A 72,089-nucleotide genomic window follows, 5' to 3' on the forward strand; every position below is an offset into this window, starting at 1 on the left:
TATTTTCATTAAAATGACAATCTTTCCCTGCCTCATTTTACTATAATCCCCAATCCTGTGGGCTCATTTATCTTTAATTACTCTTTAACACCTTTTTTTTCCAAAAAGAAAGGTAACCTTTTTAAGCAATGGGACAAGACATCATGAGCACGTCGATATTTGAAGCAAAATGCAGCATTTGCTGAATTCTAGCACTTTCTGCATCTTTCTGCCAAAACTGATAACCAGGTTTACATTTATAAAGTTACATTTTTAGTTGCCTTAAAATTCTGGACAGTGCTCTTATAAATTTTTATCAGAAACTGCCATGATTTTTAAATGCCAGGTGATGGTTAATACCATCATAAAAGTCAAAAGTAAGAATGAACTGGAAGATATGCCAAAGGAAACACCTTTGTGATGTACATAATCTTTGTAATTTTTCTCTAATATGTTGCAAATGTATTTCTAACTCTACAGGACTAATCCCTTCATAGACTAACAATAAAGTTTGATTTAAAGTGCCACTAAAAATTAACAAAGAGCTTCTAGCAGTTGTTTAGAAGAGAGTAGATCATTGGAAAAACTGTAGTTGTTGGGTTGTTTTCAATCAATTGGAAATAAATCTTCTTAAGATTAGTCTTATGTAGCATTTATGTCTTTTTGAATCTAAGTTGAATTCAGTATTGACAAATGCTCTGTAACAGGAAGCATTTTGTGTCTGTTTATTTGAATGCAAAGCTGTCTACACTGAAACACAAATCAGAACTGCTCTTTTCCTCCTCTATTAACATATCAGCTTTGACATTCAACAAAGAATTATATTTCAGAAATTAAGAGCTACTTGAATAACTATAGCTCTATTTTCTGTATTTCCTTTAACTCAGTTGATAACAAATGTATGCACTAAGCACAGTCCACATTTACTTGGCAGAAGCTGTTTTAAAATGAATGTCAAATAAACTCATTTTCTACCAAGACTCTCTTTCTTGCCATCACCCATTTAGCATTTAATGCAGAAAATAAAGAATTAACAACGGAACAATGATCTCCAAATTATGTTTCATGGTATTCTCATCCCTTGAGATGGTAATAGGTAGAACTTCAAAAAATTCTACACATAAATGTGTCAAGTAGTGGCATACATACAGAGAGTGCCAAAAAAAATGTATGCACGTTTTAAGAAAGGAAAAAAAAAACTATTAAAATTGTAATAATATATATTGATAACAAAAGATGAATACAAGTCACGTTTGACTTCTGCAATTATAAGAGGTGCTCAAAGTGGTTACCATCAGCATTCAGACACTTCTGATTACAGTGAACTACAGCTTGAGCAACACTGACCAAAGAGTCCACTTGTATACATTTTTGGTACCCCTGGCATTTCAGTCAGCTTGAGCTGCCATAGCAAAATACCATAGACTGGGGTGGCTTATTTATTACAGTTCTGGAGGCTTTAAGCTTGAGATTAGAGTGCCAGGATGACTGGCTTCTGGTGAGAGTTCTCTTCCTAACTTGCAGATGGCTGCCTTCTTTCTGTGTCCTCACATGGCAGAGAGATAAAGAGAGGGATGGAGGGAGGGAGGGAAGGAGAAAGGGAGAGAAGAAGAGAGGGGCAGAGAGAGAGTGCTCTGGTGTTTCTTCTTATAAGGGCACTAATGCCATCCTGAGGGTCCCACCCTCATGACCTTACCTAAACCTAAATACTTCCCAAAGGCCCTATTTCCAAATATCATTACATTGGAGGTTAGGCCTTCAACATATGAATTTGTGATCATTTGGGGAAGGAAGGAGAAAGGAAATACAATTCAGTCCATAGGGATTCTATATATTCTTCTTAGGGATTCATAATACATTAATATATGAGGTGTTCTGAGATGCTCTTCAGTTAAGAAAACTGTTTTCTAAACTCTTTAACTACAGCTTTACCCTCTCACTTTCCCCCTAAGAGTATCTGCTTCTATTACAACTTATGGAACTGGTGTTTGGGACTAGTACACAGTCAGGGAAATGCTACAGTGGAGCCTCCTCGTAATTATAGGGGAAAAGGATTGAAATTAATATAAAGCCTCAAGCATCTTTTTGGGAAAATAACCTGAACTCAGTAACATTCCTCTCACATCACTGGGAAATTGTGTTACCTACTTAGGCTTCAACAGTCCAAACAGTAATATGACAAAGAAAATGTCATTCTTCCTCACATCACTCGACCACTCATTTCTCTCTGTAAGAGTCATTGTTATTCTAAAGTTGTCCTTCTTTATTGTCCTTTCACATTCTTAGAAGTCTCTTTTCCCTCCACATAAAACGAGACATTTCCTATTCTTAGAAGTCCCCGACTTGAAAACATTAGGCATAAGAAATCCTATTTTTAAAGAAAACCACCAAAGGAGGCCAGTCACACCTTCCAGAACTCACTGTTACCACAATCCTACCAATACCCTCCAGTTTGTATAAGATGACTATCATGGGAAGAGAGGATTCTAAGAAAAATGTGGTAATTATTAGTTAGCAGACAGTGCTGGGTTTGGGGTCTTTCCTCCCCTTCTCACTCTAAAACAAGCAAACAAATTAAAAAAAACCCACTACTACTCAGAGCAAATGAAAATGACTAGGGAGCTTTGAAGTCTGTCCAAGATGTTACTAAGGGTGAAGGAAAATATTCAACAGAGTTTGTTTGAAAGTAGTCCTTGAAAAAGCAAAGCAATAAAGTAATATTTCACACTGGTACCCCCAAACTTCAGATTATTCATCTCTTGGTTGGTCACTACTAATTTGTGCCCATTTAAGAGGGGGAAGAAAAGAAATGGAGAGAAGTGGCAAGATAGAGAGAGGTATTGCAGTGCAGCAGCCTATAGGTCCTCCGTTTAGTGTGGCAAGGTTGCATGAGTTTCCAGCTGGCCGAGTAAACATCTTCCTCTGAAGTAAGCTGGCTTGAGCCTTCTTGAGGCGCTCCATCTGTGAGAACTGTTTGCTACCTGGAGGGCTAAGGGTACTCAGACATGCCAGATCATAGAAGTCATGACCTTGACACTCACAAGAGAGTATTTAGGTCTCTGCCAAAATGGCATCAACAGTCAAGAGAGAAGTATATATATAGAGAGAGAGACAGAGAGAGAGAGAGAGAGAGAGAGAGAGAGAGAGAGAGAGAGAGAGAAGTATAACTACAACAATTAAGTAAAGAAAATTTGCTTCTTTTCCCCTTATCTTCTGTTTTACCACCCCCTTTAACCCTATGGGATCTAGAAGCAGAAGGGGGTATCAGGATGGATATTGGACTAAATTAGATTGGACTTTTAAGATTTCAAAGGGAAAGCTGTGAGGTCTGCCCAATATGTCATTAAGTGTCATGGAAAATATTTGACAGAGTGTGTCTGAAAAACAAAACAAAGTAACATTCCATGCTGGTACTCACAACTTCATATTATGCAATAAATCAATGATATAATGTTTCCATTGCCCTCACTTTATTGATATTTATCTCTAAATACCTAATTCACCTCAGCTTTACTAATATTTAAACCTTTTAAAGATAATTTCAGGATCCATTCCTCATTTCAAATAGAGAATATAAATATAAATTTATTTTGATTTATGGTAAGCAATTTTCTCAATTTCGTCTGAAATGCAAAAAAAAAAAAGATATAAAATTTAAGGTTTGGTGAACATGAGTGTTCCTCAAGGTTAAGGAACATGTCGTGCTCATCTTTGTACCCCCAGTATCTAGTGCCTGGCACAGTGTGGGCGTAAAATAAATGTCTGTGAATTAAGCTAAACTACTGGTCGATCTTTGAAGAACCTCTCAACAGGGGGCGGCCTGGTGGCTCAGGCGATTGGAGCACCGTGCTCCTGACGCCAAAAGCCAGGAGCTGCATCTTACAGTCTTACAACTAGACTGAGAAACAAAGGCTTAAAAACCAGGGGATGGGAGCGAAAAAAAAAAAAAAAGAAGAAGAAGAAAGAAAAGAAAAGAAAAGAAAGAACCTCCATCCAACAGCTTGAAGGACTCCATTTTTTTCTTCCTCTTTTAGGTTTCTTGTCTCAGTTTTCCATTATGACCATTGACTAGAAAGAAATCTCTTAGAGGACAGCCTTATCTAGGCTTATTTCCTTTTGCATATAAGTTAGCCATTTACAGATCCTTAAAGGAAAGCGTTTTCCCACTGCTTGGTAACAAGCTACATTCAATGATACACAAATCGAATCTTTAAGTGGTCAGGAATACAAAAAAAAATTAAGTACTACTGAGTGCCAATTACAGATTTGGCAAGGGTTAAGTACTTGAAAGAAGCATAGTGGTTTAAAGTTGGTGATGTATGCTCTTAAGGAACTTACGCTCTTATTGGAGGCTAGCATATAAACATTACGATTGGTTCAAGATCCCAGAAAGAGGGACAGGAGAGGTGAAAGGTATCTCATGTGGGGAAAAGCATTCTAGTATAGAGGTTTGGAATATAGGCTCTCAAGCCACACTGCCTGGGTTTTAATCCTTACTGCACCGTATTGGTGACCTTTAGCAAGCTATGAACTTCTCTGTGCCTCTCATACTTAAAATGTGGATTAAATGAGTTCATGCAGTGCCTGACCTATAAGTTAAGTGCTTATGATGATGATAATGTACAAAAACTTGGAGTTGGGTGTTTGAGTGACTCAACAAAAACAACTGATGGGAGCAATTCCTATATGAGAATATAGGAGAACGGTCAGAAAGAAAGGGTTAGGAACAGATGAAGGAGGCCACTGATTGCCAAAACATTTGGATTTTATTCAGTAAGAGAGTCACTGAACATTTTAAATTGGTGAGTACCACTATAAAAATAACGTTTTGGAAAACTCTAAACAAGCTATGTAGAATGGGGATAGGGACAAGTAGAAAGCTGAGAGGATATAATAATAAGAGCCAACGTTCATTAGGTGCTTTCTATGACCTTTGTAAGTGTGCAAGAAATATTAGTTATAAACATTATTATTATGCTCCAGGCAATGGGCTGAGTACTTGGTAATGAGATATCTGTTATGGACTAAATTGTGTTCCCCAAGTTCATATGTTGAGCCTTAACGTCCAATGTGGCAGTATTTGGAGCTAGAGTCTTTAAAGGGGTAATTGAAGTTAAATGAGGACACAGCTAAGGTTAAATGAGGTTAAAAGGGTGGGGCCCTAATCCAATAGGACTGGTGTCCTTATAAGAAGATACCAGGGACAGACACACAGAGAAAAAGCTATGTGAGGACACAGTGAGAAGGTGGCCATCTGTAAGACAAGGCCTTAGGAGAAACCAATCTTGCTGTCATATTGATTTTAGACTTCCAGCTTCTATAACTAGGGGAAAATAAATTTCCGTTATTTAAGCCACCTCGTCCGTGGTATTTTGTTTTGGCAGTCCAGTCAGACTAAGTGCATTTGGCTCTTAAAACCGCCTGATGGGGTAATACTCTGATGAACATCTGTTACCCACAACGAAAACCACGCTCACAGAGCTAAATGTGAATTGCCTAAGACAGCTAATAAGTGCCAGTAAACAGGATTGATACCCAAGCGGTCTCACTACAAACACCGTAGTTCAGTTGCAAACTGATAAATGAAAGGATTTACACACACTCTGGATTTAGGCTAAAAGAAAGGGTTATCACCAGATGACGGACTTTAAGGCTTGAGGCCCACATACGATAAATGACTGGGTTGTTCCTGTGTGATGTACGTGTGTAGCTTATATTTACTGCGGAAAATTTGTTCAGAGCAGAAGAGAATTAATTGTGGCGGAAGCTCTCAGGGAACCTAGCGATGGCTCATTCAATAAATGAGGGAATACCGGGGAGAAAAACAGTTCTAAAACAAAAGATACATGGGGGTACACTAGACTAACGAGGGGCAAGTTGAGGTATAGATTAAGAGACCAAATCAAGTTTCCTCTGTTTTGACTGTTATTGCCTGTAACAGCGCCTGGCTTTCCGAAGACACTCAGTAACGTTTGGTGGATATATGAAAGAACAGTCGGGAAAGGTCAGATTCAATCCTTGGAAGAAAGGAACTCTTTAAAGTGTTTTGTTGTTCTTGTTTGTTTTGTTTCCTTTTCTCTTTTTTAACAGGAGCAGTAACAGACTGAGACTGAATTTTCCTCGTCTGTTGACTGGGCTCTTTTTTTTCTTTTAGAAGTCCTGTAGCTAGCTTCAGTTAATCGGATAAAAAAAACATGGATACTAAAACAAATGATCTGATATCTGTGACTGCTGTGTGTGTACGTCTCTGGGCACAATAAAATACACAGCCGCAGGATTATTAAATCCATTAAAGCTGACTACAGAGGGTAGTCATTTAGCTATTCTAAATATAACAAGTGGGCTCCGAATACAATCGTCAGTCGCTGGCCCAGTAATCTTACGATGGTCCTGCATGCTTTGGGAAGCTGGCTCTTCAATTCGAGAAATGAGTGTCCCCACCCCCGTACAGGCTCAGCTGCCTTTAGAGAAAGCTACCATCATGCTCAAGGGTTAGTGCTCGGAAGTCGCGGCAAAGCCTCTCCCAAGAACACCGACTGATCTCCAACGCGCCTGCCCAAACCGTAGCAGCCTCGCTCTGCAGAAATCCCTTAACAGCAAAAGCAGAGAAAATCCGAATCTGGGTCGGAAACCCAGTGCGCGCGACAATCTAATGATATTTCTCCACCACGGCTGCCTCGCCAGACTGCAAATCCCAGCATTCATTCCTTCCAACGGAGCCAATAAGGAAGCCTCAAGTCCCTTCAGCCAATCATATCCTGACTTAGTGTACCCACCCACCCCCAACTGAATTTTGGGATTTGTGGTTTTCACGTGGCAACATTCTATCATCGTGGTTAAGGCAATGTAGGCCATGCGTCCTATTCCAAACCAAAGCTCCATTTAATAATGCTTCTGCTGGTCCCCAGGCTAACCATTTAATGAGCATTACTTCCACGCTTTATACTCTTTAAAATCGTAAACTTTTTCTCTGTCATACAGAAAAAAAATCCAAGTTATTTTCAGATTACGGCACACCCGTCCCACTCGCGCCCCGTCCTTTAACCGTCGCTTTTAAGTCTCGCGAGAACACCCCCTTTCGGTCGTTGTCATGCCTCCTGAAAGGAGGTCCCTGCGAAGACAGACACAAGCTTCAGCCAACAGGATCGTCCTTTAACTAGTGTCTCTACAGCGTGCGTGGGGAGACCTCCGTGAACCCTGACCTCAGCTTCCGTAGCGTCCCGCGTCTACTGCCTCCGCCCCCGGCGCGAAGGAGGCGGGTTTTGGCCCTTGGCCCCGGGGAGCGAGTGCAGAGGGAGTGGGAGCGAGACGGGCCCGAGTGGAAGTGTCTGGCTCCCGGGAGAGGCCCTGCTGTACTCTTTGCTTCCCATGAGCTCGTTGTGCAGCGAGCAGTGCCGTCGTTAGGTCGGCCCCGTAGCTTCTGCTTCCCCCGGGACAGGCCCACGCCTCGCCGGGGAGGGAGCAGCCGGTCGAGGCGCCTCCCTAGTCTGCGTCGGCGTCGCGCTGCGACCCTGGAAGCGGGAGCCGCTGCGAGCGAGAGGAGGAGCGGCGGCGGGCAGCAGCCTCAGCAGCGCCAGCGGGCGGGATCGAGGCCGTCAACATGGCGAGCGCCTCGTACCACATTTCCAATTTGCTGGAAAAAATGACATCCAGCGACAAGGACTTCAGGTGAGGGCGGAATGTGACCCGAAACCCACCTCGGGGTCCCCCATCCGCGGCCCTTGCCCTCGGGAAGGTCTTGCCCCACCCCTTTGGCCTTCGCCGGTTTCCCTGCGTCGCCGAGGTCCCCAGCCCCGCGCCGTGTCCCCAGGTCCGGGCCGGCCCCTCGCCCGCCACCCCCTCCCCCCATTCTTTTCTCCAGGCCGTTGCCCGCCGCCGGCCCTCGGCCCCTTGGGCGTCCCCAGTCGTCCCCGCAGCACTCGCCGTCCCCTCCTCAGACACGATTTCCAGATCTCAAGTAGCGCAGAGGGGCGAAATCCGCCCGCATGGTGGGGAAGGCAGTTGCGCCGGGCTGGGAGCTGGGGCAGCCGGGCCTGCTGGCCGCAGGCGCTAGGCCGCCCTGCCCGCCGGGGCCGAGCCGCTGCCGCTCGGACCCCGCTGCCTCCGCCTTCCCCGCGGAGGTAAGGGCGCCGGGCTGCCTCGTCGTGGACGGTTTGCTCTGTTGAGCTCCCGGTGGGTTAGGTTGTCAACTTTCTCTTTGGATTGTTTCTTCTCGTGAAGGTGGGAAGAAGGGGGAGGGCAGCCACGACAGGGGAAACTTGACTCGCAGGGTTTTCCCGCCAGCATCTCTGTCCTGTTCCCTTGTCAGCTAAAACCCGAGCGGGATCTCGGGGTTTCAGTCGTATGGTGTTTTTTTTTTTTTTTAATATGCCGAATTTCCTGCCAGAAAGGTGAGTTGGTGGCTCTTGAAACAGAAAAAGGAAGCCGAGCAAACGGGTCTGAGTGGAAGCGGCAGTGTTGTGACCTGGGGATGGCGAGCGTGATGGCAGTTCTGTTCCGGGAGGCTTGTCCCGGAGGTTCCAAACCTGCGTAACGTGCAGCCTGAAGAATTTTGTTTTCGCGGATTACCTGGGTTTCTCGCTCTCTCTGTTTTCTGGCGCTCCGTACCGTAATGGTTACGTTCCTTCCTTCTCCCCTGTCCCATCCACCTAATAAAAATGCCGATCTAAAAAAGAGCTCTTTATTTCTTTAGTACTCGTTTCGTTCCCTGAGGCTTAGTGGTTGTATTTTGTGTGCATTTTAAAGGAAAGACCGTAACAGTCCTCAAATTAAAATTGTGGCCGCCGACCTTCTTTATTTATTTATATAGTCTATGAACAGTGCGTTGCAACTTCGGAAAACATGTCCACCTCTGGTCTGCCAAGAAGAAATCTCCTGATTTGTGAAATGAGAGCCATGAAACCTGTAAAGGTCACGTTCCTAATTAAATTGATGTGCTGGCTTATTAAAATGGCCTGTGAAACACAGTTTTGGTTCTGTGACTTCAAAAGCCAGAAATGATTTTTTACAAGTTTTGCTACCTATGCAGTTTTTCACTATTGTATTTGATACTTTTAAAGGCCCATTTGCTAATACTAAAGATTTCAGTGTTGTTACTTTTTTGAGGAGACATGTTTGTTTTGGGTATTTTGATATTTTGGTTTTGTGTATTTCTCGGGGCAAAATCAAGATTATTTTTGAAAGTTACGGTTGTGTTTTTAAAGAGTTAGCATGCTTTTCCATTTGCAGCTTTGCTTGCTTCCAGTGCAAGCCACTGACATCTAAATAAACATTTGAATGAGACATATGTAAAACTAACTTTCAGCTATGTAGAGTGTGTAGTATGATGTTTTCCCCCTTCCCATTTCTGTCAATTTGGCTCATTTTGTCAAAGTACTAAATTTCATTTTGATTGTATACAGTTTCAGTCTGAAGATAGCATTTTCCCTGTAATAGTACAATTTTGTTCAACTAGTCAGACTTGTGTATGTTTATGTTTAGAATAAAGAAATCAAGTCATGTGATTTTCATATGTGATTATTGATTGAAACTTTCTTAAATTTCTTGTAAAGGAAAAAATACATGCTTTTTTTAATTATTAGAAAGAAATAATGTTTTGATGTTAAGTTCTAGTCAGTGTTGAACTTGAACGATTATCAATCAATCTGGGCTGGAATAAATCAAAACATTACTTGGAGGAGTAGTTATTCTACTGAAAGTGTAATATTGAAATATTTCTAATGGTGAGTAGTAGTATAGAAGATATATTTAGGTAGAAGATATATTTAGAAAGAATGAGTTCCAGTAATTTGGCATCATTAAGTGTTTTCATTAACTCTGCTTTAAGACTTGTGATATGCTCAAGCCATCCAGTTAACAGACAAGTCTGGAACTAAAGCACTATACAGATTACACACATTTAAGGGATTAATTAAAATGGTGAGCATTTGAAGTCAGGCATTTGAAGATTTTTCTGTACACTTTCAGTGCAGGCATTTATTTAAATACATGTGTTCTATTTTTAAAATGCTTTCTAATTTCTCATTAGAAATTTTTTTTACTTGTGTAAATAATACATAATTGGTGTAATTGTGTGTAAATGGGTACACATCAGTTTGTCTCTACAAGCTTTAAAATACCTAGTGTGAGAAGGCTATTGAGGACAAGGCTGATTGACATTGTAGACTATCTAACATGTGCAGACCACTCTACCTTGTGCTAAGGGGAGAGGAAGACAATACATCTAAAAGGAAGAAAAAAATTTTATTTTCAGAGAACGAGTGGACTCCAAAGAGAAAACCTACTGGTCATAAGATACGGGCCCTAGCCATGTAGGATTCTTTGTTATAAACTATCTGTGAGATCTTGGGCAGGCTACTTAATTTGGGATTAAATTTTCACTCGAGAGACTTGTACATGGGTGATTACAAAAGGTCCCTTATAGGCCTGGAATTTCAGGTGTCTGGATAACTACATCGTTCAGTAATGCAAAGAAGGTCAAGAAACGGGTGCAAGCTTCAAAATGTTAAATTGTCAGCATTTTTAAAGAATCCTTTTTGGGCCTTAAATCATAGGCTCAATTTATTGGAAAAAACAAAACAAAACAACTAATGCCCTTTTTCTTTCGTGTTTAGTATATTCTGTATTCTTTTAAAATGGGATATTTATTAAGGTCTAGTGCCAGTAGATAGGTGATTCTGTAGATACCAGAATGAAAACTTTAATGCGCAGGAACCATGTGAATGCTCCATTTATGAATATTAATATTGAATATTCAGTGGATTTATTTTCATATACTTCATCAGCTGAATTAAAGTTTTCCAAGTAATCAAGAGCTAAAGAAAAAATTTACCATTCTTTTATCTCTCTGTACATAATAGTTAGTATTAATGCTTAGTATGGACTTTATACATTTGATCATATTTGTGTTTACAACTCTAGTAAAGTGGATACTGACAATCTCTGTTACAGCTGAGGAAACTGAAATGGTGATGTTAAGTACTTGCCCAAGATCAGTTAGACAGTAGTAGATGTGGGCTTTCCAGATACACCAGAACATGAACTGTTAACTACCATGTTATGCTACTTCTCCAGGGTTTTGACTAGGGGACATGAAGGTAAGACCTTAAATTTCAGTTCCTTCTAAGTTAGGCTAATGAAATATTTTGTGCTAAAAGACGGTTTTAATAATTCCCTAAGAGGGACTTCAAAAAGTTGATTTAGTGCTTCCCCTCAGTAAGACCTACGTGCTTGTTGAATGGTTAAGACACTATTAGAAAAAGATAAATAACCCAGGGGAATATGTAGTATTCAGGCTTAAGAGGCAGAAAAGATGAAAGCAAGGAGCCTCATGTTTGTAGAGTGATCTGAGGTCTTTAAATTCTAGGTAGAGAAAATGAATGTGAAGGCACACTATACAAAATTCTACTGGGGTGAGCGAGTAGATAATCGTGACTGGAGCTGGGGGCAAGTACTGGTCAGGAAACTGAGGGTAAGGATCTTCTTTACTAAACTGCATCCTTCAGTCTGTTTAGTGCCTTCCTTGCCCATGTGGGTTCTCAATAGATGCTTGTTTTAGTTGAGTTGGATTTTCATTCCAGATTTAAGAAAAAAACATGCAAGGATTTTGGGAAGTTTCCTCGAGAAGCCAGTGTACAATCTACTAGTCTATTTTTTTTTAAATACCATTTGATACAATCTTAAAATAATTCATTGCATTGTAGAATTTCCCAGCTTGATAATGGTTTATGTTACCAAACTTATTGATGGGTTTTGGATATTGGAAGTAATTTTTTCTTGGATGCTGTTTAAAATACTAATAAAAATCTCAGCCCTGTGAAGTAGAATTCCTGGGCTTTCTGAGCTGGAAGGGTCCTTAGAGATCCTGTAACAAAGCTGAAAGTACTGTTTGGGCATTTACAATAATGTAATAGGAAATACTAAGTGGATTTTCTGGACTCTCGTGCTTGAAGAAAAGTAGATTTAGTCAAAAGAAACAGATTTATAAAGATTAAGAAGGTGATTTCTGGGCACTTTTAAGTACTTTGCAGGTTGATGGCAATAAGTTACTTGATTTCACTTAACGTGATTTTTCTTGATATAGGTATACTGGTAACTGATTATCAGCAATGATTATGGCTCACCACTGAAAAAGAGGAGGAAGGGACCTAATTGAGGAAACTGGGGAGAAGAAAGATGACTACAAATTAGTTTTGTTTACATGAGCAATATGAAGACTGTCCCAAGTTAATTCATAACTCTAAGGGAATAAATGAGAAAAAGTGAGATAGCAGTGGTGTGTGTACAAGACCTTTGGTTCACTGGGTGATGCACTTGACCTATATTTAGATTTCTGTTGGCTACCAGGGTAAAATTGTGTTTGTCTATGAGGGAAAAGGCTGTGGTGAGAGCCCCTCATTGTGCAGTACAAGGTATCTATTTCTCCCATTTATGCTTCCCTGCACTGGATGGACGACAGATGAATAAATCCTCCCCTAAGGAACTTTCACTCCAGTAGATTAAGCCTGGTGTGTAAGTTCCAGACTAACTATATTGTTTATAACCGTGTTTGCAGAGCTTGGCACAGTTCCTGATCATGGTACCCCCAAAATATTTGTTGAAACCTGAATGACATGGTACTGTCTGTAAGATATATTCACCAGGGACTCTCACAGGAATCTGAAAGTTAACATCTTACCTTCCCTCTCAACCACCTTAAGCCTTTTTTATTCTTATTTTTTTTGTTACATTACCATCCACCAAATGCTGCGGTTGGAAAACCTTGATGTTTCCTTTTCTATCTTTCTCTCCCTTGGCCCTTTGCTGAGTATTTCTCAAATTAGTCTCCTTATCTCAGGCCTCGTTTTTATCCAACCTGTTGATAGCTTTTTCATTAGAATTTTCTTCCTAAATATCACAGCTGATCATTGCCTTCCCTACTAATTCCCATTGACTACATGATAAATTCTAAACTTCTTAGCTGTTGCCCACCTAAGCTCACTGAAACTACTCTCCCCCAAATCCCTAACAATCTCCATGTAACTAATTTAGTGTGTATTTTCTTTACTCATCTATTTGATATGTGAGCACTGTTTACCACTTTTTCTTATATAGGTGTCCCTGACACAGCTTGGGTTTATTACCTTTATAGTGAGGGAGAACACACACTGTGGGATGTCTCAGTAAGAGGGCTAGGATCTGTTTATTCAGATAACTTTGAGAAAGGTCTAAGGAAGTGGAGATTGGATGTTGTCTGAACCCGGGGTAGGGGGCCAGACCGGGCTATTCTGTCATTGGCATTGCAGAGGAAAAACTGTAATTAGTAAAGAAGTGGCAGTTGCTCAGAGAGGAGGATGTTGTTACTTTGTGTTGCTAAGTGAACTTGTCTGAAATGAATGTTCTATAAGGTTATGTACAGGAAACTGTGTTTTAGCTGTAAACCTCAGATCTGTTTGGAATAACATTCCAAAGCCTCAGATCAGTTTCTGGAGTGTAGGGGCTGCTGTTTGTTTCTTTCTGTCCTCACTTTTGGCCAAGGGCAGATGAAGTTGGGCTGTAGGACAGTAATTCATGATGTTCACATCTTCACTATTGCTGATATGTTATTGATTAACATCAGAGGAGTGGCCATTCACTGTAATCTAGTCGAACCAGGCTTATTATTATTAATCTTTTCTCCTATTGTAAGATGAGTGGTTGAACCATCTGCTGTGATAGTGGCTGTTAAATAACATTAAGACTGGACAGGATACGTATTCGACTGTAACACCCAAGTCCTGTGGATTTCCTCTTCCATTGTCCATTTGCTAACTCATTTCTTCCATCCCTCTATCCATTTCAAAAATATAGTAATTTTAACTTCATAAATCTTAGAGTTGGTTCTCATTATTCACAGTAGTTGTGTTTTATAAAGTTGCCATGAACGTTGAATTAGCAATACTGAAGCATTGCTTCTAGGGAAAATACAGGGTTAGGTTCCCATGAGCTAGTCACAGAATTTTCATCAGTTGATCAGTTCATAACGTTCTTTTATGTGTGTTTCTGTTTGAAGGCACCTTATTTAATATACATTGATTCATTAACATTAAACTCAAGGCCAACAGCACTGTAACTCATGCTGATCAAATCTCATCTAATACATGTAATTTTTTCTGGAAGACACATCACAGCCTTCTTGTACTTAAGAACACTTAGCACTGCGCTTTGGAGTCATTTTAAACAGCAAAATTACCAACGAAAAGAACAATCATGCAAAAAGTGGGGCACTAGGTAGACTGAGAAAAGGATACAGTGGTTAGTCCCCATTTATCTGCAGTTTTGCTTTCTGCGGTTTCAGTTACCCACTGTCAATTGTGGTCCAAAAATATTAAATGGAAAATTCCAGAAATAGTTAATAAGTCTTAAATTGAGTACTGTTTTGAGAAGTGTGATGAACTCTCTCGCCCTCCCGCTTTGTCCCACCTGGTACATGAAGCATCTCTGTCCAGGGAGTCCACACTATATGCTACCTGCCCATGGCCCTCTTGGTTGTCAGGTCAACTTTCCACACTGAACTCCTCCTCCATCCTTCACTGAGGTCCTGCACCCCTCACCACCGCCACACACACAAAGACAAAAAATTAAAAATGCCAAACCAGCTTTCCTCATGCAAACCCCTAGGAATCCTTTGAGGCCCAACTAGCCATCAGTTCTTTGGTGTAATCATTGCCAAATGCCCTTGAGTGTTGTTTTAAAAAACTTGTAAGATTGAAATTTGTCCATTTACCTGTCTGTCTGCCATAATGAAAAAGAGGAAGGACTGAGTCTATATTTATTATCTTAGCCCTTAGCACCATACCTAAAACAGTAAATGCTTAAAAGACATTTTACCAGTTGGCTTTTCAGTCTTCCATGGACAGCTTTCAAACTGGTCAATTTCCTTGCAAGATTTATAGTGCAATTTTTATACCAAATTAACAGAAGGAAGAAATCATTCTTAGACTTTTCTGGGTTTCAGGGTTATTAAAAAATTAATTATAACCTTATACTACATCAATCCAGTTTTTCTGATTTTAAATATTATCTATTGCTAATTTTGCTGGTGCTATTTTAACTCTTAAAAAATGTTTAACCATTAATTACAGATTTTTGAAAACCAGTGGACTTTTTTATTACACTATAACTCTGAGGTCAGGAGCCAAAGTCTATTTATCTTATCTGTCCTTTGCTCATAGGCATTTGAGTATAATAGGCAGTGAATAAATAAATGAATCTGTGTACTAGTAGAATCCCTTCAGAACCACAAAACAATTTTTTACATTGGGATTATCTGCTTTTTTACTGAAATTGATGATCACTAAGCTTTTCTTTACCCAGATGATTAGATTTCAAGGATTCTTAGAGGTGCCATCTTCAGTGGTTATTTAATGGATTTTATTTAAGTAAAATGGTTAAGATGCTTTAATGCTTTATGTGTAGAAATGCCTGCATTAATGTGCTATTCGGGTTTTTTTTGTTTTTTTACTTTCCTGAATATTATGTGGTTTTAATTTACTTAAGTTATATAATATGGGGAGGGGCCTTCCAAATAGAACTATGTCCATTTTTTAAAAGTACACGCTTAATTTACCTTGTATTATCCCAGTGGGAACATAAGCTTTTCTTTATAAGCAGCTTTACAAAATTTGCTAAGAACTGTCCTTGCATGTAGTTTAAAACTTTGTCAAATCAGCATTAAATGAATATACTAATTGCTGGAATTATCTCTAAAATTCCCTTATAAGTACTGAGCTGCTAAATTAATAAGTTGTTTTGCCAATCCTTACCACATAGTTTATTGCCTACATTGTCAGACTATCTGCATACCGTCTTTCTCCGAAAATAAGACCTAGCCGGATAATCAGCTCTAATGTGTCTTTTGGAGCAAAAATTACTAGGTCTTATTTTCGGAGAAACAGGGTATTACTTAGAAAGGTATTCGTAATGTTCATAGTTAAAGGCTTCCTAGGTAAAATTCAAATCACATGCAAAGAAAAAGTTAAGAGGAGCTTTTCTCCCTCTAAAAGCAATGATGCAATTAATTAGAATGAAAGTTCACTCACTGTAAATCCTGTCAGTAAATATGAAATCAGGATTAACCTGGGGAAGAAAAATTTTTTTTTAAAGAGTATGTGAGGAGATGAGATAGACAGATATGAATGACAGCATTGGATTTGAAAATCGTCTATTTAATTGATGCTTAACATTTTTAAATTATCAACAAATTTTTATTTTTTGATAGGTTTATGGCTACAAATGATTTGATGACAGAACTGCAGAAAGATTCCATCAAGTTGGATGATGATAGTGAAAGGAAAGTAGTGAAAATGATTTTGAAGTTACTGGAAGATAAAAATGGAGAGGTACAGAATTTAGCTGTCAAATGGTAAGTTACCCCTTCAACCCTGTTAAAATACTAATAATTGGTAAATTATCTTAGTTTGTACTATGTCTTTCTGGAGTGGGTAACTGGCGAGTATTTAATGTTTGTACTTGGTACATATGATACATTTCTCTGTATTGACTAAATATAGCCTTTCATGGTATTTTATTTTGTAAGAAGTAACATTTAGAAAACTCCAGAAAGAGTGGTTCTTGCTCTTGTTTGACTTGATTTTTTAGCTGGATTAAAAGACCTATTTCTATATTCCAGTGTGGGGAAAATTTAAGAACCAGTGATTAAAGGAATTAAAAAAGAAAAATGAACAGCAGCAGTTAAAACCATAGTTAACATAAATCAACACTGATGATAAAATAGTTACAAAGAATCTTTACTAAAAGTTGTGGGAATTCTGATTGTCTGTGTGTGTACAGTGCAGTAGGAGCATATTGTTAGGCATGATGCTAACATGAAAACTTGAAAGGTGACTCATTCTTAGTAATATGGTACAAAATTTGAATTCTCAGTAAATTCTATTAATGTACCTATTTAATTTATACATACCAAGTATTGGTAACCCCTAACAATTTACATAGTAAGTTGTTAATAAGTATAACCTTTAGTTTCATATAAAAATTAAATTATGGAATTTTATATCATTTTGTATGTCATACAACATTTGATATCAATTTAAATAAATCAGTGTCTCCTTGCTCCTTTATTGGATTTTCTTATAAAAGTTTTAAATTTGTTTTAGGCTAACCTATTACATACTTGATATAAAAGCATGCAAAAACATGAGAAATCATTGGTCAGCATAGAATTTTTAGGCATGCAGTACAGCTTTCTTGAATCTGTTTCTTTAACTTGAGATTTTTGCAAGTTTAAAATAAAATGGGTCTTCAAAAATAAGTTGCAATGAGTCTCCAATTTTACTTTGATCGTTATTTTTATCTTTTAATTCTTTTGCCACGTGCTTAATAAACACAGTTAAGTTTTGTTCAAAATGTATCCTGAACATTTACCAGCCTTTAAAAATAATGACAAAAGGTAGTCTGCCCCAGAGGTATGTAGGTCTTAATCACTTGAATATGAATCTTTACTCATACAAATCTGAGCTTTGGATCTTTTGATGATCTTTTATACTTAAAATTAACAGGTTGTGGGGGGGGGAGAAATGACATTCAAGAAAATAAGAGAAGAATTAAGATATAAGCAAAAGTAGTAAATTAGGAGATAAAACCTAAAATCTGCTTCTTGGAGGAGGGAAATCCCAATAGATAGATAAATTACTAAGTAGCCTTATCAAGCAATTGGGAAAATTGTCAAAGAATCATCCAAAAGAAACCCAGGCCCAAATTTTCACACTCTTTGAAAGCTCAAACAATGGATACTTTCAGTACACACAGTTCTAGTACTATTTCAGAACAGAAAACATGAAAAACTTCCAGTCTTTTATTTAAACCAAATACTGATAACAAATCCTGACTAAAGATAACCCTAAAAAAGAAAACTATAGACCATTTTCACTTAAATGTTCAAAATAAAATCCAACAATATATTAAGTGTAACATACTATGATCAAGTGAGGTTCATCCCAAAAATATAAGGGTAGTTCAATATTATGTGTTTTATTAATATATTTATTTCATCATGTTAATAGAAGAAGAAAAAACTATCTGGTTAGTTATGAAGGCACTGATAAGATTCAACATTAATCCTTAATTGAAAAACAAAAAACCAACACTTAGGCTACCTTGGATAATTAGAGGAGTGAAGCACCTTCCAAAAACCAGCATCAGACTTAATGTGTATGTCATTTGGGGAAGAACAGGTCAGGAATGTTGTATCTCACTAGAAGGCATTCATTCTGTTTCAAGTAAAGCATTTAATAACATGGAATTGATAGTACCTTTTTTAACATTAAAAGTTCACAAACACACACATTCATACCATAACCCAAAAGCCAATAAATTACCAGATACCTTCACACTAAAGTCGGAAACTGGGCAAAGATGTGTCTCTATCTTTGCCACATTTCTTTTGAAGGTATTAGTACTATAAGACAAAGGGGAAAAAGTAAACGCATAAGAATTGAAAAAGGAAAGTGGGAAACATCAAGTCAAGAAAAAAATTTAAACAATAAGAATTCGGTGAAGTAACAGGATGAAAAATTAATGAACAAAAATCAGTGGCTTTCATATAAGCAAATAATGACCAGCTGGAAGATACCGTGGAAGCAAATGTCCATTTATTACAGCAAGGGAAAGACAAAATGCCTAGGAATAACTATAACATATGTTACAATGGTGACCCTGAGTAAGGGTATTGTATGGTATAAAGGAAGGTTACAGTTTTATATTTTTCAAAACTTACATGAAGGAAAACTTAAATACTCCTAACCAATAAAAAAAAAAAATGTATTTGGAATAAATGGAAGGACATCCCATGTCCTTAGATTAGGATAACTCAGCAAAGTTGTCAAGTTGTCCAGGTTAATTTAATGCTAACTTAATTGTAAAAATTTTTTCTCCACAAGCTAGACAAGTTGATTGTAAAGTATATTTTGATAGGAAGGAGAAAAGTGGAAGAGTGTTTGCTCAAGATAATTCTTTGTTCAAGAAAACTCTGAAAAAATATAAAATATAACAGTTGCTAGAGTTGGAGTTGCTTACTAGATAGGAAAACATACTGTTACGTTTCTCTACTCAAAGCAGTGAAATAGGCTTTAACAGACCAGTGGAGTAAAATAAAATGGAAAGTACATGATGAAGGTGGCATTACTGGTGAAAAGTTGTATCTTTTTTTCAGAAGACTGAATGACCATTTGAAACGGATAAAATTGTATTCTTACGTCACATACAACATTTCTACCTAAAGGTCACCATTGTTTTGTTCACCTTAAGTTAGTTTTGCCTGTTGTAGAACTTCATATTAATGGAGTCATACAGTATGCTCTTTTGTGTCTAGCTTTCTTCACTCGCGTAACATCTGTAAGATTTATCCATGTTGGGTGTATTAGTATTTCATGACTTTTTATTACTGATTAATAGTCCATTGCTACCACAGTCTGTTTATACATTTGGTTTCTTTCTAGGGTTTGGTATTGTGAATAAAGATAAATTGACCATTCTCTTCCGAATCCTTTTAGTATATGTGTCTTTATTTCTTATGGATAAATACCTAAGTTTGAAATTGCTGTTCATTTAGATTTTTTAAGACACTGCCAAATTGTTTCTCAAAGTATTTGTACCATTTTACATGAAAGTACCAGCTCCACATTGTCACCAACACTTGGTTGTGTCACTCTTTAATTTTAGGCATTCTAGCAGCAGAGTTCTTCATATATTCTGGGTACAGGTCCTTTGACACATGTCCTGTCAATATTTTCTCCCAATTTGATGAGTTTAAGTTTTTAATTTTAGTTTTAAATTTAGTTTAAAAATAACCATAAAGGTGTGGGTCTATTTCTACACTTTTTTCTTTTCAGTTGATCTATTTGTCTATTCTTATGCCAGTACAACAGTTTTATTAGCATAGTAGCTCAGGCTTTTTCAACCTTGGCACTATAACGTTTTGGGCCAGATAATTCTTTGTTGTGAGGAGTTACCTGTGTATTCTGTGTATTTTGGGATGTTTAGCAGTTTCTTGGCCTTTATCCGCTAATTGCCAGTAGCATTCCTTGTTCTCTCAGTAGCTAGTGGCAACCAAAAATGTCTTAATATATTGCCAGATGTCTGCTACAGGGTGAAAATCGCCCTTGGTTGAGAAATGCTGCCGTAGATTTATGGCAGTCTGAAGCAAGGTAATGTGTTTCCCAGCATCATTTTTTTCTTTCCCAAGAGTATTTTGATTTTTGGGGTTCTTTGTATTTCCATCTAAATTTTCGAATCACTTTGTCAATTTCTATTTTTTAAAATAAGCTTGCTCAAATTTCGATTGAGATTGGGCTGAATGAAGCTATAGAAATTGTTGAAGGGAACCAACATCTTGAAAGTAACTGAATCTTTTAACCATGAACTGCGGTATCTCATTTTTCTGTTGATTCCTCAGGATTTTCTATCTAAATAATTGTCATCAGTGAGTATTTCCTCTTTTTAATCCTGATTTTGTTAATTTGTGTTTTCTATCTCTTTTTTTACCCCCTCAATTCCTCTAGTTAGGGAATTACCAACTTTACTACTCATATCAAAGAACTGATTTTAGTGTTTGATAATTTTTTCTGTTGTTTGTTGCCTGTTTCATTGATTTCATCTCCTTGTTAGTACTTTCCTTCTACTCTTTCTAATTAATAAACATTTAAAGGCATATATTTTCCTCTTAAGTACTTGAGCTACATACTGCAAATTGTGGTATTATTCAATTTGAAGTATTTTTAATCTCCACTGATTTTTCTTTGATCCATTGGTTATTTAGAAACAATTTTCAAATCTTTGAATATTATTTAAATGTTTATTTCTATTTTTACTGGTTTCTGATTTAATTCCACTATAGTAAGAGAACCATCTATACTCTAAGATTTCAGAGTGGTTTTGTTTTGTCTACTTACTGAGATTTGCTTTATGGTTCAGCATATGATAGGTCTTGGTGAATGTTCCATGTACAAATAAAAGAAAGTGTATTCTGCAGTAGTTGGGTACAGTGTTTTATAAATGTAATTAGATCAGGATAGTAGACGGTGTTGTTCAGATTTATATGCCTAAGCGATTGTTTTCTTTTCTTGATACTAAATACTGAAAGAGGGATGTTAAAATTTCCAAATATGATTGCCAATTTATCAGTTTCTCTTTAATACTGTTGATTCTCTTTCAAGTACTTTAAAGCTATATTACTATATGCACATGTATATACACATTTATAATTGTCCTTTTGATGTTTGGCCTTTTTGTGAATATAAAATGTTGCTCTTCAAAAGATACACCTTATCTTGAAATATATTTTCTCTTATGTTAATATAGCCACTGCAACTTTTTTAAGATTATTGTTTGTATAGTGTATCTTTTCTATTACTTCATTTTGAATCTGTTTTTATTTTCAAATTAACCATCTTTTCCCGAAAATAAGACCTAACTGGGAAATAAGCCCTAGCATGATTTTCCAGGATGACATCCCCTGAACATGAGCCCTAATGCGTCTTTTGGAGCAAAACTTCATATAAGACCTGGTCTTATTTTTGGGGAAACATGGTATGTACCTTATAGACAGCAGATAGTCCACTGACATTTGTTGTAAATACTGATATGGTTGGGTTTAAATATGCTGTTTTGCTTATTGTTTCCTTTTAGTTGTTCCTATGAGAGGGGTGTGTGTGTGTTTTCCTGCCTTCTTTTGGGTTAATCAAGTTATAGCAACAATTCCCAAAATTTGATATGGGGGTCCCTGGGACATCTCATGACCCTGAAAGTGACAAAACCTGTTATATGAATAATACTGAAGTGTTATTTTCCTTTTGAGTCTCCTTTTCTCATAAGTGTACAGAAAATTTTCCAGAGGCCACATGATATGAGATATTATAACAGATTGAATGCAAGAGCAGATAGGAGATTCAGTTGTTTTCTTTTAAGCCCTAACATTGATTTGCAAAAATGTAAAATTTTGTCACTTTTTTATTTTTTGGAGAATATAATTATTTTTCTTAAAAACGTTATGTTAACTTATAATGGGTTTACTGTTACTTTTAATTTTTTATATGGTAAATTTTTGACAGATACAGCTGACGTACAGAAAAGTTGTTTCTGGTCTTCATTGATTTTAGATGTGTTAAAAGGGTTTCTGAAACCAAAACGTTGGGAATTACTGTTTTACAATATTTAACTTTGATTTGCTTTGTTGACTTTTTAGCTATATCACTGCATTTTTTTTAATTGTCACTCTAGGCTAAGGATAAATTGTATTTTAAATTTATCACAATCTATTAAAAGTTAATATTGTACCCCATGCTATAAATTATTTAAATCTTGCAGTAACATTTTTTCATTTACTTCCTCATTTGTGCTACTATTTTATATATATTTGTGTGTGTGTTTTTGTCCATAGGGCAAAAAATATATAATTTTTAAAGTGCAGTCTTTTATGTATACACACATTTACCATTTCTGGTGATTTTTATTCTTTCTTGCAAATTTGAGTTACTCTCTGGCTTTATTTTCCTTTACCTTAGAGAACTTTCTTTGGTAATTCTTGTGATATAGGTCTGGTGGCATTATATTCTCAGCTTTTATCTGAAATTGTTTTAATTTATCTTCAATTGAAAGGGTAATTTCACTGGATATGGAATTCTAGGTAGACAGTTTTCCTCTGGTCTTAGTTCTGTCACTACCTGGCATTAAAATTGTTTTCTAAAATAATAGTTTTAGAGGTTTACTGTTGTTCAACAAAACTATTTTGTCATTAATGGAAGCTAGAACTCTTTAAATTCATTTTTGCAATTCCTTTTATTGTCACTCCCCATTTTCATTCTTTCTTGTTAGGTTCTCTACATATATATACCATGTCTTTGTTGTCACTGCTGTCATTTTGGATTGGGCTATTCTTGGATTTCTCCAATCTTTCTGTTTATTTTTCTTCGTGTCTCTTAATTCCTCAATTTCTTTCCCTACTACTTCTCTAATAAAGCAATTAGTCAGTGTTTGTTTATTGAACCTATATAGAGGGTGCCAAACAAATGTATACACATTTTAAGAAAGAAAAAAACTATTAAAATTGTAATACTCAATATAGACTGATAACAAAAGATGAATACAAGCACATTTGACTTCTGCAATGACAAGAGGTGCTCAAAGTGGTTACCATCAGTGTCTAGTCACTTCTGATTACGGCGAACTACTGCTTGTGAAATGCTGACCAAAGTGTCCACTTGCGTACATTTTTTTGGCACCCTGGTGTATGAAACATCAATCTGAGCATTTATCCAATTAAACTATTTTCATTCTGTCACTTATACTTGAGAAAGTACATTGGCTCCCAATTTTACAACACATTTAAATTCATTGGCTTAACTTTAAAGGTTCTCCATACTAAGTTTCCTATTGTGTTTTTCATCTGCTTTTTGTATCAAAACAGTTCTTTTCGCTCCTCATTTTTTCAGTATGCATCCACTTATTCTAGTATATGATTTTTTTATTTCTTTTTGAAATGCTTTGCCTTTTTTTACTATATCCCGTCAAAACCCAGTACGTAAAAATCTCTTAGGTGCAATCTCCTGTAAATAGTAACATTGAATTTAAAGTGCTTTTTTAAAAAATTGTGCAGAGTAGTGAATGCCTTCAATTAATTTCTAAAGTAGCAATATGAATTCCTTACCTCACCGACCAGATGGTAATTTTTGGAGATAGGGGCCATACTTTTGTTCTTTACGAAACATATAGTTTTGACTATAATGGCTCCTCAGCGAATATTCACACACAAACATTACCTACTGTGAGCTAAATTCTATGGGAAGGACTTTTCTCGCTCCTCAACTAGTAGATCTACATGCAAACCTATAACAACAGTATAAAAATCCTAATATGAAAGGCATATTACATACAAGGTCCTTTGGGAGCACAAAGTAGTACTATCTTGAGTTTCATGGTACTATGATGGAAATCATTAGGAAAAAAATTGGAAACCAACTGCAAGGAGCTTATCTATCAAGAATCTTGAGGAGTTCTGGTCAAGATGGCAGAGTAGGTAAAGACTGCTCTGGTCTCCCAAGACCACATCTTAATTACGTCTAAACTGCAGAACAGCCATCATTGAGAATCTCCTAAAATCTAGCTGAACATAACTAAGGATATACAGAAGCAGCTGCGTGGAGACACTTGTAGGAGGGATGGAGACGTGGAACTGGTCCCACACCAATGTGTAGTGGTTAAAACTCAGAAGACATATTTTGGACTTGTAGGTTCCTCCTTAAGGAGTGAGGGGTCAAAATCCACATCAGGCTTTCCAGCCCAGGGTTCCAGTGCCAGGAAGAAAAATCCCCATAACTTCTGGTTGTGAAAACCAGCGGAGATTGTGGCTGTGTGAGACAGAGGGTTGCTGGAGTCCCAGGCCTTCCTCTTAAAGGGCCTGTGCAGGGACTTACTTGCTGACATACTCACTCACTTTGAGTGCCAGCTCTGGGATAGCAGCTTGCAAGGTGCCAGGGACATACGGAGAAGAAATGAATTGTCTGGTTTTAGAGCAAGGGCTGTAGGGGCAGTTTTCTCCCAGGCAGAAGTGGTGGCAGAAGTCATCGTTCCTTTGTTGAGCCTTCCCTCCTTCACTCAGCCTGCATCCGCAGAGGCAGGCAGGTGCCCTGTTTGAGTCTCCGTCCACCTGGCTAACATCATTTGCCCCACCCTGGTGATTCCCTGAGACCTTGCCCCACCCAACTTATGGGCCCAACCACAGCACTTCCAGTGGCTTTTCCATACAAACAGTCAGTCTTGGCTCATGCTGCAGACTTTCCTAAAATCTCTCAAAGGTTCACAAACCCCAGACAAGCAGCATTTAGCCTTGGAATGTCCCATACCTCTTGCTAAGCAGCCCTAAGCTTGGCACTAGCAGCAGTTGGCCTCAGTTCGTAGTTTTGTCTCTCCCAGGCACCTTCAAGCCCAGCACAAGTGACATCCATCTGCAGATCATTTTGTAGCTCATACCAAGTGACTCTGGGCGGAGCATAGGCAATGGTTGACCTTGGCCTGCACCTTTCAAGAGCTCCGAATCCACACACCTGGTGGCCAGCTTCTGACTACACCAGAGCACTATCCAACCACCTCCACAAATCACACATCCAAAGGACAGACTCTGAAGGCACCAGAGTCCCGCTAAAGTGAATCTTGCTCTCTAGGGTCAACCCCTGCACAAAAGCTCCTCCACTGCAGTCATGGCTAGTCTTCAGAACTAATCAGCCATAAGGTCAATCCCTCCCGTTGACGTGCCAGCAGCAATCAAGGCTGAACTACAACAGGAAGGCATACACAACCCACACAGGAGACAAACTTGGAGCACCTAGCTTAGGTGACCAGGGAAACTGAGTCACTGGGCACCACAGGACACCTACTACATTAGGCCACTTTACCAAGACTGGGAGACATAGCAGCTCTACCTAATACATAGAAACAAACACAGGGAGGGAGCCAAAATGAGACAAAGAAACATGTCTCAAATGAAAGACCAGAACATAGCTCCAGAAAAAGAACTGAACAAAATGGAGACAAGCAATCTATCAGATGCAGAGTTCCAAACACTGGTTATAAGGATGCTCAGTGATCTCAGTTGAGAACTTGAACAAAGAGATAGACTACATAAAAATGGAGATAGAAAACATGAAAAAGAACCAGTCAGAAATCAAGAATACATTAACTGAAATGAAGAATACATTAGAGGGAATCCATAGTAGATTACATGAAGCAGAGAATCAAATCAGTAATTTGAAAGATTAGTAGCAGAAAACACCCAATCAGAACAGCAAAAAGAAAAAAGAACCCCCCAAAATGAGGATGATTTTAGGGGCCTCTGGTACACATCAAGTGTACCAACATTTGCATCATAGGGAGATGAGGAGGAAGAGAGAGAGAACAAAGAATTGAAAACCTATTTGAAGAAACAATGATGGAAAACTTTCTTAACCTGGTGAAGAAAATAGACATGCAAGCCCAGGAAGCGCAGAGTCCCAAACAAGATGAACCCAAAGAGGTCCATATCAGGACACGTCATAATTAAAATGCCAAAGGTTAAAGACAAAGAATTTTAAGAGCACCAAGAAAAAAGAAGTTAGTTACTTACGTACAAGGGAGCTCTCAGGACTGTCAGCTGATTTCTCAATAGAAACTTTGCAGGCCAGAAGGGATTGACATGAAACATTCAAAGTGATGAAAGGCAAGGACCTACAACCAAGATTACTTTACCCAGCATTTAGAATTTGCCCATTCATTTAGAATTGAAGGACAGATAAAGATCTTCCCATACAAGAAAAAGTTAAAGGAGTTCATCACCACCAAACCAGTATTATAAGAAATGTTAAAGAGACTTCTTTAAGAATTAGAAGGGGGAAAAAGATAAGAAATAGGAATAATAAAATGGCAATAACTAACTACATGTCTATCAGTAATTACTTTAAATATAAATGGATTAAATGCTCCAAACAAAAGACATAAGATAGCTGAATGGATAAGAAAACAAGACCCTTACATATGCTAGCTATAAGACTCACTTCAGATCAAAAGACACAGACTGAAAGTAAAGGGTTGGAAAAAGATATTTCATGAAAATGGAAACAATCAAAATGGGTAGCAATACTTACACAAGACAAAATAGACTTTGAAACCAAAGTTATAACAAGAGACAAAGAAGGACCCAGTAATCCTACTTAAGGGTATTTGTCCGAAGAAACCCAAAACACTACTTCGAAGGGATGTGTGCAACCATATGTTCATTGTAGCATTGTTTACAATGGCCAAGATAAGAATGTAGCCTGGGTGCCCATTACTGGATGAATGGATAAAGAAGACCTGGTACATACATACAATGGAATATTAGCCTAAAAGAATGAAATTGTAATAACTATGTACAGTATCAGATGGGTAGTAGATTAATCTGCGTGACAACTTTGTTAGTTATATAAATGTCTAATCACTATGTTGTAAACTTGAAATTAATATAATATTGTATGTCAACTGTAATTGAAAAATTACTTTTTAAAAATTTCTTTCATACCCTTATTTGTATGCTATTTATGATACAAACATAGTGTGTTTACTTGTGTTTACAGGTTCTAGGGGGAAAAGTTAATGTTTCTATTTGTCTATTTTTCAGTTTTTGTATTTATCTAGATTAACTTTTTTTCTTTTTTGTATTTCAGTCTTGGCCCTTTAGTGAGTAAAGTGAAAGAATACCAAGTAGAGACAATTGTAGATACCCTCTGTACTAACATGCTTTCTGATAAGGAACAACTTCGAGATATTTCAAGTATTGGCCTTAAAACAGTAATTGGAGAACTTCCTCCAGCTTCCAGTGGTAAGTAAGCAAGATCATACTTTTCTTCCTGTTTCCCTTTTATGTGGAGGTATTTCTCCTCTACTCTATTTTTTCCCTCTCTTGGCCAGGGAGAAAGCGAGGTTTCTATCCTAAAGGATTTTTATAAGCATGCCTTCGAACAACTAAGAAAAAAAAGTCTGCAGTCTTATTTTTGCTTGAAAATAAATTCATTTTTAAATTAGTGTTATTTTGATTGAATTTATGTATTTCATAGGAACACCAGTTCTGAAGGATTTTTATGTTGGAGCAAGATTTAATATTGTTTTGTGTACCGTAACTACAAAATAGAGTTACGTCAACTTATGCAACGTAGAAAAAGATAACCAAAATCATGAGTTATTTCTGATTAGCTTTTATTTTTAATACTAAGTTTGCCCTGCATTAGAATTTATGATGTGAAACTTCTAACACTGTTAAAACAGCTATAAAATAGTATAGTTTACTAGTATCTTTAAGGTTGAGCTTCTTGTAGCTACTTGGTAATTAAAAAAAATTTTAAACTAAAATTAATGAAATTGTCAATTAATTAGTTTTTGGCCGCTGACAGAAATGTTTAGATAATCTAAGTTTTAGAGTTGGTCTTAACTGTTGACAAAAATTATCGGGCTAGAAGTTTTGGTCTCATCTGCAAATGGAGTGAAATTATCTCCCTATTTCATGGGAAAATGTCGATTGGTAATAATATAGTCTGGGTGTGTAGTTTTCACTCATTTACTTAATAAATATTAATGATTCACTATGTTAGCTATCAAGCTAGATGATACATGTGTATTATTTCACTTAGTTTAAACAGCTATATTAGAGGTCTTAATAGTCTTAGTTTGTTGATGAGTGAACTGAAATTCCAAGAGAGAACATTAATTCACCCAAAGTTTTGATTACCTGGTTGGCTGAGGATTCAAATACATTATCTTTTAATGTAAAGCTTACGCTTCTACTCCATTATAGCAATGTCACTTTATCCTTTGTTATTTCAATAAAATATTTCACCAACTTTGAAGTATGTTATTTATAATTGTATTAGCTATATCAATATTTTCCTCATTTTTTCCTCATTGAAACATGTTTGTTTTTAACTGATTTCTAGTTTGCTAACCATTCGGATTCTTTCTTTCAAAATTTCTTGTTTATTTTTTTCTCACAGTTTAATATCCATACACATCTACTTGAAAACAGTAATAACTTGATTTATGAGTCCTCTGGAACAACAGTTTTTACTTTGTAATGAAGTTATGGAATCTTTGGATTGGAAAAGATTTTATTAGAGGTTACATCTATTTTTTTTTTTTAGAAACCATGTTAATCATTGGTTTTTAATTCACTAAAATTTAAAAGTCTAGGTTACCAGTAAAGAGGACTCTAGTAGAGAAAAATCTCGCTGCTTTCTCAGCACTTAGAGCTACTACTGGCTCTATAGTCAGCATTCATGCGAGTGCATGGGAATAGTTGTCCCATAGAGTCTATTGAATCAATATGGTTTTCCCTCGATCATGTACTCCTTTTGCAGTTGTCTCTAATTTTTGTTTTATGTCTAATAAGTTATTTTATTGAAAAACAACCTGTTTTGCGATGCATATTTTTCTGACATGAATCTCTTGAGTCAGTCTCATCATCAAGTTCAAAGTTGTTGAATCTTTGGTAACTTCCATGAATATAAAGTAGAAGTCAGCGTATGTGCCATGCAATTGTTACTGGTTTCTTATTCATTCAGGCTCTGCTCTAGCTGCTAATGTATGTAAAAAGATTACTGGACGTCTTACCAGTGCAATAGCAAAGCAGGAAGATGTCTCTGTTCAGCTAGAAGCCTTGGATATTATGGCTGATATGTTGAGCAGGTAAACATACCTATTGTTTGTATTACTTGTAATATAAATATGTGCATTTATTAAAAATCCCTTCTGAAACTTGGTCTAAAATTATTCATGTTCTATTATGGCTGTTTTATAAATATGTGTGGTTAGGAGTGAGGGGAGATACAAACTAACTATATTATCATGTAATATTGTATAACAAGCATATTTTATACAGTTTTAAGAAATAATGAATAAAATTTGTGATTTAAATGTTTCAGCACAATTTTTGTTTTGTTTTATATTCCTGAGTACAGTGATCTACTTAGATAAGGAGGTGTGCCTATAGGCGTGGCAAATTTTCCAGTTAAAATAGTGCTGTTTGTAAACTTCAGCAACCATGTTTATACTGCATGTTTTTGGGGAAGAAGGAACTTGGCTGTATACATTTGTTGCTTTTCTACTTTCCTCCAGAAGTCCAACTTGAGGAGTAGAACGATCTAAGTAACTCCTAGAGGGGAAATACCTTAAAAGACCTGTCAATTTCAGTTTATCCCTGATTCTCACAATCACTATGTGTCATCATTACTTGTCTGTGTGTTATTTGTGACTAATTTACTTCAACTTGAAAATAATCAAGTGCCTTCATGTGGTACATATGTACAATAGAAATGAAGAGCAATCATCCTGTCACAGAAAGAGCCTGTACTTTACTATAGGAGATTAGAACACAAATGGCTATAAGATAAGGTAGGATGGGACTAAATACCTACCGGGAATATAGTGTGTTTTGGGGTTTACAATGGAAGGATCGAGAAAGTTTGTTATGGAAAGAATGGCATTTGAATTTAGATTTGAAGAATGTATAGGTCACAGGTGTATATGCCCAGGTGTAGGATATATCAGCATACATAGTCTTGGAATTGGAAACACTGTATTCTAGTTTTCCAGAATATAGAATGAATAGAAAACTAGTAGGAAGTCATTCTAATATATTGGAGTCATGTTGAGAAGCGTGAGGAATTGATACTTAATTTGATAAGTAGTGAAATTCAGTTAGAATTTTTGTCCTTTGTGTGCCTTTATTACTAGCATTGTCCTGGTACATAGATGTTTGACTGCTATGGACTCACTGAACTGCATATAGGACGTGATTTGGAAGAGAGGGTTGGAACAACAGGATAAGTGAAATTTAGTATGTAGATGTGTAGAGGAAAGACAATAGTGAGAGGGGGCAGTTAAGAGATGCTGAGATTTTGAATGTTATGAACCCCCAAAAAGCTGTAATAGAGAAAACGCTATCGATAGAGCAAATTAACTTAGAGATCTGGGAAGGGGGAAAGTGACAAGATCGTTGTGGGGTTTTTTTTATGTTCTCCCACGCCTATCGGTTGGATATCCTATGACAGGGAATATAGGTCTAGATTCTAGAAGGTAATTTAGGGATACAAATTTCAAAACTACATTCACTTAGCTCAAGTTTTCAGTTTGGTTGGTAGAAATAGTAAGAATTTAGTTTTCCTTTCATTCTGAATTTGGAATGTGTTATGTAAATTTTTACTCTTTGAACACATTGAGTTCAGAGGCCAGACATTTCAGTAATAATCAGACATCTGAATTTATTTGTTGTTTTCTTTTTTTATTTTATTTTAAGGCAAGGAGGACTTCTTGTTAATTTCCATCCTTCAATTCTGACCTGTCTACTCCCCCAGTTGACCAGCCCTAGACTTGCAGTGAGGAAAAGAACCATTATTGCTCTTGGCCATCTGGTTATGAGCTGTGGAAATATAGTTTTTGTAGATCTTATTGAACATCTATTGTCAGAGTTGTCCAAAAATGATTCTATGTCAACAACAAGAACCTACATACAATGCATTGCTGCTATTAGTAGGCAAGCTGGTCATAGAATAGGTAAGAAATGTTTAAATATTTTAAAGCTTTTTTTTTTTAATTTAAAAAAGTATTAATGAATGTTTTTAAGTACCAATATGCTTTTCTTAGGTGAATACCTTGAGAAGATAATTCCTTTGGTGGTAAAATTTTGTAATGTAGATGACGATGAGTTAAGAGAGTACTGCATTCAAGCCTTTGAATCGTTTGTGAGAAGGTAAGCTTTTAAGATCTATTTTTCAAATAAAAATTTTCCTTAAGAATAGAATAATAATTAAAGTCTAGATTTGGTGAGTGAGGAGAAATGGGTTATTTTTACTAATAGTTAGGATTTGGATTTTAGATGTGTTTTAATTAAATTTGTATTAAATAGTAACTAATAACAGATACGGTATTTGAATATAATTTTATATGTTAAAATAGTCCTTAAACATTTATTTTTAAATGTGTCCTTCTCATTGTTAGAACTTTACTTAAAGAACTTAGGAAAAGTAATTGTCTTTTGGTTTAATTTAAGAATGTAATGTAGTCTATCATGAGAGAGCACCAGGGTAAATTAGTTATCTGGTCAGAAATACATAGTGAATGTCATATCTTTTCAGCAGTTTTGGGGTTTGTCACATCCATTTTGCCAGGGCAGTGGTTCTCAATTCAGAAACCTTGGTTCTAATAATAAAAGCTCTATATTTATGTACTAGAAGAGGCCATACTGGCTAAGTCACAGATTTTTGTATTTTTATTTTTTGCCTTTGGCTAGAATTGACTGGATGTAGCAGCACAGCACAGTGTCCTGAGACTTTGATTGTTACCGGTAGCACTCCCTTGGCTCATGGTTTTAAAGCTTTATATTCATGTCAAATTGTTAAAATCAGATGTTGTGGGATTCACTTTCGTCCTTTTAATTGAGAAACACAACTTATCCCTTTATTTTGGGGCATTTGTATGTTCTATGCTCTCAGTGTAGAGCTAGAAGACCAAACCCGGCTGCGTTTGCACTGGCGTGTGCACACATTGCTGAAGAACAAGTTCATCTGGGCTTCGTCTTGCCATGTGTTGCGAAAATATAGCCTGCAGTGGTCTCCCCTTATCCGCGGTTTCGCTTTGCGCTTTCAGTTACCTGCTGTCAACTGTGGTTCGAAAATATTCAATGGTAAATTCCAGAATTAATTCATGCTTTTTAAACAGCACACAGTTTTCAGTAGCCTGCTGAAATCTCTCGCCATCCTGCAGGATGTGAATCATCCTTTTGTTCAGGGTATTCATGCTTCATATGCTACCAGACCTTTAGTTAGTAGCTGTCCTGGTTGTCAGAGCCACCGTAGCATGTTGCATATCACAGTGCTTGTGTTCAGGTACCGCCTATTTTACGTAACAGTCATGTGCTGCTTAACGATGGGGCTGTGTTCTCAGATACTCCTTGTTAGGTGATTGCATCCTTGTGTGAACATCAGAGGGCACGGACGCACACCTAGACGGTAGCGCCTACTATACACCTGCGTGACACGGTACAGCCTGTGGGGTAGGAAAGGAAAAGGAGTTTTCTCTCTACCCTTCCGGGTTCTTGGTTGAGAAACCTCTAATAAAGGACAGATTAATGAGAAAAACAAAAGTTTAATAACACGTATAATTTATGTCTACATGGGAGAGACCCACAAAAACTGAGTAACCAGCCAAAATGAGTGAAGCCACCCCTTAAATACCATCTTTAGCTGATGAGAACAAATGTTAGGAGTGGGAGGAGTCAGTTATGGGAGGGTTATGGGAAAAGCACAGTAAACGGGAAGCTTGTCATGCACCTCTGAGTCCTTGCTATCTGCAGTGAGAGGAGCTTCTGGAGATAAGGTCATCCCTCTTCTGGGACAGCCAGCGAGAAACCATTACAAACAGACATTTCCCTTACAAATGTAAATGTCTTTTACAAAGGGTAACTTCCACTTGGTTTTCAGAGCTTCTTCCAGGTCTGCTGTTTCTTAAAATTAATCAGCCTAAAATAATCCTTACCAAAGAGACATTATTTTGGAGCTACAGATTCTGTTCCTCTATAGCTCCTAGGCTACAAACCTGTACAGCATGTTACTGTACTGAATAGTGTAGGCAATTGGAACACAATGGTGTTTATGTAATGCTTTGCATTAAGACCTTACATCACTAAGTGATAGGAATTTTTAAGCTCCATTATAACTTTACGGCACCACTGTCATACATGAGGTCTATTACTAATGGAAAAGTTTCTCTGTGGTGCGTGATTGTCATGGCCTGCAGTTTTAGGCATCCACTGTGGAGGTCTTGGAACATATAAGCCATGGGGAATACTGTATACAAGTTTCTCTCTGTACTACCCGTTAATCCCAATACACCCCTTACCATAAAATCATTCCAGCTTCAGAGATGTTAAAATGTGAAGGTTAAAGTTAATCTTACATTTGACTTACATAAATATAATTTGAAAAGTAAATCTTTTAAAACATGGAGCCAATGTGAGAATGATGGAGGGTATTGGAGTTGAAAAGGCTGAGAACCACTGTCCTGTGCTGTATTAAAGAGGAGAAAAAACTTCTGGTAGGTGATAAATCAAAATGTGGCAGGTATTGAATCAAGGGGAAAAGTACAGTTACTTGAGGCAGCTTTTGTTTCTTTCTTCAGATGTCCTAAGGAAGTATATCCTCATGTGTCTACCATTATAAATATTTGTCTTAAATATCTTACGTATGATCCAAATTATAATTATGACGATGAAGATGAAGATGAAAACGCCATGGATGCAGACGGCGGTGATGATGATGACCAAGGTATTTCCAATTAGACAGAAGTAATTTGTGAACTTTTCATGAAAGACCCAGTGTTACAGACGGAGGTGATTTTTACCTCAAATTATACTGTTTGTTTATTTGTAACAGTGGAAATGACCTCAGTACTCATCGCAGATTGATTTAATCAATCATGGGGCATCCATGTATTGAACTGCTGTGCAGCATTTTCAAAATCATGGTCTAGAAAAATATTTATTAAAGCAATTAATAAGTTGAGTGAAAAGTAGGTAACAAAAATTACTGTGTCCGAGTTTTTATTTTGTTAAAAAACAAAATTCAGCTGGGTGAATCTGAAGATCTAATTGGCTTTAGTTAAGCGATTTATGAATCAGTCAGTATCCCATCTAGCAACAACTAGGGCGCTCAGAGAGTTGTACAAGATGGAAGGATTTTAAGGAAGTAGGGTGGGGAAAGGGAGCTATAAGGGCAGGGTGGGGGTTAGGAAGAGAACGGATTATGTTGGGGCTGGGACATCTTTTCTTGGGGGAAGACCAGGGGATTTATGGAGATTGCCTCTTTTTTCAGTGGAGGATGGAGAGGGGCCTGTGGGACAGATTACCTTACTGGTGCTTGACCAGAAGACCATGCTGGTTGATTATGTTTCTGGGAGAGGTTGAAACTGCAGTTAGATCAGGTATTCAGTCTAGGTTGGTATCTTGGGCTTTTAGCCCTAGTGATCCCATTTTGGGCCTCTCTCTCTCTCTCTCTCTCTCTCTCTCTCTCTCTCTCTCTCTCTCTCCCTCTCTCCCTCTCTCCCTCTCTCTCTCTCTTTAACATTTTAAAAAAATATACAGAAAAATCATAATTAGTATTTTTCTCTTGGCTAGCAATTATAAATGATTCTTGTGCTTTATTGTTCAGATTGCCTACAAAGCATTTTTTAAGGAGGGAAATGAATGTTATTTTTATAACTATACCTGTAGATGTACACACTCAGAGCATTGTGGTTGGTTTTATACATAGTTACTTTCATGAAAAATCCTAAATATTGTTTGAGGCTCCATTTAACTTAATGAATAATCTAAACACTTCTGGGGCTCTTAAGATTGATGTCATGCTGTCTATGATTTATGTGGTATTTACTCCAGAAGGAGTAGCACTTCCAGAAGGACATAGGGGTTGCTCATGTTTTCTGTTTCCTAGTGTTGAAAGAATCATAATAGAGATGTTCAAACGGGTAAGTTACCAGGTATCTGGGTTGGTGGATTTTCTGCTATGTTTTTCATAATAATTTTTAGTTTCATTCTTTGAATGAATTTATGTAATGACTTTCCTCTAATGCTGTAATTTCATCAGTCCTTTTAAAACAAAAACAACTATAAAAACTTCTCTTAACTGCATATTATAAACTCTAGCCGCTACTGTCCGTTTCTCTCCTTTACGACCGAACTCCTCAGAAGAATGCTTTCCAGTTCCTTTCTTTCCCTTCGCTCTTGAATCCAATCTTCAGTGATGGACAGGATTGCCAGTGACCTCAGATGTTTGACCCTGCCTGTTACTCAGTTCCAGCAGCATTTCTTTATTTAATTTTCAGGATACCACACTCTCCTGGTTTTAGTCTTTTTCAGTCTCCATGCTGGTTTCTCTTCATCACTAAACTTTGGAGTATCCCAGGGTTTGGTCCTTGGACTTCTCCATTTTACTCTTATGTTCTTGTTGATCTCACCTAGTTTCCTGGATTTAATGTCATTGTGCTGAAAATCTAAATTTAATCTTCACCCCAGATCATTCCTGTGAATTTCAGGTTCATACATGAGTGAAATGGAATTGTTAATACCTATGGTAGGAATATGGTTTTACGGTTTAAGGGAGTTTAGAGAAGATGGCGCTCTGTTGTTAACGTGGGAAGAATTTTCTTGCTATAATTGAGAAAGTGTAAACTACATTAAGACAATATCTTGAAAGGTAGAAAATATGCATATTTGCTCCTAATAGCCCATCAACAAATTTAGTGAAAAGTCTTATAGTCACAAAGAAAGCTGATGTCAGGATTCTTTTTCTCTCCAGAAAATTAGTTCTATGGAATGTCCTGGGATTCTTTTTTTTCATTTATTGGGGTGACACTGGTTAGTAAAATTACATAGGTTTCAAGTGTGCAATTCTATAATAAATCATCTATATATTGCATTGTGTGTTTACCACCCAGAGTCAGTTCTCCTTCTCTCACCATGTATTTGACCCCCTTGCCCCTTCCCCTCTGGTAACGGCTAAACTTATGTCTGTGTCTGTAAGTTTTTGTTTGTTTGTCATTTTTTGTTCATTTGTTGCTTTCATTTCTGCTACATACGGTTCTCAACTTTTCTGTCTAACTTAATTTACTTAGCATGATAATCTCAAGATTCATTCATGTCTCAAATGGCAGTATTTCATCTTATGGCTGAGTAATATTCCATTGTATATATGTACGACATCTTTATGCAGTCATCTATCGAAGGACATTCTGGTTGTTTCCATGTCTTGGCCATCGTGAATAATGCTGCAGTGAACATCAGAGTACATATATCTTTACAGATAAATCTTTTCAGATTTTTTTGGGTAGATATCCAAGAGAGGGATTGCTGTGTTTTACGGTAATTGTATTCTTAATTTTTTGAGGAACCTCCATACTGTTTTCCATAGTGCCTGTACCAATTTACATTCCCACCAGCAGTGTATGAGGGTTCCTTTTTCTCCCCAGCCTCTCCAACACTTGTTACTTGTCTTGATGATAATAGCCATTCTAACAGGTGTGAGGTGGTATCTCATTGTGGTTTTCATTTGCATTTTCCTAATAGCTAGTGAAGTTAGTCATCTTATATCTGTTGGCCGTTTGTATGTCTTCTTTGGAAAAGTGTCTGTTTAGGTCCTCTGCCTATTTTTTAATAGGATTTTTGTTGTTGCTGAGTTGTATGAGTTCTTTATATATCTTGGATATTAGCCCCTTATTGGAGGTGTTTGCAAATATCTTCTCCCATTCGGTTTGTTGCCTCTTTGTTTTGTTGATGGTTTTCTTTGCTGTGCAGCAGCTTTTTAGTTTGATATGGTCACCTTCATTTATATTTGCTTTTACTTCCCTTGCCTTTGAGGTCAAATTTATAAAATCCTCTCTGAACCCACGGTCTGTAAGTTTAGTTCCTGTGCTTTCTTCTACGCAATTTATTGTTTTAGGTCTTATATTTAGGACTTTGGTCGATTTTGAGTTAATTTTCATAACTTTCTATCACATCATCTATCTCTAAAGTTTATTTCATAGTTTATCTTACAAACTCTCTGATTGATTGTTTGATTTTCCTATAGTGTCAAGTGATTCCTATGAATTGAACTTTTATTCATATTATTTAAAAGACGGGGACATTTTTGATTTTACAAATATTTATGTTCTAAAGAAGTTTAATGTATTAATGATTTTAAAGGGTTAATAAGCAGCTCGTGTTTAACAAATTAAAAACAAAATCACGATCATTTTTCTTTAGAGGTTTATTTATTTGTAAATTTATATAAATTAACTGCATCTGTTTAAGTTCGAGCTCTTTATAAACGTATCTACTGCTACGTATGTTAGTGAAAAGTTAGAAAACTGTCTTAGTTATGAGTATCAATTCACTTTTTGTATTAAATGACAAACTTTTCCTGTGATTAATAACCCAATATTAAAACTTCTCTTTAGGGAGTGATGATGAATACAGTGATGATGATGACATGAGCTGGAAAGTGAGGCGTGCAGCTGCTAAGTGCTTGGATGCTGTAGTTAGCACAAGGCACGAAATGCTTCCAGAATTCTACAAGACCGTCTCTCCTGCACTGATATCCAGATTTAAAGAGCGTGAGGAGAATGTAAAGGCAGATGTTTTTCATGCATACCTTTCTCTTTTGAAGCAAACTCGTCCTGTGCAAAGTTGGCTGTGTGATCCTGATGCAATGGAACAGGGAGAAACACCTTTAACAATGCTTCAGAGTCAGGTCGGTTTAAAAGTATTTTAAGATTCAGTAATTTTTATCTTTGATATTAATGGAGATATCTCAGAGCTGTGGAGTCAGACTGCTTATATTCATAACTGGCTTCACTCCTAATTTACTGTGTGATCTTGGAGAAGTTGTCATTTTATTAAACCTTGCTTTTCTCATTTGTAATAAGGGTTTACTTAGAACTGTCTACCCAAGACAGTGAGAGATGAGAGATGATCTATGTAAACATTTAATGTAGTGCCTGCTACACAGTAAGTACTTATAAATGCCAGTTTTTATTAATAAAACACATACTTTTCACTCTCGGACAATTTTTTCTAAGATCCTAAACATTACAGCAAAATTGCTCGCATTTGTTGAATGTTTAGTACATGCTAGGCATTTTCCTACCTTGTATGTAATCCCCATGGCAACCCATTTGGGGCCGTATTTGTCCACTTTTATAGATTACAAAATGTGAGCCAGATAAAACTAAACCAGGGGAGGGCATGTACATACTATATGTATCTTTTTTTCAAGTAGTACAAATTGAAAAAAATTGTGGTGAACTTAAAGGTGAACATTGAAGATTAATTGTAGAAAGAAATGGGATAAAGTATATGGATGACATAAGCAATTAAATAAGTGTATAGCAGTTACGTGAAATGATGGGAAATTCTCATGGTGCTGTGATGAATTAGATAGGTGTTTTCTTTAATCTCTAGTTCTCAGATCATTGTTCGATACGATATATGGCTGTATCCTGGCATCCATAAGATTTTGTTAGTAAATACCCTATTTAGGCTTTTCTGACTAACGACATTAGAAAGTTTAGAAGCGTATATTTTTTAATACCTCTCCTGCTTGCTTGTGTGTAGCTACATTTGAAGTGAGGTTGATTTCACTGTAACAGTAAACTAAACGTAAAAATTAGGGTCCATTTAATGGTTTCTTTTTTATTAGGTTGGTGCAAAAGTAACTGCAGTTTAAAAGGTTAAAAATTAATTGCAAAAACTGCAATTACTTTTGCATCAACCTAATATAATTTGTCCTTTTTCCTTCAGTGCCTATCTGTATTACTTATGTTCAGAAAAACCATCTATGAATAGTGTTCCAAAAATTTTGGTTGAAAATTTTATTTGCTTAGATTTCTGTTTAGTCTTGTGCATTTCATAATTAAAAATTAACCAAGGAAAACTATTTTATTGCTCTGTAGAAAGCTAATGATAGTTTTTCTCTATTTTCTTATTTATCGGTATCAAGCAAATAAACAGTTACAAGAGAACATAATTGATACAACAAAGTTTGTATCTAGCAGTCTTGTTAGCAGTTAGTAGAATTAGGAATTTAACAAAAAAAGATAAATTTTCCCCTTTCTCCTCATCCCCTGCAATTTGTGTTATATTGATAGCTGAACCAGCTAATCAGTGTGTTATAATTACAGGTTCCCAACATTGTTAAAGCTCTGCACAAACAGATGAAAGAAAAAAGTGTGAAGACCCGACAGTGTTGTTTTAACATGTTAACTGAACTGGTAAATGTGTTACCTGGGGCCCTAACGCAACACATTCCTGTTCTTGTGCCAGGTATGAAAGAAATAGTAAATCACTTTTGGAAACTTACTATAGACTTTATTGAGACTTAGGTTAGCTTAAATGTTTCCTTCAAAAGGATAATTTGTGGTAACTTAATTTGTACATAGAACTAACTTTTTAAAAGAACCATCTTGAACACCTAAAGTTAGAAACTTACAGGTAAAAAGTTTAAAATCTTCTAAAATTTTTGGCTCTAATATTCCTCATAGATTGTGGAATTTTTACTACTTTAGAGGTAATATGATGAAGTTGAAACCAGCATTATTTTAAGGACTGATTAGTTTTTAATTTTTTTCTTAAAACCATACATAAATATCGGATTTTTAAAATTTTTTTTTAGGAATCATTTTCTCCCTGAATGATAAATCAAGTTCATCGAATTTGAAGATTGATGCTTTGTCGTGTCTATATGTAATCCTCTGTAACCACTCTCCTCAAGTCTTCCATCCGCATGTACAGGCATTGGTCCCTCCAGTGGTGGCTTGTGTTGGAGACCCATTTTACAAGATTACATCTGAAGCACTTCTTGTTACTCAACAGCTTGTCAAAGTAATTCGTCCCTTAGATCAGCCTTCCTCGTTTGATGCAACTCCTTACATCAAAGATCTATTTACCTGTACCATTAAGAGGTTAAAAGCAGCTGACATTGATCAGGAAGTCAAGGAAAGGGCTATTTCCTGTATGGGACAAATTATTTGCAACCTTGGAGACAATTTGGGTTCTGACTTGCCTAATACACTTCAGATTTTCTTGGAAAGACTAAAGAATGAAATTACCCGGTTAACTACAGTGAAGGCATTGACGCTGATTGCTGGATCACCTTTGAAGATAGATTTGAGACCTGTCCTGGGAGAAGGGGTTCCTATCCTTGCTTCATTTCTCAGGAAAAACCAGAGAGCTTTGAAACTGGGTACCCTCTCTGCCCTCGATATTCTAATTAAAAACTATAGTGACAGCTTGACAGCTGCCATGATTGATGCAGTTCTGGATGAGCTCCCACCTCTTATCAGCGAAAGTGATATGCATGTTTCACAGATGGCTATCAGTTTTCTTACCACACTGGCAAAAGTGTATCCCTCCTCCCTTTCAAAGATAAGTGGATCCATTCTCAATGAACTTATTGGACTTGTGAGATCACCCTTATTGCAGGGGGGAGCTCTCAGTGCTATGCTAGACTTTTTCCAAGCTCTGGTTGTCACTGGAACAAGTAATCTAGGATACATGGATTTGTTGCGCATGCTGACTGGTCCAGTTTATTCTCAGAGCACAGCTCTTACTCACAAGCAATCTTATTACTCCATTGCCAAATGTGTAGCTGCCCTTACTCGAGCATGTCCTAAAGAAGGACCAGCTGTAGTAGGTCAGTTTATTCAAGATGTCAAGAACTCCAGGTCTACAGATTCCATTCGTCTCTTAGCTCTACTTTCTCTTGGAGAAGTTGGGCATCATATTGATTTAAGTGGGCAGCTCGAACTAAAATCTGTAATACTAGAAGCCTTCTCATCTCCTAGTGAAGAAGTCAAATCAGCTGCATCCTATGCATTAGGCAGCATTAGTGTGGGCAACCTTCCTGAATATCTGCCATTTGTCTTGCAAGAAATAACCAGTCAACCCAAAAGGCAGTATCTTCTGCTTCATTCCTTGAAGGAAATTATTAGCTCTGCATCAGTGGTGGGCCTTAAACCGTATGTGGAAAACATCTGGGCCTTATTGCTAAAGCACTGCGAGTGTGCAGAGGAAGGAACCAGAAATGTGGTCGCGGAATGTCTAGGCAAACTTACTCTAATCGATCCAGAAACTCTCCTTCCACGGCTTAAGGGGTATTTGATATCAGGTGGGTACCTAGATTTTCTTATTTTAAAAGATTTTGTTAATTATTTGCAGTTGGTTTGCCTTAAAAGATGCCTAATGCCGGAGTTAAAACATTCCTATATCTTGTTATGTGTAGAACCTGTTGCTTCATTTTATCATATAAAGCTCTATTTGAATGATGTTTTCTTGTTTAAAAGGATAAAGAGTGTAATTAGATAATGGTTAGATAAATCGGTTCTAATGTTTGTTATATTTTAATGTTACTCTTTTATCTTAAACTGTGGAAAACACAGGTGTCTCTTGAATTAATATATCCTGCGGAGCTTGCTAGAAATAATACTGAAATTGGTTCCCTTAGGTATATAAACCAAAAACAACAAAAGAACAAGACAAACAAATGAGAAACAAAAACTCATAGACACAGACAATAGTTCAGTGGTTACCAGAGGATAAGGGGGTGGGGGGTGGGTGATGAGGGTAAGGGGGATCAAATATATGGTGATGGAGGGAGAACTGACTCTGGGTGGTGAACACACAGTGGGATTTATAGACGATGTAATACAGAATTGTACACCTGAAACTATGTAATTTCATTAACAATTGTTAATTCATAAAATTCATAAAACTATATCCATCAAAAAAAAAATTGGTTCACTTAATCTTAGTTCAAATGAGAGATCTTAGAAGTTTTTCAGATTTACCAGTGTCAGTCCCTTTACAGCAAGTAGAAGGTAATAATAGCCATTTATTCTTAGAAATTGCTTTCTTTTTTAATAAAATACTTGAGGATATTAAAGCTATTTATGGATTTAACCAATTCCCTTTTGCGAGGGCTAGATCCCACACTGCTGCTCTCCCAGGCCTCCCTCCTTCCCAGAAGAAAGTTTCTTTTGAAATCTGATGGGGTTGTGTTTCATAAGATGAGTACAGTTTGTTCTGTTCTGTTAGTATTCAGATAGCAATAAGAAAACCCCTTTTGACCAAAGGGAATTTTGAAGAACTCAAGGCACTCGTGTCATTTGAAGTGGTTTGAGAATGTAACGATGTCATGGATTTTAGTGGACCTACATACCAGTACACTTAAATTTATTCTTAATTAGGCTCATCATATGCCCGAAGCTCAGTGGTGACAGCTGTGAAGTTTACTATTTCTGACCATCCACAACCTATTGACCCACTGTTAAAGAACTGTATAGGTAAGTGCAAACAAAGGTAAACATACCGATTAACTATTTAGTAGTTAATTGTCAGAAAACAAGTCATCTCAATACCTGAAAATAACACCAAGGAACTGAAATACTTTTAAGGTTCTGGTGATTGTTTCATTACAAAGATGACTGGTAATGTATGATCTTATATACTTATATTCTATATTCTATCATCCCTTAGTTTGAAATTATTGCCAGGTAATTTTGCAAATAACTGAAATTAGTAAATACATTAGGATGTCTTTAGACTCAGCTACACGTTTGATAATTATATTTTGGGGATGACCTAAAATAACTAATGGATAAAGGAAATATATTTGATCTATCTGAATAGTTCTGAAGTTTCCTCCCAGATTTAAATGGATCTTACTTGAGCTGTTAAGGCCCCAATTTTCTGTTACTGTAACCCTCCAGTTCCCATATATAAGGTCGGAACAACCGTAGCATAAAAAGGATAGTTACCAGAACTGGAGAGGAGAAATCCTATCTCTATTTCTGTGAAGACAAGAGTTAGCTTTTAGGATTGTTTTTCGTTATTTTATAACTTCCCTGTGTTGTTTTCATTATCAGTTTTCCCAAAGTTGGTAGTAGCTAAAACCCCTCAGAACTCAGTTTGGTGATTTCTTGAGAACAAAAGAATGAGGATAGCAGATAGGGATACCAGCAGAGAGGGTAGAGGGATGTGGCAAAGAAGCTTTGCAGTGTCAGGCCTTAAACCTGGCTCACTCAGTGTGCCAGAAAGGAGAAAAGGCTGTTTAAAACAGTACAGAAAGGGGTTTCCGATTCAGAATAAGGGGAACATGGGGATCAATGGGAGCTACTGCTGGGACCTAAAAATAATTCAAAGAAATTTTCTATCAGAAGATTCTTGCTTTTGTTCCCCTCCCCTGTTTTTTGCTTTGATATATTTATTCACGTGTTGGTACTGTATAAGCTAGGACAAAGGAAAAGACTTGTGCGCGTCTCTAGAGACATCTTTCCAGGTTGACAACAGTCAAACAGTGTTCATCGTTCTTATTGTTATTCAGTCAGATGATTGTCATTCTAATTGACTTATGATCTAGTTCAGTATTATTTGAGACTATATGAACATCACAAGCACCTAGAAAGCTTTAAAAATTAAAATTCCTAGGGCAAGGGGTTGGGGACCACTGATCTAGTCCATGTCACCATTTATCCATAATACAATGTTTTAGATGCTTTTCTGAAATCATGTTTATTCTAATTTACCATCTTAGTAATGGGGTGAGGAGATTTAGTCTGGTACATTAAATTCTTTTTGAACCCGAGCTATCTCCTAAGCTTTTTTTGTAATCAGAACTTTGCTGGGTGGTCAACCTTGAGTTTACCAGTCTGTGGTGTCTGAAGTATTTCTTTCCTCCCATTTTTTCAAATTGCTTTGTGGTACATTTACGTCTTCTGGTCCCTCTTTTTCCCTGTGTATTCTAAAAGATTGCTAATGGTAAGGTTGAATGTGTGTAATGATGAATACCAGGTGTGTACCAGACACTGTGTTCAACAATATACATGGTATTTATTTTGCTTAGTAGCCCTAAAAGGATTATAATTATCATTTTATAAACTGGGAAATAGGTTCTTGCCAAAAGTCATACAATTGACAAGTGAAACTGGGTCACCATCTGTATGACTCCAAAGATCTTTGCACTATAATTTTTTCCCCCACAGTCGCAAGAACAATCAGACTTATATCTGATTTTAAGTGGCTAGATGCTTGCTTTAGCTTTTTGTCCTATGTTAGGTGTCCGTTTCCTCCTTTTGTACCCTTATCCTCTTACCATGTCATATATTTCTTGTTAAATAAAGATACAAATAAAAATAGGGCTTTGGAAGCCCATTTCTCTCTGTCGTTTGATAAACTGTGTATTAGCTAACAGTATTCCATCTTTATTAAGCACTGGATCTGTCCTTACCCTGTTTATCTTTATTTTGAACTCTAAAGACAGTCATTCAAGTTATTAGTTCTGTGCCTCCTTGCTCCATCACTTCTCTGTGCAGTCCACCTTTTTATAAAGTATAGAAGTAATTAGGGAACTTTTTGGACTCTGACTGCATACCCTCTGTATTATAGGTACTTGAGAGTAGGTTATCAGATCCTCTCACTCTGGGGCATGACGGTTTACCTGCTGCCAAAATGAAACTATATAGTTCACTTAGTATTTTGTCATGTTCTTCCATGACCTGCATTGAAGAAATTACAATAATACCAATAATAATAATCTATCAATTTAGAAAAAATATGATGTATATCTTATTTTAAGCTTACATAATTATGTTGCTTCTCTTACTATTTTTCAGGTGATTTCCTAAAAACCTTGGAAGACCCAGATTTGAATGTAAGAAGAGTAGCGTTGGTCACATTCAATTCAGCAGCACACAATAAGCCATCTTTAATAAGGGATCTTCTAGATACTGTTCTTCCACATCTTTACAATGAAACAAAAGTTAGAAAGGAGCTTATAAGAGAGGTAAGCTAGTTACATTACACTTGCTGTAAGCTTGTCTTTTACTTTTAAATATATCCACATATTCTTTCTTTGTTTCAACAGGTAGAAATGGGTCCATTTAAGCATACAGTGGATGATGGCCTGGATATTAGAAAGGCAGCTTTTGAGTGTATGTACACACTGCTAGACAGTTGTCTTGACAGACTAGATATCTTTGAATTTCTAAATCATGTTGAAGATGGTTTGAAGGACCATTATGATATTAAGGTAAGATGTTAGTGCCTGTTTATAGAATGTTTTCGAAGAAAGCTTAGCTACAGTGACTTTTACCCTTGTAATTTACTTTTGTGTATTAAGTGAGAAAAATGGGTTTGCTTGTCATAATTTTAATAAGTATTATGAACTATAATATGCAAAAGTAATAGTGATGCAATTGTAACATCAATTGTCAAACAGGAAAACTTCAGAAACCTCTTCATTGGAGGAGGAAGTCTAAGTGGGTGGAAATTCTAAGAAATTCCCTGTGCCAGATTGCTTAGCGGATAGTCCCTAGATCCTTTCCCTCCAAAGAAGAGTCCAGACAGGTTTTGCTCTTCAAAGTATAATCTGTGATCTTTTTGGCCTGTCTTAATGATGTACTGCAGTTACTACCCATGGAAGGTTTTTTCAGTTTCCCTTGATTGTCTTGGCTAATTTTCTTTGGCTATCTTTGGCTTCTGTATGATAATCATATTTAGCTGAATGAGGGATTTTTGTTTTCCAGTCTGATATGCTTTAGATTGGAATCTAATATATTTGAAGTTTAATATCAAGAGTTTTGTTAAAGGGTAACATGGAAGAACGGTTTTTCAGATACTCGAAGTAATCTATAGAAGCAACTAGAGAGAAATCATACCACTTTTTAGGTTTAAGGCATGAAGTTTGCTCATAACTGCTCTTTGGTTTCCTATTTGCTCATGCCTGTTTTAAAAGTGATCTATGAAAGGGTGGTTTGAAAAATAAAATATAAATGCATTGTCTCTTTTTCTTCACTTTTCCATTCAAGGCCTTTGGTCAAACAGGCAGAGTGGCAGTTAAGCAGTAATTCAGCTAGACTTTCAGAATGCCAATTTTTAGGTTTCCATGTGTGGCAGTAGCCTGATTCCTCCCAGAATCCATTAAAAACAGTCCTCAATTCTATAGTTTATAGTCCAAGAGATAAAAAGATTATGGGTTGCCAGGTTTCATATGGATTGATCTGAATAACCGATCTTTTGGGGTTTTTTTTGTGTGTTGTTTTTTTTTTAAGGAAGATCTGCTCAAACAGAATCTTATAAAGCTTTTCTCCTAGTTCAGTTATTTTCTTCAGTGGTTTTTCATCTTGGTGCACATGAGCTTTCTAAAAAATACTAAATCTATGGCTCTGACCTGATAGGTTAAGTAAAAGCCTCTGGAAACGGTGCAGAATAATGGGTATATTTCTAAAGCTCCCTAGTTCTAATGTGCGGCCAAGATTGAGAACCACTTTTCTAGCTCTATACACTAGACCACATTATGAGTAAGTCTTTCTCATACTTGTAACTAAAATTTCTAAGATAAGGTTTGAGACAAATCTGTGGCAGATTATATTAAAATGAAACTTTATGTGGTGTGCTAGTCATTTTCCTTTAAAAAGCTTTGTTAGAATTTGGATTTTGTCTTTAGGAAATAATGCAAAGGCTAAATTTCATCTTTTTTTTTATTTCTATAGATGCTAACATTTTTAATGTTGGTGAGACTCTCCACCCTTTGTCCAAGTGCAGTATTGCAGAGATTGGACCGACTTGTGGAGCCATTACGTGCCACATGTACAACTAAGGTAATCGTTGGTAGACATCAACTGCCAGACTTGGTCAGGATTCCTAGTCAATTCTATACTGTAGGTTTCCTAATTTAACCATGGTAACACCATGTGAAGCAGTTGGTTTTAAAAGTCAACCTATTAAATGTGGATGTTTTAGAAAACTTAGCATTATTAAATGCTATTCTTAAGTTTTTATTTATTACAACAATATGGTAAATATTTTGTAGTACCGATACAGGATAAAGTGTGGTAGGTCCACAAAAGAGATTGAAATGTTTAGTTTTGGTGGAGGTCTGGGGGTGGGAATCATAGAAGACTGCATATGAAAGTGATGGCATTTAAAATGGACCTTGAAAAGTCAGAAATACTTTTAAATTCAGAAGGTGAAACAGGGCTTTTCATATAAAAATGATTACATGAATTACAGAGTAATCAGCACATGATGTATTTGAATAATACTGGATGAACCGTGTTTTTAGAGGCACAGTTTTCTAGGACCTCCTAAGCAGATAAGGCCCACTCTTTCCAACCATGATAGCTCTGGATTTTCTGTTTTTATAATAGGCTTTGTGTAAGATATTCCTTTAAAATAAAAGGAGACAAGCAACTGCTAAAAAGTTTTAAAATAGCTATGCTTAAAATATAATGTAACTTTTGGACTATAAAAGAGTAGCTTTACCAGAAATTTCTACATGCTTAAATTTTGTTCATATAGCATATAATATAAATTTACTCAATGTTACAGGTAAAGGCAAACTCAGTAAAACAGGAGTTTGAAAAGCAAGATGAACTAAAGCGATCTGCTATGAGAGCAGTTGCAGCACTGCTGACCATTCCAGAAGCAGAGAAGAGTCCACTGATGAGTGAATTCCAGTCACAGATCAGTTCTAACCCTGAGCTTGCAGCCATCTTTGAAAGTATCCAAAAAGATTCATCATCCACTAACTTGGAATCAATGGACACTAGTTAGATGTTTGTTCAACATGGGACCATTACGTTGACCATATGATGCACTGAATTGACAGGTTAATCATCAGACATGGAAAGAGAAGTGTCTAAAAGCTTCAAAATGTTCCACTTTTTTTCCTTCATGAATACAGTTTGGCTTTCTTCCATTTTTGTTTTTGTAACATTTATTTCAGAAATATGTATTTCCACAATCCAGAGGTTGTAAAACCACTAATGTTTTAGTGGTTAGGGCAACATTTAAAATGGAAACTAAAAGTTAGGATTTATGGAATATGGAGATAGGGTCCAGGATCTATTTGCCCTGTAATGTGTAGGATTAAAATGTTAAAATTTTGTGACCATGAATTTCTTTCTTTTATAAAATTTGTCTTATTTAAAAATCAAAAATTCTGCAAGACAAAAACCATGTTTCTTTTTCTTGTATAACTTTTTGTTTCAGCAACATAAATTGATTTTTAGCTGGCAGGTAACAGTATCTGTAAGATTTGTTACATTTTAGAGGGTTTGGCAGTATAAAAAAGATAATAAGGTGTCGTTTTTTAAAAGTATAGGGATTAACAATATCCCTGTTGCACACACTAATTTTGCATGAGCAAGTTTACAAATATGTATTGTCTATAAAGCATGTGCAGATTATTCATAATACAAAAGTTAAAATAAGTATTGTATTAGTGCAATTTGCAGATATTTATTTTTGCACAGAAAACATATCTGGGGGAGAGAGAGAGAAAGAGGGGAGTAAATTTTTGAAACTGGTTTTCTTAATGCCAGTGTGAATTTACAGATGTTTTCAGCAAATCAAGTCACAATAACAATTTGCCACTTTTTTCTATTACAAATTTTCTTAGACATTTAAAATTTGAATATATAAGTACTCAGTTTTTCCTTAGTTACCCATTTGTGTGTGTGTGTGTGTGTGTGTGTATTTCCACTTAGAAATTCTTTAGGCCAACTTTTTCTTTCATTCCCTTTGGATCTCTACATCCCTTATCGAAGGATACAAATACTGTGTATGCTTTAAAATTTTATTTTTATGAAAATTCTGAAGCTAGCTATCACAAGTTAGCTAATAATAGTATTTTCTTTTAGTTGAGTTAGTCTTACCCCTTTCTTGTAGAGCTAATTTACATGTTGTATTTGGTAAGTGTTGCCTATGTTTCCTGATTAAAGGGGTCTGTGCTGGGGGAAACAAAGCTTTGCAGTACCTTAATTGTAGTTAAAACTTTATTTAACATAACCTTCAGTGAACTCATTTCACACTGTAGCCTCTTCCTTTAAATTTGTGGTGCTCCTGTAACAGGAAGAACTAACTTCTGAAATAAAGACGTCTCCCAGTGCTGTGCAAACACAGTTTACATGTATGTATTGAAGGAGGCAGTTAAATTTAGTGACCAATTTTAAGCAATCAGATATTTGAAAACTGCATACTTTGTTTTTGAAACTGTGAATTAGAAATATTTTTCCTGCCGTATTACTTAACCTGCTTTAACATCCAAATGTGCAGTGATTTCAATTGATAATATACTGTGGTTATTAGATTAACAGCTTGATTTTGAATGTTCAGATGAAAATGCATAAGACATTACCAGTAAGGATTTTGACTAGTACGTTGACATGGAACGTTACGTAAAGTTGGTGCCATTTCAAAATGTGGCAGATGATACTATACCGTAATTTGCATAAAACTAATAGAAATTTATTTTGAGATGTTAGTATATTATGTACTATACATTACCTTGGTATAGATATTGTGGATATATTTAAGTATTTGGTTACATGGTTTCACAGTGAATTAGAATACTGCAGGTTCTAGGACCAAATAGAAGACTGACATGCATATATTATATGAATGTCTTAGTTAATTATCTAAAGTTATATTCAAATACTTTTCATGTATTGGATTTCTCTTTTTTTTAACCTTCCAAGATGCATTTTTTTGTTTTGCAAGATGGCTATTTTTTTTAATATAGTTGCAATTCTGTCTTAATACAAAAAGAAATAGTTTGCTCTTTCTAGTAGTAGATACAGTTTTTATGTATATATATCTCTATATAATGTATATTCAGATACATAAAATTAGTAACAGAAGAATACTCAAGTTTTAAATGCTAAGTCATACTGATGAACGCCATACTTGTAGTGGTGATGTCCTGATACTGGGGTGGAAGTTAGAGGGGGCGGCCCGGTTACAGTCGGCCATGCCTACTACTGACTGGTCTGTTGGTAGCAATAGGAGGTTCTGCTTAGCATTTCTACAAGTGTAGGTTCTTCAGAAGACCTAAAAGGTAATAGTAAGGAAACAGCTGTTTGCTGATTTTTTTGAGGATGTTTGAACTGTTTAGATCTACCTGACTTCTTTTTAAAGAAAGCTTAATATGGGATTGTGGGGGGTTTTTTTGTTGTTTGTTTTTAATTTCAGGTGTACAAAGCAATGTGTTTTGAGGTTAGGTTATTTTATGAAACTAAGGCAGAAAGGAAATTTGGTAACATGACAGCCTAACCTAAAAATTTATTTATAAAATCAGTGGCACTGAATGATAATTTTTAAAATGGTGGTCATATATTCCTGAATGATACCTAAAGCTTAATTCTTGGGAATTCAAATTTTCAGAAGGTTGGAGTATGATGACTTCATCAAATGTTTGAATATATAATTTTTATGTAATCATAGTTAAATAACCAAGTCAGTCGTTTTTTTGACTTTTTTGGGGAAATGGTAAATAATCCAGGGGCATATCTAATTGAACCAATTCTAAGGGATGTTCTCATACCTTTCTATCTAGCTTAGTCTCAGACATACGAATATGATTATATAGGTATGATTAGTTCAAAATAATGAAATGCACAAAATCCTCAGCCGTTAAAAAATTCAATTAAGTGGTTCATTAATAGGCCTTGTAAGCTATATTTAGCCACATGACAAAGTATATAGTAATACCTCAAATTTAAAAAGTTAAATATTTCTCCCCACATTAAATTTCACCAAAAATTTAAATTGTTAAAATTAACTGCCAATCTCTAGATATATTAATAAATATTCTGATACTGAAGAGCTCTAAAAATGTCAGCAAATATTTGGATTCTAACTCTATCTTAAATTGAATCCTAATTTTCAAACCACTGCCACTCAAGGTTCCTGTCTACTTCTGAAATGTTATTTAATCCTCTGTGGAACAGAAAATGGACAGTACAGTAATAGTTCATTTTACTGTTGGGAAAAAGGCTATTCTGGTTTTAACTGACTTTTCCAGTTAATTAAATGAAACGCCTTTGATACCTTTGGTTGCAAAAATGGAACACCATTAGAAGTATTTGGCGGCAGGTTGCCAAAAGCTCACCAGCCAAGGCCATTAAGATAGATGCACACTAAAATTACATGTTTTCTCTCTACAGTACAGTAAGTTGCTTTATTTTCCTGTTAATACTAGAAAGATGACTTGTGTAATTTAGGGCAAGATCTATCAGTGGCATGTTTTTGCTGTTTGTAACTTAGAAACTTAGCTCTCTATTCAAAACGGGATTAGTTTTTCATCAGACACCATAAAAACCAACTTCAATTAAAACTACTGAGGGGAATATTGCAGATAATTTTACTTTGTTAGACCCTGTAATGTCCATGTGTGTCAGGTTTCAGAATAAATTTTAGTAGAGGGAATCTTGATACCCTGATCTTTTCATACCTTTTCTGATCTTAATTATTGGTGGTGATTTTGGCAAATTGTTTCATTTAGGTCTTAGAAGAGAAAAAGCTTGTATTCTGTGAACTAATTTTTTCTGGATTAGAGAGTATTGGAATTAGTGTATTTAGCCATTGTCAGTAACTATGGTTGATGCACATTGCGTGATTTTATCCTAGAATGCTCTCTCACACACAAGAAAAGTGAAGAATTGTATTCCAGAACTGGTTAATGTATAATACCATGATAACCTCATGTTTTAATAGCCTGTAATAATCCTATTAACTCTGAAAAGCTGTTTTATTTGTTTCACAGACATTTCACTTTTCATATAAACCCACTGCTTACTTAGGCAAGGGCAGCTTAAATGTGTGTGATGGTAGCTTACTGTGATCTTGGAGTATTTTTAACAGATAAATGTGCACCTTGCTTGGAATCGTTACCATCCATGAACTAAATTAGCCTAAAACGTCTGGAAATAAACTCCTGGTTCCTTATTCTAGAAGTAAAAATAATGCTTTCTCCAGAATTTATACTTGAATAGAAAAATGCATGTTCTTTTTAGATCAGGATTTCTCAGCCTTGGCACTATTAATAGTTTGCACTGGATAATTCTGTCATGGGGTGCTGCCCTATGCACTGAAAGGTGTTAGCTTCCCTGGCCTCTTACCCACTTACAACCCAAATTGTCTCCAGCTATTGCCAAATGGCCCTAGAGGAGGGTGGGGTGGGGCACAGAATTGCCTCAATCGAGAACCACTGTTTTAGAGAAAGATTTTTCTTGTTTCTAGAAGCTAAAGCCAACTGAGGTACACTTGTAGAAGTTTTCAGACACTCTTAAGTGTCCGTTCTTCGTCTTCCTAACTAAATGTAAGGAGTGCTGCTAATCACCCTCTTTTCTTCCACCAATTAGAAACTATCATGATTTGTTGAAAATAGGTTCCTACTCTATATACTATTACCTCTGATTTAAATGGATGGTCCTTACTAAATCCTTTAACATACTGTTTCTCTACGGCTATAAAATGCTTTCTGCATACTTAAATTTATACTAAAATAAGACCGGGTCTTATATTAATTTTTGCTCCAAAGGATGCATTAGAGCTGATTATCCGGCTAGGTCTTATTTTGGGGGAAACAGTAGAAATATGAGTGAAAGGGACTGCTACTATGTGGGGGAGTCTGAGGCATTTTGGGTGCTTTGGAATGAATGTACTATGTTAAAATGTTTAGGAACAGCAGCCATGAGCAACTAATTCATTTTACTGGAATTCTTATAAAAAAAGTAAATGGGTTTTCAAAATTATCCATTTACATTCTCTTCAAGAAAAGTTTGTCTATTTCTTGAATTAGTACGGGTAATTTACTATTGAGCTATAATATTTAAAGACATGACAAATAGTGATATTTTGTGTAATTCCTAAACAAGATATATTTGAACTTTGAAGGCAACTATTAAAGTTAAGCTGACGATAGCAGATTTTTGCTACTTTTCTAGGGTTAGTTGATGTTTGAAGACAAAATGCTTTATGAATCTTGATGCCCTCACATGGGATTTTAAAGACTGATGATGGCAGGCATAAAGCAGAAAAACTACCACAGATTTCCTGGTCTTTGAAACGACCATTGAGCGAGTAGTCTTTCAAGCTCCTAAACAATTTCAGTCCCATTTCGGAGAATTGGCATAAGCAAAAATAAGTTATTTTCCTTTTATATGATGTTACTGAAATATTAATGAGGCTGATTGGTCAGCAGTTTGAAAACCTTGAAAATCAGTCTTCAAAATCTATTTAAAAGATTCAGAAATGTGTTTCTGCATCAACTGTCCTCTGAAGAACAATCAAGTGTTATCAGTTGACCACGTGTGGCTGCTCAGGTGAGAGTCCCCACTGATCTGCGTGTCAAGGCTGACATCCAATCTATAACCATGCCTCCATTCTTGCCAATGGGTCGTCAAAGGCAAATTGAGTTACCTTTTCCCTTTCCTTGGTACCTTCTACTCTAGTACTGTGTGCTTGGCATCATGGCCAGTGTCGGGAACACACACTAGAGAACACACTAGATAAGTAGTGTAATGGGGAAATACCTGGTTCTGCGTGACTTGTGGCACAGGTTCCTGGTTGGGATCAGGTCAAGCCTGAGCAAGGGAGGTGGTGTACTCTGGAGTGGGAACAAATTGGCAGAAGCATGGAGACAGGGAATCATGGTGTATTCAGAAGCTGAGTATGGCTGTCGTTTGGAATATAAAGAGAGTAATGAGAGGCTAGAAAGGGCCGATTATAGAGTGCCTCGTAAACGGTTTAATTTCAGGGATGATGGCAAGCCATAGAAAAAGACTTAAAAGCAGGCAGTCATGTGATTAGATTTGTACTTTTGAAAGATGAGCTGCAGTTCAGGTAGGAAGGCAAGACAGGCGGATCAGGACGTTACAAGGGTAATACAGGTGAGGGCATGTTAGGCTGAACCAATGTAGTTTGGGAGTGGAAGTCAGGATGAGGTAAAGTCGACGGGACAGCAATTAATAGGATATTGGAATTACATACTATTACATTCTGTAACACGAACAGTCCCCCAAATCGGTCGTTTAGAACAATGCACTACTATACACGTCTATTGTGTGTAGCATGGGTGTCTGTTTCCCATTTCATGGACTCAGAATGACCAAGCTACCATTTGGAATTGTCAGTTGCTGTGACAGGGAAAGTGAGTAGAGACTGCTGTCTAGTGCTTTCTCCTGACAAGGACATTGACCACTTCTGATCACATTTTGGTGGGCAAGAAGTCGTCATGTGGTCACACCTGACAGCTGAGCACTCATTCACAAGACGCTGGTGAGAATAGTAAACTCAGCTGAACTGTGGAGTGATCCTGTGTGTGTGGGGGGGTGCGAGGGAGTAGAGGAGTTAACGTCACATTGCACACTTCACAAACAGCTCAAAATCAGATGCTCCTACTTATTCTTACAAGTTCTTTTCAACCAGCCTGTCACTGCATTCCTCTTAAGCTCTTCCATTCTGTGCCAGTGTCTGACTCCTCTCCCTCCCTTTATCTTCCCTATGCTCTACAGTCACCTTTACCCCTTCCAGAGTAACAATCAGATGTTTTTTACCCACTTTTTAAGCTGTGGCACCCAGGACCATGAGAAATGCATCATCTACCTCAATCATGTTTTCCCTTTCACATTCCAAGTGTATTTTTTCCAAACAAATACAACAGAGATCTCCCTAAGAGTGCCAGTAATTTAAATGTTTTCTGACACGTAGTAGATACCCTTATTTAATATCCCAAAACTATGATTCTTGCTTTTATCAACTTCCATCCCTACTATTTCACCCAGCCACCCTGAGGGCTACAGCTTGGATATTTTTATCCAAAGCTGTTTGAACTTAAACTCCAATATCCTACTCCACCTACAATCTATCCATCAAGTTCTGTTCTTACTCACTATAAACTGTTTAGTCCTGTGGTCTGAATTTCCCACCATTTTCTCTCGGTCCCTCCTAGCCTGCTGTCTTTATAGAACAATCTTGATCTGATGGATTTTCTGAATGCCTTATTCATAAAATTGTCCTTTTATTGCACTTAGACATGCTCCCTCTCCCATCCCTAAATCTTTTAAGTGTAACTCTTATCCTCACCTATCTTCCCCAGCAGACTCATTGCATCAATACAATTAAGGCCATTATTTCTGTCCTTCCACCTATAAGTCTCATATCCATTCTCATCGTCATCTCGGAGATTGAGTTGTGGTCCTTTAGCTCAAGACCAGCCTCTCTCAGATTTTGGTTAAGTTGGTCCTCCATTTCTTCCATTTCGTTTTACCACCACTTCTACTGGTTCCAGCTGCTGGACTCAAAAATATGCTGAAGTCTCATCTAAAAGATTTGAATTTTTTTTATTGCATCTTCCACAAAATGCAGTCTATAGAGAATTAGATTTGCTTTCCCAATTTTCTGCCTTTTCACTTAACATATTCTACTCTGGCTTTCATCCCTCTATTGATGATCATAGCAAAACAATTTCAGTGAAGTCTTAGATGGCAAAATGGTCTTCAGTCCTTTTCTTACATGAACTCATCGATACTAATACCGTCGCTCACTCCCTCCATCAGGCTACTTGTCACCTTAGCTTGTAGGACACTACTGAATTCTGGGGGTTTCCTTATACTTGTGAGGCCATTGCATCTTAGTTTCCCCTAAATATTCTTCACTAGGGCCTTCAGTCCACATCTTCTCATTATATACAATCCTTCCTGGATCATCGCATCCATTCTCATGGTTTACATGTTGCTGATCTCTAAATCTGTGTGCCTAGTCCACACCATACCCCTGTTTTTCAGACGATTGTATCAAACCACTTGGCAGGACACCCCATAAAGGTATCTCAAACAGCACATCTAATGCTGAACTCAGCATCTTCCCCGGTTTTTCCTGCTTTATGTCTTTGTGGATGGCACCCCGTTTACCCAACCACTCAGGTTGGAAATCTTAGCACAAGTTTGGGGGCAGAATAACAAACAACAAGGACTCTGCTGCCAGACGTCACCCGTGTTTGTATCTTGGCTGAATATTAGCTGTTTGATTTAGGTAAACTACTTGGCCTTGTCTTCTATAACACAGGGATGAAAAGAGTAGCTACCTCATAGGGTTATTGTGAGGATTAAAGGAATGCTTAAAAAAAAACTTAAAACTGCCTGGTACATAGTAAGTGCTATATAATTATTAGCTCTTATTAGCATTCTGCCCATTTTATTTCCTAGCTATCTCTCAGGTCCCTTCCACTACTCTTTTGGTTCAAGATCTCATTTCTTCTTTATCTATGATTGGACTACTACAGATGCCTCCTAATTGGTATTTTTGTGTTCATTTGCTCAGCAAGCTAATTTATTAAGCATTTTGCTAGGTCCTTCCCACCAGGGCTGCAAAGGCAGGTGAGAGAGAGTAGCTCATGTAAAGAAGTGTGCTGGTTACCATGAGAAAACGGACACAAGGAAGCACTATGAGAAATACAGGGGACAGAGGGGGTGAAAATGGAGGATATGGTCATTCCACATGACTGGGGCAGGAAAGGTTCATCATAGAAGAGATACAATGTCTTCACATAAGAGGAATTCCTTAGAAGATTGTTTTTTAAATGAGTGTGCATCACAACCACCTGGAGGGCTTGTTAAAACTGCTGGGCCTCACCTTTGGAGATTGTGGTTCCGTAGGTTGGAGTGGGGCCCCATAATTTGCGTTTCTAATAAGTTCCCAGGTCCTGATGCTGCCTCCCCAGACCACACTTTGTATTATGATACCCAGAGAGCATTCACCCCCAAGTCCTCTCTTTACCCAACTGCCAAAACAATGATCTTCTTGCACTACATCCCTCCATGGTTCCCTTTGCCTACAGGGAATGTACAAGCTCCAGATCTGGTTCCTGTCTGCACCTCTGGCCTCAACATGTGTCACACCTAGGACACCTTCATCCTCTGAGGGAATGAATTATTTCCCTCAGCCACCATGCTGTTCCTTGCCTTCACACCTGTACTCAAGTTAAAGTTATGCCCTTTGCCTGGATTATCTTGCCTTGTCTTCCCTGCTGCCAACTGACAAAGTGGACATAATCTAGGAGCCAGTTCTCATGTTGGGAGCCTGATCCCATTTCACGCATGTAACATAGTCCAATTTCTTTAAAAAGCACCCCTCTGTTAACATGTACAGGTACTGTTATTCCTCATGCCATCTCCAGTGGTTGCTGAGGGGGAAAGTAATGGGCAGAGCCAATTGGACCAACTGTTCACAGACAGCCCTTTACGTAAAACTGAATTTTGCCAGCTACCCAGTTCCACTCTGTACGTAATGTCTCGCAGCTTGGGTCTTTTCTGGGGCTTGGCTGAACTAAAAGGATCCCTGCTTTGTCTGGTGTGTGACTGCCTTTACTCTGATGTCCCCTGCTTTCTGTCTTCTAGATATTTGTCAGAATTTCTGAAATACTTGGGCCTTACCATCTGCTCTATATATTATTTTGGATTTATTCCCTTTTACAACAAATGTTTACTATCATTTCAGTAGAACTTTGAGACTGAATAAACAGCACATGAAATTTGTCTGCCATCCTGAAGCTTCTGTTCTTTCTTGGTCTTCTCTAATGCTTTCATGAGAAACAGTATGATACCATGTCCCCGAAAATAAGCCCTAGCAGGATTTTTCAGGATGACATCCCCTGAACATACGCTCTAATACATCTTTTGGAGCAAACCTTAATATGAGACTTGGTCTTATTTTTGGGGAAATATGGTATAGTTGTTAAGAGCTCAGGTTTAAATCTGATTCCACCACTACTTAGTTGTGGGACTTTGGGGAAATTGTTAATGTCTTTAGGTCTGTTTCCTCAACAGTAAAATGGAGTTATGTGTATCACCCACAAAGGATTAAGGAGGTTAACACACACACACACATACATTAAAACATAGAGTATGGTACGTAGTAAGTAGTCAATATATGTGAAAAAATGTATTTATTCATAAATGACTGACTATAGGAGCTTAATAGTCCACTCAGACTTTTCCTTATGTTACTCCCATTGCTGATTAATTAGGCTTTTCCAAGAGGGGAGAGAGGGATGTTATGAAATGTACTTGGAGGGAAATTTTTACCCAATATTTTGAGAATGCTAGGATGGTTGAGTATTAGAAACTATATCAGCATAAACGATTATATTAGTAAACTAAAACAGTAAAACTATAAAGACTAGTTATCAGGAACAAATAACAAATAGTATTCTAAATGGTGAAATATGAAAACAATTTGATTTAAAGTCCGGTGCTAGACTCCCAGTGTTATAGCATTGTCTTGGAGGTTTTCATAGAACGAAACAAAGCAAGAAAATACAAAGAATGATATAAATCAGAAAAGAGGGCGGGCAGTCCCAGATGGTGACCTAGGAAGAACCTGAACTCATCTCCTCTCACAGACACACTAAATCTACAGCTATATATGGAACAATTTTCTCTGAAAAATACCTGAAAACCAGCTGAGCAGTTCCTTCACATCAGCGAATAAAAAAAGGGCCAAACCAAGACAGATCAAAGAGTCTGAGACATTGTCTTGCCATAAACCCCACCTGGTGCAGAGACACCCAATCAGTAGGAACTTCTCCCTAAAGAGTGAAGAGTTGTCCGCCTATCAGTCACCCCAACTTTTAAGACCTGAACCTGAGAGATTAGCCCCCAAAACATTTGGCTTTGAAAACCAATAGGGCTTATATCCAAGGTAGCAAACTGATAAAACACCTCCTAAAGGGCTCACAGGCACAATCACTTGCCCCAGGGCCCAGTGCAGAAGCAGCTTTTGAAAAGCACTCAGACTTTATATGAAAGGGATTCATTTGTTAATCTTAATGCATTTGCTGGAGGCGCAGGGCCTGATGGGATACTCTTGGGATGGAGGCACTGGTGGGTACCACTTTCATGCTCTTCCTCTATTTTGCTAAAACTGCTAGGTGCCATCTTTTTTTTTTCCTTGGCGGATGTCATCTTTGCACTTTCCCTCTGCTACACTCCATAGCACCAGTATCTCTTGGAGGGAAGGTTTTAAATGTGTTTGGTGCCCGGATTTCTGCAGCTTCAGTCCAGGGGACACCTCATCACCTGGCTCCAGAGGCCAGGGAATGCTTGTATTTCTGGGTCCCAAGGGACAGTAACAGATAGACAGTTCTTGGGAGACTACCACTCCCAGGGCACCGCTCAGACTAAAACACACCTCCAGTCCTTCTGAGAAGGAGACCAACTTGCTTGTCCAGGAGTATTTGCCTGAGGGACAGGCTTCTGGTCTTGCACACATGCTCTCAGGTAATGGAAGTCAGTGGACAATGTTTGTTTTCTCCCTGTGCCTTGCTTCATTCACTGGTATCTCCTGGGAAGGAGTTTATACCCTTGTCTGGCACCCTGCTTTGTGTAGCGATTGCCAGGGTACACCTTGACATTGTCTGGCTCTGGAGCTTACCAGTGGGACTTACACTTGTGGGTCCAACAGGACTGTGTCCAACGGAGAAAGAGTTCTTAAACAGATACCACCCCTAGTGAACAGCAAGAGGAAACAGTCCCAGGGGCTAAGTCTTGTGAAAGAGAGGCCTATAAGACGATCATATCTGTAATCTGAGGGTCAGGCTTCTAATTAAGCACACATCTAAAGGCTGACTGCAAGCCTCTCCAGAGACCTCAGAAGGCAAGTCCTATCTTTGCACTTTCCCTCTGCCATGCATCAGAGAACAAGCATCCTTTGGATGGGAGCTCTTACACGTGTCTCGTACCCGAGTTTGTATATCTGGTGCTCTGATTTTTGTGGCTGCTGCCCAGGGACACTCCTTCAATGCCTGTCTCTGGTGGGTAGGGGTGCTTACATCCCTGGGTCCCAAGGGACTGTAATAATTATAGAGACAGTTCTAGGCAGGGTACCGACTCCAGGGCGCTGCACAGACTGTAGATTGAAATACAACCCTAGTCTTTATCTGGAAGAGGCCTACTTGGTTGTACTGGCACGTCAGCATTAGGAACAGGCTTCAAGTTGGCACACATCGAGAGGCCCACAAAGCTGCTTCTCAGGGAACATAGGCTGGAGAACTCCATCTTTGCTTTCTTCTGCCTTACTACAGCTTGCTGGTATCCCTCAGAAAGGAGTTTATACATATCTGGAGCCCTGAGTTATGCAACTGTCACCCAGGGGACACCTCCATGTTGCCTGGTCCTGTGGACAGGAGGGCTTATGTTTGTGGACCCAAAGGACTGTATATATTTGCCTACTTTAAAAGTTGCTACCTGAGAGTCTGGCTTCATATCAGCCTGAATCTAGGTTCTGACTGAGACACTCCCTCCCCTCATTGGGACACAGATAGGTCTTGGCACACTCTCAAAAAAAGGGAGTGACTGACAAAAAAATAGATGTTTGGACAATCAAAACGGTTTGAGAGACAACCAAGAGTTAGGGCAAGATTGAATGACATTCAGATCCTGGACGCTTAGAGAGTTCCAAAGAAGAGGAGCCCAAAGAGATCTACACTAAGACACACTGTATATAAATGACAAAGTGAAAGAGAGAATCTTTCACAGAGAGAATCTTAAAAGTAGCATAAGAAAAATAACTTGTTAAACACAAGGGAACCCCTAAACTAACAGCAGCTAATTTTCAACAGAAACTTTGTAGGCCAGAAGGGAATGACACAATATATTCTATGCCCAGTAAAGTTATTACTCAAGTGAAGGACAGGCAGAGTTTTTCACATAAACAAAAAGCTAAAGAGTTCATCACAATTAAGCTGGCATTACAAGAAATGTTAAAGGGACTTCTTTCAATTGAAAAGAAAGGTGCTAGTTAGTAACAAGAACACATATGAAAGTATACATTTCATTGGTAAAAGTAAATATGTAGTAAATGTAGTAGATTAATCACTTACAAAGCTAGTATGGAGGTTAAAGACAAAAGTAGTAAAAGTAACTATAACTACAATAATCAGTTATGGGATACACAAGATAAAAAGATGTAAAATGTGACATCAAAAACATAAAAAGTGTGTGCATGGGTTGAGGGGGAAGTAAAGATGTAGAGCTTTACAATCAGGCCAAACTTAAGTTACAAATTTACAATATGCTATTATAAATATATGTTGTTATAAGTAAGCCTTATGGTAACCTTAAAGCAAAAACCTATAGTAAATAGACAAAAGATAAAGACAAATGAATATAAGTATAACACTAAGGAAAGTCATCAAACCACAAAGGAAGAAAGCAAGAGAAAAAGAAAGGTCAGAGAGGAACTACAAACAGCTGGAACACGATTTAAAAATGGCAGTAACTGCATGTTTATCGATATGTACTTTAATGTAAATGGACTTAATTCTCCAATTAAGACATAGAATGATGAAATAGATAAAAACAAAAACAAAAAACAATAAAACAACCCAAGATCCATCTATAAGCTGCCTACAAGAGACTCACTTTAGATGTAAGAACACGCATAGACTAAGAGTGACAAGATAAGAAAATATATTCCATGCAAAAGGAAACTAAAAATAGCTGTATTAGCTATATGTATCTCAGGAAAAATGACTTTAAAACAAAGACTGTAATAAGAGACAAAGAAGCGCATTACATAATGATAATGGTTTCAATCCAACAATATAATATTTGTACATATTTGTGCACCCAACATAGGAGCACCTAAATATATAAAGCAAATATTAACAGACCTAAAGGGAAAAATAGACAGCAGTACAATAATAGTAAGGGACTTTAATACCTGACTTACGTCAACGGATAGATCATCCAGAAAGATATCAATTAGAAAACATCAGACTTACATGACATGTTAGACCAGATGAAATAAACAGATATTTATAGAACATTCCATCCAAAAGCAACAGAAGACACATTCTTCTCAAATTTATATGAAACATTATCTAAGATAGATCAGATGTTAGGCCACAAAACAAGTCTTAATAAATTTAAGGTTGAAATAATATTAAACATCTGTTCAGACAACAATGGCATGAAACTAGAAATTAATTACATGAAGAAAACTGAAAAATTCACAAATATGTGAAGATTAAATAATATGCTACTGAACAACTAATGGGTCAACAAAGAAATCAAAAGAGAAATAAAAAGTATTTTGAGAGAAAGGAAAATGGAAATATACCAAAATTTATGGGATACAGCAAAAGCAGTTCTAAGAGGGAAATTCATAGCAATAAATGCCTACCTCAAGAAATAAGAAAAGTCAATTTCAACAATGTATCAAAAAAATATACACCATAATCAAATAGGATTTTTACCAGGGATAAAAATGTGGTGCAGTATCTAAAACAATTAATGTGATTCATCACATTAACAAAACCAAGGATAAAAATCATATGGTCATCTCAAATGCAGAAAAAGCATTTGACCAAATTCAACATCCATTTATGATTAAAAAACTAAATAAAGTTAACATAGAGGGAATGTACCTCTGCACAATAAGGCCATCTATGACAAGCCCACAGCTGGCATCATACTCAAGAATGAAAGCTGAAAGACTTTCCTCTTAAATCAGGAATAAGACAAGGATGCCTGCCCTCACCATTTTTATTCAACATAGTATTGAAAGTCCTAGCAAGAGCAGTTAGGCACGAAATAAAAGGCATTCAAATTGTACAGGAAGAAGTAAAACTGTCACTATTTGCAGATGACATAATATTATTTAGAGAGAACCCTAAAGACTCCCTTAAAAAGATTTAGAACTAATAAACAAATTCAGTTAAGTTGCAGGATAAACATCAACACAAAAACCTGTTATATTTTTATACACGAATAATGAACTATCAGAAAGAGAAATTGAGAACACAACCCCCTTTACATGCATCAAAATAAATAAATAAAATACCCCGGAATAAATATAACCAAGGATGTGAAAGATACGTATATTGAAAATTATAAGACATTAATAAAAGAAATTGGAGACGATACAAATAAATGGACAGATATTTTGTGGATAAGAAGAGTTAATATTCTTACGATGTCCATACTACTCAACGCAATCTGCATATTCAGTGCAATCCCTACCAAAATCCCAGTGGCAGTTTTCACAGAAATAGAACAATCTTAATAATTGTATGGAATCATGAAGACTTTGACTAGCCTAAGCAATATTGAGGAAGAACTAAAGTGGAAGGATTATGCTTCTTGATTTCAAACTATATTACAAAGCTATAGTAATCAAGACAGTATGGTACTGGCATAAAAAGAGATACATAGATCAATGAAACAGAATAGAGTACACAGAAATAAATCCACACATACATGGTCAATTAATTGATGACAATGGAACCAAGGATATACAATGGGGAAAAGACAGTCTAGTCAATAAATGGTAAAATTGGGAATATTGGAGAGCCACATGCAAAAGAATAAATCTTGACTACTATCTTACACCATACACAACAATTAACTCAAAATGGATTAAAGACTTAAATGGACCCGACACCATAAAACTCCTCTCCTAAAACATACGTGGCAAGTTCCCTGACATGGGTCTTGACTATGAATTTTTGATGCAGACACCAAAAGAAAAAGAACAAAAGCAAAAATACACAAATGCGACCACATTAAACTAAAAAGTTTTTGCACAGAGGATTATCACAAAGTGAAAAGACAATCTACTGAATGGGAGAAGACATTTGCAAATGATACATCCAGTAAGAGTTTAGTATCATATACATATATATATATATATATATATGTCCAATATATATATATATGTCCAATATATATCATATATAGCCAATATATACATCATATATATATATATATATTTATATATATATATATATATATATGATACACACTTATATATATCATACAAATTAACACCACAAAACCAAGCAGTCCAATTAAAAAATGGGCAGAGGACTTGAATAGACATTTCTCCAAAGAGGACATACAGGTGGCCACCAGACATATGAAAAGATGTTCAACATCACTAATCATTACGGAAATGCAAATCAAAACTACAATGAGGTATCACCTCATATCTGTCAGAATGGCTATCATCAATAAATCAACAAATTACAAGTGTTTCCGAGGATGTGGCGAAAGGGAAATCCTTGTGCACTGTTGGTGGGATTGTAAATTGGTGCAGCCACTGAGGAAAATGGAGATTCCTCTAAAGAAGTAAAAACAGAACTACCATACAACCCATTAATTCCACTTCTGGATATTTATCTGAAGAAATCCAAAACGCTAATTTGAAAAGATATATGTACCCCTATGTTCATTGCAGCTTGTTTACAATAGCCAAGATATGGAAGCAACCTAGGTGTCCATCAACTGATAAATGGATAAAGAAGAGGTGATCTACATATACAATGGAATATTAGTCATCCATAAAAAATAATAAAATCTTGTCATTTGTGACAACATGGATAGATCTAGAGCGTATTATGTTAAGTGAAATAAGTTGGATAGAGAAAGACAAATACCATATGATTTCACTTATATGTGGAATCTAAAAAACAAAACAAACACAATGAAACAGAAACAAATTCATAGATACAAGAAATAAATTGGTGATTGCCAGAGGGAAGGGGGGACTAAGAAGTACAAACTTTCAGTTATAAGTCACAAGGATCTAATATACAGCATAAGGAATATAGTCAATAATATCCTAATAACTATCTACAGTGACTGATGGTTACTAGACTTACCGTGGCGATCACTTTGTAAAGTATGTAAATGTTGAATCACTGTGTTGTACACCTGAAACTAATATAATATCGTATATCAACCATAGTTACAGAATAAAATTTTTAAATTATGGAATCATGAAACTGAAGATTAAATCATGTCAATAAACTAGTACTTAAAAGAAGTTGTGATATGTATATACTATGGAATATTATTCAGTCATAAAAAATAAGGAAATCCTACCATTTGTGACAACATGGATGGACCTTGAGAACATTATGTTAAGTGAAATAAGTCAGACAGAGAAAAACAAATGCTGCATGATCTCTCTTATACATAGAATCTTAACAAAGCAAAAAACAAAATCCACCAATCTCACGGTAAAGAGATCAGATTTGAGGTTACTAGAGGCAGTGGGGGCGGGGTAATTGGAGGACCGTGGTGTAAAAGTACAAACTTCCAGTTATGAGATAAATAAGTACTAGGTATATAATGTACAGCATTATGATATAGTTAACACTACTGTATGATATCTAGGAAAGTTGTTAAGAGAGTAGATCCTAAGAGTTATCAACACAAGGAAAAATATTTTATCTTTTTTTATTCAATCTATATGAGATAATGGATGTTAAGTAAACCTATTCTGGAGATTACTTCACTGTATATGTAAACTAAACCATCATTCTGTACTCCTTAAATTTATACAGTGATGTGTTAATTATTTCCCAATAAAACTGGGGGTAAAGGGCAGTTACTGTCAGCTAACGCAGGATTAGAACTTGTCCCTGCCACTTTCCTCCATTACCTTCTCCATTGCACTGATCTGGTCTTATGGCTAGATTTCTCAAACTCCCTATTTCCCATATTGCTATCCTGGGGAAAATTATAATTCTATGCAGGTGAATTTATGCCAAAACCCCTCTTTACAGATTTCTAGAAACATCACCCTATCTTTGTCCTCAGAGCCTTGGCAAGACAATTAGGAATTTGGAGGACATCTTGCCAAATTGTTTTGCACATAGCAAAGATTAAATTTTTTTTTTTTGGATTGAAAAAGGAAAGCAAAACACAGCACGGAAGAGCAAAGCAAAGAAGGAAGAAGAGGCATATTTCAGAATGCCTTCCTTTTTCTCTATTCCTTATCTTTGTTCCTGGCATTGCCATCTACTGGGTCAGAGAATCTGATAATCTACATTCTCTCGTGTTGGTCTCCAAATGAATGTGATCACTATCCGTTCTTAATTTTAACTCCTAAAAATACTTTTTATTTTTTTATTTCCCTCATATTCTCTGGTCTGATTAGGTAACCATATTCTGAGGGGAAGAAAAAACTGAGAACACTTGAGCTCATTAAAAGACTGAGATGTCATCATAGGACTATGGAGCAGAACATTCCCCTTCCCCATCCACATTGCTAAAGGCCTGTTTACAGCAGTTCAATTTCCCTGGTGTATCATGTCCAGCTATCAAGAAAAAATGACAAGGCATTCCAAAAGGCAAAAAACACAATTTGAAAGACAACAAGCATCAGAACTAGGCAAGGCAGGGATGTTGGCATTATCAGAGAGGGAATTTAAAACAAATATGATTAATATAGTAGGAGCGCTAATGGATAAAGTAGATCACATACAAAAACTGATAGGCAGTGTAAGCAGAGAGATGGAAATCTTAAAAACAAACCAAAAAGAAATGTGAGAGTTCAAAAACACTGTTACAGAAACGAAGAATGCCTTTGATGGGCCTAGTGTTAGCAGTGTTAGTAGACTTAATACAGCTGAGGAAAAAAATGTCTGACCTTGAGGATTTCCCAATAGAAACCCCCAAACTGAAAAACCAAGACAGCAAAGACTGAAAACAGAGTGAAATGCCCAAGGACTGTGGGACAACCACAAAAGGTATACCGTGTTTCCCGAAAGTAAGACCGGGTCTCATATTAATTTTTGCTCCAAAAGATGCATTAGGGTGTATTTTCAGGGGATGTCTTATTTTTTCATCTACAACAATCTACATTTATTCAAATACAGTCATGTCATCTTCTTCCAGAACATCGTCATAACATACTAAATGTGTCTGTCTGGCTGGCAATCTTAACTGGGGCTTATTTTTGGGGTAGGTCTTATTTTCAGGGAAACATGGTAACACATGTATTCCATTGTGGGAATACCACAAGGAAAAGAAAGAGAAAGAACAGAAGATATATTTGAAGCAACAACGACTAAGAATTTCCCCCAAATTAATGTCAGACACCAAACCACAGGTTCAGGAAACTCTGAGAACACCAAGCAGGATAAATGCCAAAACAAAAGCAAAAACCCCAAACACAAACAAAAAAGCAAACTATACCTAGGCATGTCATTTTCAAACTAAATAGACATGGCTGTCATTTTCAAACTAAATAAATAACCTTTATTTTTCAAAAATAAAGAAAAAGTCCTGTAGAAAGCCAGGGGAAAAAACACCACATCTATACAGCAACAAAGGCAAGAATGATATTGAATTTTCCTCAGAATAGTAACCATGAAAGCAAAAAGAGAGTGGAGTAAATTATTTAAAGTGTTTAGAGAAAAAACCTACCACCCGACAATTCTGTCCTCTGGGATATTAAACGAACAACTCGATTTTAAAAATTGGCCGAAGACCTTACTGGGCATCTCACCAAAGAAAATATACAGATGGAAAAGTAAGCATATGAAAAAGATGCTCCACATCAGGGAAATGCAAACTAAAACAACAATGAGATACCACTACACATGTATGTGGCCCAAATCCAGAGTATTGACAGCACCAAATGCTGCTGAAGACATGGAGCAGCAGGAACTCTCATTTATTGCTACTGGAAATGCAAAATGGTGCCATGTTGGAAGACAGTTTGGTGGTTTCTTACAAAACTAAACATACCTTAACATAAGATCCTAGCAATCACAATCCTTATTATTTATCCAAAAGAGCTAAAAATTTATGTCTACACAAAAACCTGCACGTGGATGTTTACAGCAGCTTTACTCATAATTGCCAAAACGTGGAAGTAACCAAGTGTCCTTCAGTAAGGGAATAAATAAATATACTGGTACATCCAGACAATGGAATATTATTTAGTATTAACATGAGTTAAGCAATCAAGCCAAGACACAGAGAAAACTTAAATACGTATTACTAAGTGAAAGAAGCCAATCTGAAAAATCTATTTACTGTATGATCCCAACTGTATGATATTCTGAAAAAGGCAAAATTATTTAGACAGGATAAAGGTCAGTGTTTGCAGGGAGTTGTGTGTGTGTGTGTGTGTTGGGAACGTTGAGGAGTGATGAATAAGCAGAGCACAGAGGATTTTTAGGGCAGTGAAAATACACGTTATGATACCATAGGGGTGCATATGTGTTGTTATACTTTTGTCCAACCCCCTAGCATGTACAACACCCAGGGAACCCTAAAGTGAACTAAGGACTTAGGGTGATTATGATGTCAGCGCAGGTTCATCACTTGTGACAAATGTACCACTTTGTGGGGGGGCTATGTTTATGTGGGAGCAGGGAGTACTTCGGACACTTCTGTATCTTCCTCTCACTTTTGCTGTGAACCTAAATCTACTTAAATCTACTACCTAAATCTACTTAAAAAAAAAAAAAGATGTGAGAACTATTCAGGAGGCAAACCTGATGGAACTTAGTGCCCTGTGGGGAAATGGGGGAGAACGGTTGGAGAGGTGGAGTCTCCGGTTTCTAGTATGAATGAAGGGGTGAGTGGCAGTGTCTTGGAAGGGAATGCAGGAGGAGGAACAGGTTCGGCAAGTAAACACACAGTGTACTTGATATGTTTGTGGGACATACAGTCAGGAATGTGGGGATCAGGAGCGAAAACATGAGAAGCCACCTTGGAGTTATTATTGGGTGTTGCTGGGTTGCAATGGAGACACCTGAGAAAGGTAGAAAGTGAGTTTGGGTATAAACACCTTTGGGAACCTCAACCTTTCATGAGTTGGTGGAAGATTTAGCGTCCGGAGATTTCCAAGGCAAACTTGTGAAATTCTTCAGACAGAGTGGTGTCATGGAAGCCAGAAGGGCTTCAATTTTGTCAAATGGTAGCAGAGCTATCAATAAAAAAAGAAGAAAAAGAAAAGAACTCAAGGATTTGGTGAGATGGTGAATAGTTCTATTGATGGGTGTAAAAGCTAAATGCAGTAAGAGCTAAAATGGAAACAAAGTGTAGACTACCGTATAAAAACCCAAACCTAGCCTTAAAAAGAGAATGTCAGAGGACTCTGTTCCAGACAGCAAAGAGTTATACAATAAACAACAACAACAACAAAAAAACGGGCGTTAGGGACAATAGCTTAGGAATTTAAAAAATATACATATAAAATGTTAGGCTTAACCCATCAAATTGAAATTTTGTGTTTATTTCTCCAATTGCCCTATGAGATTTTTGAGGACAAGGCCATTTTCTCCATCCATCTTCTTGCCTGGCACATGGTAGGCAAGCACACAGCAATATATCTATTACATTAGTAATAAGGAGACCCCACCCCCCACTTTCCCTACTGTAGTCTTTGAAATGTTCAGATACTAATATAGCACCAGAGATGGTTATCTCTGTATATTTTTACCTGAGCTGATGTTCTCATATTGTCTTTGTTTTCCCTTTTTTTTGGTCTCAGATATTAAAAATTTGTATTTTTATTAAAGTAAGACATGTTACTAGTTTAAAAAACACAGAGTACTTAAAACGTATAATAAAAATGTCAGCCCTTGCTGCACCTGTGCTGATTCCTGAATCTCCACAGGCAATAACTTACACCACTCTTATCTCTTTCTCCTAATATTTACTTCCAGCTTTCTCATTAATGTGCTCAAGCTGAAATCCCCTGATTATCCAATTGTAGCCGTTCTTTATCAAGTTACTAGGGAAGATGTGGATTTAGCATTTTTAGGCTACCCTTTCCCCCCACTTTCCTTCCCATTATCTTCTCCCAAACAGATCACAACTTTTGGATGAATTAATATTCTGGGTTTACTTTATTAGGATATGTAAATAGTGTTCACTTCTAAACCCTGCAGTACTCTGTGATGACACTCGTTTCCTGAACAACTTTGGTGTTTCTTGCATTTAGTAATCTCTTAGTTCCTTCTGTTTGCTTAGATTTCTTTGTACCTATCACTGTTTGAACTGTAGAACCACTTTCAATACAGTCAAATCCATCAGGTCATCCATTTGCTCTAGCCCCACTGACCTTTCCTGTTTTCTGGACTCCCTCGGGGCTGCTCTTTTACAGCTCTCATCCTGGGACTTGCCTCGGTGTCATTTTACGAAACTACTTTTGCCTTGTGTCTGCCTTAGATCTCCGACTTCCTGGGCCAGATTCATCCCTCCTAGATAGTTTACAACTGAACTGTGTCACCTAGAATTCATATGTTGAAGCCCCAACCCCCAGTACTTCAGAATGTGACTGTATTTGGAGAGAGGGGCTGCAAAGAGGTAATTAATGTCCAACGAGGTGGGTAGGGCAGCTCCTAATCCAATTTGACTGTTGTCCTTAGAAGAAGAGGAGGTTTGGACACACAGAGAGACATCAGGCACACCCACATACAGAGGGAAGGCCACGTGAGGATACAGAAAAGGTGGCCATCTGCAGGTCAACGCGAGAGGCCTCAGAAGAAACTGGACTCAGTGACACTTTGATTATGGACTTGTAGATTCCAGAAAAGGGAGAAAATAAATTTTTGTTGTTTCAGCTCCCCAAATCCCTAGAAAGCTAATACACTACCCTTATAATTGAGTTTGGCTATGTAAAGAAGTTAAGGATAAAATATTTTTCTCTCAGAATTTTGAAAATATTGAAGCAGATGGTTGAGGTGAGACATCTTCAAACAAAATGTAATTTTTCACTTCACTTCCCTGAGTCCATAATCTCTTCGGTGGTTCATTTTGTAGAGAGAATAAATCCAACCTCCTGCTGGTTTTGTAAAGGTTGTGTTGCTACCTAGGGGTGTAATTGTTCTCCATCCAGACTGGCAGCCACTTCTTAATTCCTTCCCCGGCCCCCTATCAGACGACCTTCTGATCCTCAGTCTTTCTAGGGGTCTGTTGTTTGTTGGTTTCTGCTTCTGTGATTGCATTTGACTTTCTCTCTTCTACCAGGCCACTCATTACATCTTTACCCATCATCCACCTTCCAAATTCATGTCAGCATCTCCTGTGCATGCTCTGCTATTCTCCTTGTCCTAGAAGCTTTAAATTGTGTTACTCATTTACTGTTACTTGAGAGCATTTGGGGGAAGACAGAATAGGTGACTGTATTCAACCCACTATGTTTATCCCAGTTTATTATTAGGTTGGTGCAAATGTAACTGCAGTGTAAAAGGTTAAAAATAATTGCTGAAACCACAATTACTTTTGCACCAACCTAATATTATTTCTCAGTTTCTATCTTTATTTAAACATAATGCAATTTTTATACCATTACAGAATAAGTAAATCTATGAATGATGTTTTACAGTTGTAGTATTTGATTTCAGATTGTGGTTGGCAGAATCCTATGATGAGCCCCAGGATTACTGCCCCCTGTGTACACACAATATGTAACCGCCTCCCCTTGACGTGTCCGTGATTAGGTTATAGTACATAGCAAAGGTGAAGGGATTTTTGCAGATGTAATTAAGGTTCCTAATCAAAAGGGAGATTATCCTGGGTGGGCCTGACCTAATCAGGTGAACCCTTTAAAAGAGGATCTGGAGGTCAGAGAGATTCCAAACAGCAGAGAGGCGCTCTTGCTGGATTTGAAGAAGCAAACACTCATGTGAACTCTTTTTAGAGGGCACTGCATGGCAGAGACCTAAAGAGACCTGAGAGCATTTCCTAGCCAACAGCCATCAAGGAAAATGAGGACTTGGTCTTACAATTCGAAGGTACAGATTCTACCAACAACCAGTGAACTTGGAAGAGGCCCAGGTTCAGCTAACTGACATTTCAGCTTCCTGAGACCCTGAGGAGAGTACCCAGCTAACCTGTATCTGGACATTTAATCCATGGAAACTGTGTCATAATAATTTGCATTGTTTTAAGCCACTAAATTTTGGTAACTCATTACGCAGCAATAGAAAACTGATACACAGGTTTGTCATGCTTTGTGTTCTTTTTCAGTGAGGTCAATTGAAAAAGATGTTTTTTTCTCTCTGAGACTTTAGGATATGACATTGGGGTGAGGGGGGGCACACCATGTCAGTGGGTTTTTTGCTTGCTTCATTTAGTATATGTATATGCTATTTCCATGTGTAAAATGGTAAAACTGCTTTATTTTTACATTCATTTCTAAGTTATGGTAATAATTTTAAAAACATTATTAATTAAGTCTTTTTCATTTCTGTATTTGCTGAGACTAATTCGTTTAATAATGAAATAATAACAACAATCTCTCCTAATGTTTACTGAAGGCATACTATGTGGCAAGCATTGAACAAATGATTTTATTTGATTCTCACAAAAACTCTATCATGTAAGTGTTATTATTCAATCTTTAGAGCTGAGGAAACAATGTCCTAAGGAATTTGTTCAATGTCCCATACCTTGTGAATGGCAGA

The 72,089-nt window shown here is 37.0% G+C and overlaps 1 protein-coding gene across 1 annotated transcript; it reads left to right on the forward strand.

Moving 5' to 3' along the window:
• Positions 1–7,231: 7,231 nt before the first annotated feature.
• Positions 7,232–47,988, forward strand: CAND1 (cullin associated and neddylation dissociated 1). Its single transcript, XM_081061197.1, has 15 exons — positions 7,232–7,647; positions 16,217–16,360; positions 27,183–27,337; positions 29,070–29,193; positions 30,803–31,059; positions 31,150–31,255; positions 33,682–33,827; positions 37,495–37,787; positions 39,217–39,358; positions 39,708–41,201; positions 42,280–42,375; positions 44,704–44,873; positions 44,955–45,119; positions 46,582–46,689; positions 47,420–47,988. Exons 1-15 carry the CDS (start codon positions 7,580–7,582, stop codon positions 47,642–47,644), a joined length of 3,693 nt encoding a protein of 1,230 aa, XP_080917323.1. The 5' UTR covers positions 7,232–7,579; the 3' UTR covers positions 47,645–47,988.
• Positions 47,989–72,089: the final 24,101 nt, after the last annotated feature.

This window comes from Rhinolophus hipposideros, assembly GCF_964194185.1.
Source record: "Rhinolophus hipposideros genome assembly, chromosome: 9".
Classification (NCBI taxonomy): domain Eukaryota; kingdom Metazoa; phylum Chordata; class Mammalia; order Chiroptera; family Rhinolophidae; genus Rhinolophus; species Rhinolophus hipposideros.

Excerpts from the sequence above, each read along its gene's own strand:
- CAND1 (XM_081061197.1), top strand. The coding sequence starts at position 7,580 with ATGGCGAGCGCCTCGTACCACATTTCCAATTTGCTGGAAAAAATGACA. Across the intron at positions 7,648-16,216 it reads TCCAGCGACAAGGACTTCAG|GTTTATGGCTACAAATGATT; the intron begins GTGAGGGCGGAA and ends ATTTTTTGATAG. Across the intron at positions 37,788-39,216 it reads TAACAATGCTTCAGAGTCAG|GTTCCCAACATTGTTAAAGC; the intron begins GTCGGTTTAAAA and ends TTATAATTACAG.